Genomic DNA, 72089 nt, shown 5'->3' with positions numbered 1-72089 from the left:
CGGCCATGTTTTTACCAATGCAGCCAAATAGAGAGAGAAAAGGCAGAAATGTACATCAGAGCTCTTTATGAGCTTGCTGAGAACTGTGATTTCGGTGCTAAAAGGGATTAACATATCCGAGACCGTTTAGTAGTGGGCATCACAGACAAAGGACTCTCTCAAAAGTTACAGTTGATGCCGACATTGACGTTAGCACAGGCTATTCAACAAGTGCGGCAGTCTGAGGATGTTGCTAAGCAGATTAGCTTGCAGACTGGGGAACCGCAGCACGGGCTAGTACAATATGTAGCTAGCAGCAGCTCTGCTAGGACGAGAAAGGGCTATGGGGGGAAAAGGGGCGCGAGTCAAGGACATGGCGGCGCTAAAACAAGCCACAATGCAAAGTAATGTGAAAGATGTGGTAAAAGCAGGCATGCTAACCAGGAAAGATGCCCAGTGTTTAACAACTGTAATAAGAAAGGACATTGGGAACGTGCGTGTAAAAGCAAACCACAATCTGTGAGGGAAATCACAGCAGAGATTAGATCAAGTCCATCTTCTGGGCTCAGTGAGCAAGGAGGCTAACACTAGTTTCAGGCTAACACTAGCTACAAGGGACAACATTACAGTTTCCTTGTGTATGTGATACCAGGAGGGGGTGTCAACAATCTGCTTAGCCATGTAACTGCTGCAGATATGGGCCTGTACCCGAAAACATCACAGATGTTTTCGTGTCCTGCGGGAAGCTAAAAACTGAACCAATGAAAATAGTCCTAAAATAGGATGCCCAGCCATACGCAGTACATGCTGCCAGGCGAGTGCCGCTGTCGCTAATGGCTGAAGTGAAAATGGAGCTCAATCGCATGGAAAACAAGGACATAGAGGTAAAAGTAACAGAGCTGCCAAATCGCAACGTCCGAATCTGTGTCGATCTAAAACCCCTGAACAAAGTAGTAAAAAGGGAAAAGCACATTCTTCCCACGATGGAGAAAATTGTGTCGAAACTGTCAGGAGCCAAAGTATTCACCTCGCTAGATGCAGCTAGTGGGTTCTACCAAATCCATCTACACGAGGAGAGTAGCAACCTGACTACTTTCATCACCATTTTTGGGAGATACCGCTTCAAACGTCTCCCGTTCGGTATAACCAGTGCACCCTTGATCTTTCAAAGGAAAATGACGGAAACTCTGCAAGGGCTCGAGGGTGTGGCTATATACATGGACGATGTACTGATCTATGCCAACTCTAAGCAGGAACATGACAAGAGCCTTGGAAACGTGCTCAAAGTCATTGAAGCAACAGGCCTCAAGCTCAACAAGGACAAGTGTAAGTTCAAACAAAGCCAGCTTCGCTTCCTGGGGCACATCATTGATGTTAACGGCGTCAGGCCAGACCCGGAAAAGATCATGGGGATAAGCAACTTCCCCCAGCCCCAGAACGTCAACGAGCTGAAGCGTTTCCTCGGGAAGGTACAGTATCTTGGGAAATACATTCCGGAGCTATCCACTATGAGGCAGCCGGTCTACGAGCTCCTCAAAACAAAGGTAGAGTGGGCCTGGAGGCAGCATTTCAGAGACTTAAACACTCACTAACCACTGCTCCAGTGTTAACTTATTATGATTCCAGGAAGTCTACAGCAGTGTCAGCTGCATCCTACAGCATGGTGAGGACTGGAAACTAGTTGCCTACTGCAGCAGGCATCTGAGTGATGCAGAGACAAGGTACACTCAGATTGAAAAATAGTGTTTAGCGAGCGTGTGGGCTTGTGAATGCTTTGAGAAGTATCTCTACGGATTAGACAGCTTCAGGCTGGTCATCGACCACAAACCCCTTGTGCCCCTCATTAGCAGCAAGGACTTGGACAATGTTCCTATCAGGTGTCAAAGACTGTTGATGAGATTGATGAGTCAGGATGCACTGGAAGGGAATCAGCCCGTTGGAGGAGTGACGAAGTGAGTTCGGGGCGTACTTCGCCCAGGGAAGGTACCGGGCCCACTCCCCCTGCCGGTCCTGGCAGTGACTACTAAGGAACCTCCCCAGCTCCTGGTTGGTCCTCTCCACCTGCTCGTTGGACTGAGGCCGGTACCCGGATATGAGGCTGGCTGTGGCCCCCAGCTTCTCCATGAAGGCTATCCATACCCGCAATGTGAATTGGGGGCTACGGTCGGAGACGATGTCCTCCGGAAGGCCATAGTGCTGGAAGACCTGCTGGAACAGTGCCTCAGTGACCTGGAGAGCGGTAGGGAGACCAGAGAGAAGGATAAAATGGCAGGATTTAGAGAATGTGTCCACAACAACCATAATAGTGGTGAAACCATCAGACGGAGGGAGATCAATAACGAAATCTATGGACAGATGGGACCAAGGCTGCTGAGGCACGAGAAGGGGAAGGAGTCTCCCTGCTGTATCGTGCCGGGGAGATTTGGTTTGGGCACATACATAGTGGGCGACGTCCTGCGCCAAGGTGGGCCACCAGTACTTAGCGGAGATGGATTGAATGCTGTGGGTGATACCTGGGTGTCCAGCGGTGAGCAGTGGTGGAAAAAGTACCCAACTGTCATACTTGAATAAAAGTAAAGATACCTTAATAGAAAATGACTCAAGTAAAAGTGAAAGTCACCCAGTAAAATACTAGAGTAAAAGTCTAAAAGTATTTGGTTTATCAAAAGTAAATGTAAAAGTATGAATCATTTCAAAGTAAGTACTTTACACCACTGGCGGCGAGGGATGTGTGAGCCCAGGTCAACAGCCAATCCCTTATCCCCGTGGGGACATAGATGCGCTCAGGAGGGCAGGTAGCAGGCGGGTTCCCTCTCCAGAGCCTGGCGGATCTCCACATTGGCGGAAAATGATGATGATGGAATACTCACACCTACCCTGGGAGACGGATGATCACGGGGCCACCCTTCTGCCCCAGTGGACCCCGGGATGGGACGCACTGGACACCGCTGAAGCTGGTGCCCCTCCTTGCCGCAATAGGAACACAGCCCTAGCTGTCCTCGGAGAGGTGTGTGGCCCCTACCTCCATGGGTTCAGGCTCTGCCTCAGGACAGCCAAAGGAGGAGGGCGAGGAGAGAGGGAGGTGCCGGCGCTCCCGAAGAAGGTTGTCCAGATGGATGGCCATTGCAATGAGGAGGAAGGAAAGGTTGTCATCCCGGAACGCCAACTCCATCTGGACCTCCTCGCGCAGTCCTCTACGGAATAGGGTGCAGAGCTGTAGCCCACTCCAACGCCTGCCCAGTCAGCAGAGAAATGACCATGGCAATCTTGGACCTCTCGGTGGTAGAAGGCCCTCCGCTAGTTGGAGGTGAAACCTCTTGGGTGGTGTCGAGGCGTTGGAGGACCTCAACCATACCGCATCCAGTTGCGCCAGCTGATCGTGGTGTTGGCGGAGTAGGTATCGTTGTTCACCGACCGTCTGGGAGATGTCTTTCTCTTCTGCTGCTTCCATAATTTGAGAGGCAGTATTCTGTAACGTATACGCTGATAGTCAGGATGCAGGTACAGAAGGTGAGTTTAATAATAATAAAAGGCAGATAAACAAAACAGGAGAAGCATACTGAACGAGACAAAACCAATACTGCCTGATGACTGAGGCTACTGAGGGCTAAATAAAGGGAGCGTAATTAAGGTGATGATGAGGTCCAGGTGTGCGTAATGATGGGGAGCAGGTGCGTATAATGATGGTGCCAGGACTGGTGGTTAGTAGACCAGCGACGTCGAGTGCTGGAAAGGGGGAGCGGGAGTAGGCATGACAGAATCGCAGAGTACGCACCAGGAAAGACACTCGCCGTAGCTGAGGCTCTGTCCAGGGGTCCACTGAGAAACCACGAGGGTGCAGCAGACTCCCACAGCAACGTGACCACGTATGTCGCATCAGTTGTAAGTAATCTACCTACTTCTCCACAGAGAATGAAGGACATCAGACTGAACACAGAATCCGCTGTGATTAATCAGAAATGGGTGGCCTGAGTGCTTAGAGAAAACCCCTGAATCGATAAGATACTTTTATCAGGTGAGAGGGGAACTATCAGACACACATGGACTAGTGATCAGGGGAAACCGCATAGTCATTCACACATGCATGAGGAAAAAAATCCTACATAGGAGGATGGACACCAACGCCTGGTTAAGATAACCAGTCAATGTGGTGGCCTAAAATCTCAAAGGAGATAATCACAGAGGTGCAAATGTGTGCATTTTGCTGTGAAACTAGGAGCACACAGAGAAAAGAGACATTAATGTCTAGTGAGCTTCTCCCCAGACCATGGCAGAAAATAGCAATAGATCTATGTGAGTACAAAAAGCAAAACTACCTAGTACTGTCAGACTACTATTCTAGATTCCTAGAAATCCTCCCCCTCCCAACCACGACCAATAGCCAGGTCATAGCCAAGCTCAAAGCAAGCTTTGCTAGGTTCGGAGTCCCTGAGATACTGGTTAGCGATAATGGCCCCCAGAGCTACAGGTACAGAGCTAAAAGAACTCAGTAAGGAGTATGACTTCATACATGTGACAAGCAGCCCCCACTTCCCACAGAGTAATGGACATGTGGAGAGGGTTGTACAGACAGCCAAGTGGATACTCAAGCAGACAGACCCTCTGCTCGCTCTGCTGACGTACAAAGCCAATCCCTCAACATCCACATGTTTCAGCCCGGCTGAGCTACTGATGGGGAGAAGGATCAGGAAAACCCTCCCTTCCTGGGAAGAGAATCTGAAACCAAACTGGCCTGACCAGGAGAAGGTCAGACAGGCAGACTCTGCTGCAAAATGGAAGCAGGCATTTTACTACGACTGCAGGAATGGAGTCAGAAACCTTCCATGACTGAGCCCTGGGGACACAGTGCTCATGAAACTTGATGGACAAAAACACTGGAGGACACCAGCTGTTGTTCAAGGCCCCAGCTCCACCCCATGGTCATACCGGGTGGAAACTGCCCAAGGGGGGCAGTTCAGAAGGAACAGGCGCAATCTACAGCTAGTGACAAACACAACGACACCAGACCAGGTCACAGAGACTGTGCCCATGACCTCTGAGGTGTCTGGTGAGTCAGGGGAGACACAAACTGTTTCTCCTCACAGGGACGTGACTCTTCCACAAACAGGAATAGGAACTAATGTCATACATTCAGGACGAGTGAGAAAGGCAGTTGAGAGACTGGACCCGTGAAACTTTAAAAAGCGCACCTCTCCATTCACGGAACAGTTAAGTTTAAGATGAAACTGTGGTGTTTAACATTATAGTTACAGGTATAGTTTTGAGAAGATCAGAAGTTACTTTATGGGTTATGCTCACAGTAAAGGTTCACTTGTGATTGTAAATTGTCATCTTGATAGCTACATTATGTAATAACAGTAGACAGGGTTTGAATGTAAACATACCATTGATAAACGATTGGGGAATGTTTTATTAAAGGGGGGAGATGTGATGAATGGGTTCATTCATATTGTTACTTGTGCGCATGCGCTAGAGCATGAGGGCAGTTGGGAACAACCCACGGATAAATGTATCTTATATTTAACTATAACCAAGGCCATTACACCTCCTCCTTGAGAGCTGAAGGTTTTTACTTACACTAACACACCTGATTCAGCTACAGATAGTTTCACATTTTATTGTCATGTGCACAAATATAGTGAAATGCCTTTCTTGCAAGCATCTTTTCCCAATAATGCAGTAATCAAAAACAATATATACAGTGGCTCATACCCCCAAAGACATGCTAACTTCTCACCATTACCAATAACAGGGGAGGTTAGCAAGTCTTGGGAGTATGATCTTTGACCCTCTGTAACTTTCTCACTCATCATTATTCATGATTCATTCAGGATTATCTGTAAAAAAAGTTAGCATCCACATTAATGTACAAGTGGAGGAAATATATTCTTATTTACAATAAAAGTGACTCCAAAATGACACAATACATTATTTACCAATCATTTCTATTGGGCACAAAATAATCTGAAACAAAACCAAAACGAACTGCAAGTGCATTTAACAGGTTTGTAGAGTCACAAGCATGATGTAGTCATTGCGTGCTAGGAATATGTGATCAAATTATAAACTTTTGACTACTTTATTTATAAGAATCTTTAGGGGTGTCAATAATTTTGACCACTACCTTTTTTGAGAAAAATAAGTATTACTTGTTAAACAATCTCTTTCTCTGAGGAATTGTATTAGTAATTTTTATTTTATTTTATACAGTCATTATTGCTCATCTTTGTCATAAGTGTCACTAATTTCAGACCCAATTGTAGTTTATAGCAAAGTAGAACTAATACACACAAATAATAGAATTAAGAAGAACACAAGGAAGGACGTAAGCTATATACAGGGTCAGTTCTAGGCAGATAGAGAATATAATCAGGTGTGTTATGTTATGGTAGAAACAAAAACCTGCAGATAGTTATTCAGGAGGAAGGTTGACCACCCCTAGATAACATTAGGAGTGCATGTTTTGATCTTCTTCTCTAGGATTGAATGTCTGTGGCATGATTTTTGATCTCCGTTTCCAGCAAGTACTATGACGTCTTGCACTCTCTAGAGGAAGATGGCCTGCTGGACCACATGTTCTACATACAGTGGCTTGCGAAAGTATTCACCCCCCTTGGCATTTTTCCTATTTTGTTGCCTTACAACCTGGAATTAAAATAGATTTTTGTGGGGTTTGTATCATTTGATTTACACAACATGCCTACCAATTTGAAGATGCAAAATATTTTTTCTTGTGAAACAAAAAAGAAATAAGACAAAGAAACAGAAGACTTGAGCATGTATAATATTCAATACTTTGTAGAGCCACCTTTTGCAGGAATTACAGCTGCAAGTCTCTTGGGGTATGTCTCTATAACCTTGGCACATCTAGCCACCGGGATTTCTGCCCATTCTTCAAGGCAAAACTGCTCCAGCTCCTTCAAGTTGGATGGGTTCCGCTTGTGTACAGCAATCTTTAAGTCATACCACAGATTCTCAATTGGATTTATGTTTGGGCTTTGACTAGGCCATTCCAAGACATTTAAATGTCTCCCCTTAAACCGCTTGAGTGTTCCTTTAGCAGTATGCTTAGGGTCATTGTCCTGCTGGAAGGTGAACCTCTGTCCCAGTCTCAAATCTCTGGAAGACTGAAACAGGTTTCCCTCAAGGATTTCCCTGTATTTAGCGCCATCCATCATTCCTTCAATTCTGGCCAGTTTCCCAGTCCCTGCCGATGAAAAACATGGTGTTCTCGGGGTGATGAGAGGTGTTGGGTTTGCGCCAGACGTAGCGTTTTCCTTGATGGCCAAAAAGCTCAATTTCAGTCTCATCTGACGAGACTACCTTCTTCCATATGTTTGGGGAGCAATGGCTTTTTTCTGGCCACTCTTCCATAAAGCCCAGCTCTGTGGAGTGTACGGCTTAAAGTGGTCCTATGGACAGATACTCCAATCTCCGCTGTGGAGCTTTGCAGCTCCTTCAGGGTTATCTTTGGTCTCTTTGTTGCCTCTCTGATTAATGCCCTCCTTGCCTAGTCCGTGGGTTTTGGTGGGCGGCCCTCTCTTGGCAGGTTTGTTGTGGTGCCGTATTACATTTACATTTACATCATTTAGCAGATGCTCTTATCCAGAGCGACTTACAAATTGGTGCATTCAACTTATTATTTATTTTTTATGGGGGGGTGGGGGAGTAGAAGGATTACTTTTATACTATATTCTTTCCATTTTCTAATAATGGATTTAATGGTGCTCCGTGGGATGTTCAAAGTTTCTGATATTTTTTTTATAACCCAACCCTGATCTGTACTTCTCCACAACTTTGTCCCTGACCTGTTTGGAGATCTCCTTGGTCTTCATCGTGCTGCTTGCTTGGTGGTGCCCCTTGCTTAGTGGTGTTGCAGACTCTGGGGCCTTTCAGAACAGGTGTATATATACTGAGATCATGTGACAGATCATGTGACACTTAGATTGCACACAGGTGGACTTTATTTAACTAATTATGTGACTTCTGAAGGTAATTGGTTGCACCAGATCTTATTTAGGGGCTTCATAGCAAAGGGTTTGAATACATATGCATGCACCACTTTTCCGTTATTTATTTTTTTAATTTCACTTCACCAATTTGGACTATTTTGTGTATGACCATTACATGAAATCCAAATAAAAATCCATTTAAATTACAGGTTGTAATGCAACAAAATAGGAAAAACGCCAAGGGGTATGAATACTTTTGCAAGGCACTGTACACTATGTGTTTCTGGCATGACTTCAGGCAGACTTAAACACCTTTTTTGGAACCACCACCCCCTCGAACTGAAGGCAATCTTAGTCCCGAGCAGATGTGGCAGTTGGGACTCATGCAGAGCAACATTCTTGAGGCTGATAATCTAGAGGTGTTGTATTACAATCAGCATTACTCAATTGTAGTTTACATTGAACAGCTTGGATCAAATTGAGACCATTTGTTATTGGCCAAATAGGGACACATTTCATGTCATTTTGTTTATGTACTGTTTGCAGACACGGAATAACAAATAATAACACATTTTTGACATTTCTTCTTAATGTTTAAAAATAACATGTAACCCCCAATGTTTCCCAATCGGGCCATTTTTCTGTGGACATCAAGTGCCATTATCATGTGACATTAACTCATATGTTTGGATGGATTGATAGGATCTGCAAGAGCCAGAGATCGATTGGGAGGAGGCTGCTGACCATGATGACCAGGACTCAGAGGTGAGGATTGTAGTGCCTGAATTTGAATGTCTTTTGACCATGGAGGAGATGGCTGACCTTCAATCTGCAGTTAACCCTACTGCAACCTCCAACTCTCATGGACGTGACATTTATGTCAAATGTTGTCAGTATGTGCATGGATACATGGAGTGTAAATAGGTAGATAAACATTCTTTATTTTACATGAAACAGTATATGAATAATGATTACATATATTGCAAGGATATTTCAGAACAATTTAAATTACCATCCATTTCAAAGAAGTGGACATTCCCACCCAGCAAATGGCCTCCATTGAAGTGCTGAAGACCATTAAAACATATTTTTTCTAAGCATCTTTGTATGGATATTATTAAAATGGATTTGTCCCCATTTTCTACATGTAAAATTCCTAACAGTCTTTGATTGTTATGGAAATAAAGTCTTACATCTTGATATTATGTGTGTTAATGACTATTTATCTGTGATTTAGCAGTGTATGGTGCAGTATCAGTATGGCCACTAGAGGCCACCAGTCACCTGTTTTAATGTGGAGAGAAGTTTTCCAAGTGAGTTAATTGCATTCAATTAGGAATGAGAATAGTAATTTAATAGGATCTCTATGGTCCTCCCCTTGTATTTGTATATTATTATTTATAAAATGGCAGCAGTTGAGAAGTTTGCAAACTGAGTCAACAGCAAGACAGAAACACTGATAAATTAAGTTGTCACAAAGATTTGATTTCATCTTTATTTAGAAGGATCCAGTTTTTCAACTCCAAGTGTAACCTGTCATCGCGTGACAGAACATTACATTTGTTCATTTATATTCAAGAATAGCTTTTTTCAGGGTGTGTACTCCACTACATAAGTGTAACGTGTCGTAAAGTAACAACATACAATTTTTTCATTAATTTATATTGAACAACAGCTTTTGTGTGTGTGTGAGTGAGACAGTGTGTGTGTATGTGTGTGTGTTTGTGTCTCAGACACAATTAAAAGCATGGCCATACTAAATGGCAGTAATCATGAATGTTTTTAAATCTTATACGTAGTGAGGCGTTTCACAGGAAAAGTTAGTGTTTGTGCAAGTGCTCACTGTGGGATAGCACACAGTCATGATTGAATTTGATGTTGATTCGGAAATCTCTTTGTTCGGATGGTAGGATGGGAAGATGCCTCTGCCCTGTTAGCCACTGTTAGACCTTATGGACTGTTGGTGGTTTGGGCTCAGCTGGTAGAGCATGGCGCTTATAACGCCAAGGTAGTGGGTTCGATCCCCGGGACCACCCATACACAAAAAAAAATGTATGCACGCATGACTGTAAGTCGCTTTGGATAAAAGCGTCTGCTAAATGGCATATTATTATCATCTTCATCATCGTCCTGGCTTCCACCTTGTTCCGGCACCATACCTAAAATTTCAAGAGGTTGCGTTGTTAGACATACTCTGTTAACCCTTTGAAAAGCATTAACCACCAATCAGATTGGTATGGCTCATTTAAAGAGATAGTTATACATTCTTCAAACCATAACATTGCGTCCAAGTAACTTCAGTATGTAGCCAACACTGTCTGCGGGAATCAACTGTAGTTACAGGTAATGGTGATGTTAATACAGTATATGTTTTTTGAGTTAACTATCCTTTAAATACAGGATACACTAGACACTGGAGACATGTCAAACTATATCGGTGACCCGATCCTGTAGGTTCATGCTCTACAACATTCGGAGAGTACGACCCTGCCTTACACAGGAAGCGGCACAGGTCCTAATCCAGGCACTTGTCATCTCCCGTCTGGATTACTGCAACTCGCTGTTGGCTGGGCTCCCTGCCTGTGCCATTAAACCCCTACAACTCATCCAGAATGCCGCAGCCCGTCTGGTGTTCAAACTTCCCAAGTTCTCTCACATCACCCCGCTCCTCCGCACACTCCACTGGCTTCCAGTTGAAGCTCGCATCTGCTACAAGACCATGGTGCTTGCCTACGGAGCTGTGAGGGGCACGGCACCTCCGTACCTTCAGGCTCTGATCAGTCCCTACACCCAAACGAGGGCACTGCGTTCATCCACCTCTGGCCTGCTGGCTCCCCTACCTCTGCGGAAGCATAGTTCCCGCTCAGCCCAGTCAAAACTGTTCGCTGCTCTGGCACCCCAATGGTGGAACAAGCTCCCTCACGACGCCAGGACAGCGGAGTCACTCACCACCTTCCGGAGACATTTGAAACCCCACCTCTTTAAGGAATACCTGGGATAGGATAAAGTAATCCTTCTACCCCCGCCCCCGCCCCCTTACTCCAACTCCAACCCCCCCCCCCAAAAAAAAAAGAAAAAAAAGAAAAACAACTATTTTTAAAAAAGAGGAAAATAATGAAAATAAAATAAAATAAAAAATAAAGATTAATAAATAATAAATTGTAAAGTGGTTATCCCACTGGCTATAAGGTGAATGCACCTATTTGTAAGTCGCTCTGGATAAGAGCGTCTGCTAAATGACGTAAATGTAAATGTAGAAAGGTATATCTGTAACAATTTGATTACATACAGTTGAAGTCGTAAGTTTACATACACTTTGGTTGGAGTCATTAAAACTTGTTTTTCAACCACTTCATATATTTCTTGTTAACAAACTGTAGTTTTGGCAAGTCGGTTAGGACATCTACTTTGTGCATGACACAAGTCATTTTTCCAACATTTGTTTACAGACAGATTATTTCACTTATAATTCACTGTATCACAATTCCAGTGGGTCAGAAGTTTACGTACACTAAATTGACTGTGCCTTTAAACAGCTTGGAAAATTCCAGAAAATGATGTCATGGCTTTAGAAGCTTCTGATAATTGACATCATTTGAGTCAATAGGAGGTGTACCTGTGGATGTATTTCAAGGCTTGCCTCTTTGCTTGACATCATGGGAAAATCAAAAGAAATCAGCCAAGACCTCAGAAAAAAAAATGGTAGACCTCCACAAGTCTGGTTCATCCTTGGGAGCAATTTCCAAATGCCTGAAGGTACCACGTTCATCTGTACAAACAATAGTACGCAAGTATAAACACCATGGGACCACGCAGCCGTCATACCGCTCAGGAAGGAGACGCATTCTGTCTCCTAGAGATGAACGTACTTTGGTTCGAAAAGTGCAAATCAATCCCAGAACAACAGCAAAGGACCTTGTGAAGATGCTGGAGGAAACAGGTACAAAAGTATCTATATCCACAGTAAAACGAATCCTATATCGACATAACCTGAATGGCTGCTGAGCAAGGAAGAAGCCACTGCTCAAAACCGCCATAAAAAAGCCAGACTACGGTTTGCAACTGCACATGGGGACAAAATCTTACTTTTTGGAGAAATGTCCTCTGGTCTGATGAAACAAAAATAGAACTGTTTGGCCATAATGACAATCGTTATGTTTGGAAGAAAAAGGGGGATGCTTGCAAGCCGAAGAACACCATCCCAACCGTGAAGCATGGGGGTGGCAGCATCATGCTGTGGGTGTGCTTTGCTGCAGGAGGGACTGGTGCACTTCACAAAATAGATGGCATTATGAGGAAGGAAAATTAGGTGGATATATTGAAGCAACATCTCAAGACATCAGTCAGGAAGTTAAAGCATGGTCGCAAATGGGTCTTCCAAATGGACAATGACCCCAAGCATACTTCCAAAGTTGTGGCAAAATGGCTTAAGGACAACAAAGTCAAGGTATTGGAGTGGCCATCACAAAGCCCTGACCTCAATCCTATAGAAAAAGCGTGTGTGAGCAAGGACGCCTACAAACGTGACTCAGTTACACCAGCTCTGTCAGGAGGAATGGGACAAAATTCACCCAATTTATTGGGGAAGCTTGTGGAAGGCTACCCGAAACATTTGACCCAAGTTAAACAATTTAAAGGCAACGCTACCAAGTACTAATGGAGTGTATGTAAACTTCTGACCGACTGGGAATGTGATAAAATACAAAAAAGCTTAAATAAATCATTCTCTGTACTATTATTCTGACATTTCACATTCTTAAAATAAAGTGGTGATGCTAACTGACCTAAGCAGGGAATTTTTACTAGGATTAAATGTCAGGAATTGTGAAAAACTGAGTTTAAATGTATTTGGCTAAGGTGTTTGTAAACTTCTGACTTCAACTGTACGTACCTGAACACATCACTGTCCAGGTCAGACTAGGAGTACTGGGGGAACTTCTCAGAACTGCTTCCCTCAAGGTACCGTCTCTCAATTCCTGTCACCATTTCTTCAGCTTAAGATAAAACATTTTTTAAGTCTAGGTCATTCATTAATAAACTTGATTCAGGAAAAAAAATATTACTACTAACTTTTTAAATACAATTTATTTGACATTACTTATAACCCAGAGCTGGTCAACACACACACACACACACACACACACACACACACCGAGGGACTACCCCTACTCACATCCTGGCTTGCATGCAGAGTCACTTACTCACTCACAATAATAAAAAACATTCCTGAGAGCACCAGTGTCTATGCCCACCTCACCAATAAAGGTCACCTTCAGCATGCTTGTGGGAGAGGTCTTCTTCTGTCTTCCCCATTGCAGCAGCCCTCTCTCCAAGATGTTTGCCCTGGAGTCACAGATGTGGAAATTTCTTCTCCACTCTGTCCTTGAGGGATTCAAGCACATCTTCCAAGCTTCAAGACAAATAAACAGGCAATCATAGCATCTTAGTGTCAATATTATATTTACATTTTCCGAGCCTCATGAGCCCATTCATTCGTATTGAATACATCAGCCAAATTTTGCTAAAAAAAACTTGGAAAAGTTTCTGAGAAGTTGTGTCAGTAAGTGTCACCTTTTAAAGGTAAGATTTTCTGCCCTTGGGTCCATATTCTCTCAGTGACTGGAATCTTCCAGTGGTGGAAAAAGTACCAATTGTGTAAAAGTAAAGAAACATTACTTTAATAGAAAATGACTCAAGTAAAAGTGAAAGTCACCCAGTAAAATACTACTTGAGTAAAAGTCTAAAAGTATTTGGTTTTAAATATACTTAAGCATCAAACGTAAATGCAATTGCTCAAATATACTTAAGTATCAAAAGTAAAAGTAAAAGTATACATATTTTCTCTTGGACCGCGACTGAGGACACCCTGGCCTGACACCTGGACGCGCCTGGCCCAATCCCACCTTGCCCCCCTCTACCAGCCTGTTGCTACCTCCATTGATTCTTTCTCCCCCTCAAGTCACTGACCCACTCCCCACACACCCAGAAACGTGTATTTAATTACTTACCATATGACGCCCTGTGTAGCTCAGTTGGTAGAGCATGGCGCTTGCAACGCCAGGGTTGTGGGTTCGTTTCCCACGGGGGGCCAGTATGAAAATGTATGCACTCACTAACTGTAAGTCGCTCTGGATAAGAGCGTCTGCTAAATGACTAAAATGTAAATCATTTCAAATTCCTTATATTAAGCAAACCAGACAGCACCATTTTCTTGTTTTTATTTATTTACAGATAGCCAGGGGCACACTCCAACACTCAGACATCTTTACAAACAAAGCATTTGTGTTTAGTGAGTCCGCCAGATCAGAGGCAGTAGGGATGACCAGGGATGTTCTCTTGAAAAGTGCGGGAATTTGACAATCTTCCTGTCCTGCTAAGCATTCAAAATGTAATGAGTACTTTTGGGTGTCAGGGAAAATGTATGGAGTAAAAAGTACATTATTTTCATTAGGAATGTAGTGAAGTAAAAGTAATGCGAGAGAGGCAGATTAAGGTTACCAGGGTTAGAGTAGTGCAGAGGGTATTGTATACTGAGGCAGTGAAGAAAGTAGAGGAAGACGGGTCAAGGGGAGAGATCTTGAGAGGATTCGTGTGAGTAGTAGATCTGTACCAGTACAGAGGGATAGACCAACGAGTGATATACGCTTCAGTAAGATTGGCTACTTAGCATTCATAGCAATGGTACTGCAGGGATGGAACGTAAGTTGCAGAAAATAGAGGTTGTGGTGGCAGCTGCAGAGATGTTGTGCTGAAAACCTAAATACTGTTACAAATGCTGTTAAAGTTGAGCTGTAGCTATTTAGTCATTTCTCCAGTTTAAATATCATGTCTTATTGGGAGAAAGATGGTCTGTAATTTATTTTGTTAAATAGCACATAATGGAATTGGAAGCAAACATTGAAGGTGTTGTATTAGTCCCCTGTAGCTCAGTTGGTAGAGCATGGCGCTTGCAACGCCAGGGTTGTTGGTTCGTTTCCCACGGGGGGCCAGTATGAAAATGTATGCACTCACTAACTGTAAGTCGCTCTGGATAAGAGCGTCTGCTAAATGACTAAAATGTAAAGTATTTGGGTGTACAAGATTTGATGTCAGAAGAGTTACAGGGTGTGTTGAGTGCTGGTGTCCCGTCCTTTCAGGCTGTTGGCATGAGGTACAACTAGATAGGTTTAAATAGTGGAGTAGAGTGGTGGGTTTTTAATGATGTAGGGTATTTGTTGATTTATTTTTTATAAATAAAATAAAAATATATATAACATAAAATACAGTACCAGTCAAAAGTTTGGACAAATCTACTCATTCAAGGGTTTTTCTTTCTTTCTTTTTTACTCTTTTCTACATTGTAGAATAATCATGAAGACATCAAAACTATGAAATAACACATATGGAATCATGTAGTAACCAAAAAACGGTTAAACTAATCAAAATATATTTTATATTTGAGATTCTTCAAATAGCCACCCTTTGCCTTGATGACAGCTTTGCAGACTCTTGGCATTCTCTCAACCAGCTTCATGAGGTAGTCACCTGGAATGCATTTCAATTAACAGGTGTGCCTTCTTAAAAGTTAATTTAGAAAATACAGAAGCCCTATTTGGTAAAAGACCAAGTCCATATTATGGCAAGAACAGCTCAAATAAGCAAAGACAAATGACAGTCCATCATTACTTTAAGACATGAAGGTCAGTCAATACAGAACATTTCAAGAACTTTGAAAGTTTCTTCAAGTACAGTCGCAAAAACCATCAAGCGCTATGATGAAACTGGCTCTCATGAGGACCGCCACAGGAATGAAAGACCCAGAGTTTCCTCTGCTGCAGAGGATAAGTTCATTAGAGTTACATTTTACATTTTTACATTTTAGTCATTTAGCAGACGCTCTTATCCAGAGCGACTTACAGTTAGTGAATACATATATATTTTTTTTTATACTGGCCCCCCGTGGGAAAAGTTACTCTGCTTCACAGAGTTAAAGTAACAGACACATCTCAACATCAACTGTTCAGAGGAGACTGTGTGAATCAGGCCTTCATGGTTGAATTGCTGCAAAGAAACCACTACTAAAGGACACCAATAAGAAGAAGAGACTTGCTTGGGCCAAGAAACACGAGCAATGGACATTAGACCGGTGGAAAGTTGTCCTTTGGTCTGGAGTCCAAATTGGAGATTTTTGGTTCCAACCACCGTGTCTTTGTGAGACGCGGTGTGGGTGAACGGATGATCTCCACATGTGTATTTCCCACCGTAAAGCATGGAGGAGGAGGTGTTATGGTGTGGGGGTGCTTTGCTGGTGACACTGTCTGTTTATTTAGAATTCAAGGCACACTTAACAAATGGCTACCATAGCATTCTGCAGCGATATGCCATCCCATCTGGTTTGGTCTTAGTGGGACTATCATTTGTTATTCAACAGGACAATGACCCAACACACCCCCAGGCTGTTTAAGGGCTATTTTACCAAGAAGGAGAGTGATGGAGTGCTGCATCAGATGACCTGGCCTCCACAATCCCCCGACCTCAACCCAATTGAGATGGTTTGGGATGAGTCGGACCGTAGAGTGAAGGAAAAGCAGCCAACAAGTGCTCTGCATATGTGGGAACTCCTTCAAGACTGTTGGAAAAGCATTCCAGGTGAAGCTGGTTGAGAGAATGCCAAGAGTGTGCAAAGCCGTCATCAAGGCAAAGGGTGGCTATTTAAAGAATCTCAAATATAAAATATATTTTGATTTGTTTAACACTTTTTTGGTTACTACATGATTCCATATGTGTTATTTAATAGTTTTGATGTCTTCACTATTATTCTACAATGTAGAAAATAGTAAAAATAAAGAAAAGCCCTTGAATGAGTAGGTGTTCTAAAACTTTTGACCGGTAGTGTATATATATATATTCTTTTCAAGCAATGTTTAATGGAAGCTATACTCCAGTCTAATTGGTGGCGGTAATGCAACATTTATTGGATTCCAACCACTGTTAAACCTCATTGAAGAAGAAGAAGAAGAAGTAGTAGAAGAAGAGGAAGAAGAGGAAGAAGATACACAAAAATGTCTGCTAAATGGCATATTATTATTATTATTAAGATGGTTACGGGTGTCAAATGGATAAGTAACCAATCTTATTTTGCTAGATTCTAACCAATGACAGGGCCGTCTTCTGATCAGAGTGATTAGGCGCTCCGTGTCACGCAACCTGTGTCTAGATCTGTTTCTTGCTATGCTCTTCAGAACAGGGCACCATTGAAAATAGTGATTTCTGGAGTAGCGTTAAGTGTGGAGATCGAGCAATTGAAGTTGAAGATTCCTGGTGTTTGGGACGCCCGCAGTGTGGTGTGTCGCGGACCCGGTGGGGAGCGTGGTGAAACAGAGGAGTCACTGTCAGTCCTTTTGAGTTTTGAGTCAGAGTCTCTACCCGTCAAAGTCATGTTAGGATATATCAGTTATCCTGTTGGAGCTTTTGTGCCGAATCCACTGCGTTGTTTCAGGTGCAACGCTTATGGTCATGTCACAGCAGTGTGTAGGATTAAGATTCCAAGTGGGAAGCGTGCAGGAGGGCATGGGACAGAGGATTGTGTAGTTTTGGTGGATAAAGTTGTGTGTGTTAACTGTAGGGGTGCCCATGTTGCTGTGGATCGGAAGTGTCCGGTGCGAGAGAGGCAGGTTGAAGTGGCCAGAGTCAGAGTAGTGCAGAAGGTGTCATATGCTGAGGCAGTGAATAAAGTAGAGGAGGATGGGTCAAGGGTGAGGGATCCTGAGAAGATTCCAGTGAGTAGTAGATTTGTGCCAGCACAGAGGGATATGCCAACAAGTGATTTATTCTTCAGTAAGGTTGGCTTCTTAGCGTTAATAGCAGTGGTTCTCAACTGTACCTCAGAAATGGAATGTAAATCACATAAAATAGATGTTGTGGTGGCAGCTGCAGAGATGTATTTGGGTATACGAGATTTGACTCGGGTGGTGTCCCGTCCTCCCAGGACGTTGGCATGGTGCAGGAGCAGATAGTGTCAAAGTAGTGGATTGGGTTAGTGGGTTTTTGATGAGTGTAGGTGGTGGTGTGTAGGGCTATATTTCACTAGAGGAACAGGACTAATTAAGAAAATGTAATTTTAGGCAGGCCGTGACTGGCCTCACACTATAGTACAGTAGGTGGCGGTGTACGCACCTAAAAGTTGGATGCGATCCGCCAACCAAATTCCAAAGAAGAAGAATGACAGGGCCGAGGTAATGCAGCGTTTACATGAACGAGGTAAACGGAGGACGGCAAACCGGATATCATTGTTTTCAATGAGAGCGCAACAGTAAATTTCGTTATTCACCACCAGCCGCCAAATATTTATACTTTTGCGGTCTACCGTAACGTTGTTTTCTACTGGATGTTGATTTGCACTGATCGTGTACTGAAATCCCCATAGCAACACATACCGGCGCGCTGGCTTGCTTTTGCGGTCACCCTCTTTATTGCTTTCTTGTCCCTCTATGCTGACAGGTATTACGGTTTTTGCGTGCCTCGTCTAAACGCAGCATAAGTCACATGATCATTTATATGAGAGGATTGACCAATGAGGAGCAGCGGTGACTTTTTTAACGGTGAAAGGCAGGATCAGTAACATTAGAGCGGGAAACTCGTAGCGAAACGTGAAAAAGGTCCATTGACCACATCAGCACAAGGCTAGCTAGCTAGCTACTACGTGGACATTTAAATACATTGGTGACCGAAAAATATTATAGGAAAGACAGGCCTGTTGTGAAATTTCTAGATTTTCATCAGGAAATCACAACTACAATAATTTGGAACGAGCCACCTGAAGGTGATTTGTGTTTTACTTGTCCAAGCTAACGTAGTAGCTAGCTAGCTAACTTTAGCTAATTCATTATTGTTTTCTAGCTATTTAACTAGCCTACTAACTTAGCTAGCTAGTTTCAACAGTTGTTGGATGACATTTTGTGTTTTATGAACTATGTTAGCTAGAACACTCAGTGGGTGACATGCTGATGAACATGAGTAGCTAATGTATGATATAACGTTGCACTCTTTTTCAGGTTGGCATCATGTCTCAGAAGCAGATATATTACTCTGACAAATACGACGATGAGAAATTCGAGTATAGGTAAGTAAAGACTGTACTTTTTTCTAAAACAGGTTTAATCTAGCTAGCTAATATCGACACGTATGTCTTGCCTGGCATCGGTCTTCCTTCCTAGCCCTGTGATGTTGACACCGCGTGACTCAGTAAAGTACCATTCCATTTCTCCACTGTCTGTAGGCACGTGATGCTGCCCAAGGACATTGCCAAGCGTGTGCCCAAGACCCATTTGATGTCAGAGACGGAGTGGAGGAACCTGGGCGTCCAGCAAAGTCAAGGCTGGATACACTACATGATCCATCAACCAGGTACACTGTGACAAACACTGACAGATGTTAGTACTAACGCTCAGTACAGTAGAAAGAGTGCTGGTGAATACAGCAGCATATAGGCTATTATGGAGGAATACAACACTGAACTATACTGGGGGATTACAGTTGTGCCTATGGCGCACCATGGGGGTTCATATCAGTACAGTAGGCAGTGTGATGTGGTGAATACAGTGGCATAACATTGAGTTATACAAACTGTACTGGGGGGAACTGTCTCTGACTGGGGGAATAATGTTGTACCCGTGTCTTGGGTTTGGGTCATTACTGCTACAATGGTGATTAGGATGTGCTACACTGGTGATTAGGATGTGCTGCTCCTTGTTTGAAGCTCATGTTGCCTAATGAATTCTCTGTGTACTGTGTAAACCATCGTGATATGGGGTGTATTGACTTGGAAGTAAACTGGCCGAAACGGAGAGGGACCTACCTGCATTTGTCAAATAAGAAACTTGTTTTCGTTAAATGTTTTTTCTATGGTTTGCTACGGTGTGGACTAATGAAAGCAGTAGGGTTGGGTGATAGTACAATAGCATCTGTCTAGCGACGATGATTGACAGCCATCGGCGATGGTGACTACATCATGATGTGACAGATGATGGTTTAGCCTATATTTGAACCTGACTGGCGCCGCGCAGTAAAAAACGGAGTCTCGCACAGCAGGGCAGCACACATTCCAAGTAATTTACCTATTCCTATTTGCTGTAGCCTATTTCAATAAATATGTTGTAGCCTACAGAACGCAAGAGAGGAATGTAGGTCAGACAGAGCAGAGAATTCCACCAAAGCGGTGCAAAATGTCCAGTCAGAAAATATTGTATTGTATTTCTCTCTGTCGGATGCATGGCCATTAGGCTAATAACGGATACATCTTAACTATCTTGTCTAGCTGTTGAAAAAAATGTAGCCTATATTCCCTTCTTACCATTCGATAAGCTTTGAATATAACTTGAAGGCTCCGCTTCATTGTTTTATGTATGGCTTTCTCCCGATCAAGCAATGAATGTATACAGTGTTCCATCTGAAAGTTATTTCAATAGGACTAATAATGAGAGAACAAACCATATCAATAGCCTATAGAAAAATTTACAAGTTGAATCAAGTTTGAGCTTAAGAAATAAATGATCCATGTGGGCCTGGAAAATCCCTCCATGCAAGGTTGAAAACCAAATGGCCAATAAACTATCCTCCTAGGCCTATCATAAAAGCTTTAAGACAAGTTAGTCATGAACAGTAGTTTATTTCCCAAATATTCTAGCCTACGAAGCTTTAATAGTTTTTATATTTGTTTTTTTGGACTTCGCTGAAGACCCGTAGATAACTACATTACTCCCTTTTTGTTTATAAGGCCCTACTTCATAAACTTCCGTCTTATCTAACCTTGCTGTTGAAGTATAGACACCTGAGTTGCCTAGACACCCGAGTTGCCTAACCCATTCACAGGATTGCTTAACTCTTGAGGTTCCTAGGGTGTCCACCGAGCTAGGTAAATCTGCTTTTAGTTTTAATGCACTGTATTGCTGGAACAAAATTCTAAAAACATTTAATCTTGATGTTCTGGTGCCGTTCTGGCAATTTAAAGTATTGATTGGGGTCATATTTGTGGAGGAATGTACATTTTTCTTTCCCATGACTGTGTTTTTGTATTTGAATGTGTATGTTTGGGTATAATGTGTATATTTATGTTGTATATTCAGGGCACATTTGTAAAAGAGACCTAGGTCTCAATGTTTTCCCTGTTTTTAAAATAAAGGTTAAATAACATTCCTATTAGTTTTAAGATTTAGTTTGTTTGTTTTCAGATCCACTTGTTTTTATTTTACGTTTCATAAACATTCTATTTTGTTTTTAGTGTTACAGACAATTTAACACAGGTGGAGGCCAATTGACTTGGTGTGATTTTGAAGGTGATTGGTTACACCTGAGCTCATTTATGATTGCTATTACAAGGGGGTTGGACACTTATCCAACCAAGTTATTTCAGTTTTAAAGGTTTTATAGATGTTTTTGTTTTTATCCAGAGTAGGATGGGTAGATCAATGGAAAATGCATTTTAATTCCTGGCTAAATGTGAATATTTTGAAAGAGGGTGTAAACTTTCTATAGGCACTGTAGGTGTGTTGACTGTGGTAAAGGCACTGGATTATGAGCTGTCTTGACAAAAGAAATAGGCAGTGGCATGGTGCCTACAGCCATAGAAGCACAGTGACATGCCTCAATGCAGTCATTTATGTTAGTTGTTTTTGGCAACCCATCCCGTGAGAGTGAATGTCATTCCAGTTGATCTGTTCTGTTATATTTAATCAACTCTGACTAATCCAGTGCACTGCTTGCTATGAATTCTGATGGTGTGTGCATGTTTAGGTAAAAAGACTCATGTCCTGTTTGGAGCACTGACAAGTAAAGAGCGCACATGAGATACAGGCAAACCTGTTTTGCTCTTCCACCAGAAAGGAATATTAGAAAAGATTTGCCATTGCCTGCACTTAGCCTCTGCCCAGGATTTCAACATTATCTTTCATCATGATTCGACCAGTTGCATTCGATTTCGCGCTATAGACCAACTGCGTTTTAGCAGCTTATTACATTTTTTAAAAATTAATAGGGGCGATAGTGTCGTATATCACTGTTTTTATAGGTACATAATCAAGATAGGACAAAGGTTGGACATCGCCCAACCCTAGAATACAGTACACTCATGTTGTTGAGAGCTCAAAGATCTGTGTTTGTAACAGAAGATGGTGCTCAGCCTCCATTGGAATGACTACTACCACCTTTGATACTGGTCTCTTGTCATCAGCAGATCATGAGGTCTGACTCATACTGTTTGTCTCCAAATACATCTGTTCTTGTCTGTCACCTGAACACAAGACATTGAGTCTAAGCATTTCAGCAATGATAGCAAAATATCCTGCGTGTTTTACCAAGCCAGGGCATCTATTGAACATGTGGTTGTGTGTCCCACTAACTTATTTGATGAGCTTGCCTTATGTGCATCATTAGACACACCCTTCACTGAACACACAAAGAATGAAGGCCTACATGGCCAAAGCAGACATTAAGACCAGTGTTAGATGGAGTGGTTGGAGCGTGCCGTGTGTCCTAGAAGGGAGGTCTGTATCTTGTTACGCGATGGATGGTCACTGAAATGTATTCAGCACGTGTGCGCTGATTTGCAGACTTCGTTTAACAAAAGCCTCACACATGCCACTGTCCTACATTGCATCTGGTTTAGTTTTCATTTACTTTCTCAGACAAGCCTCACACATGTCATGGTCCTAAGATGGGTGCTAGAATACTACCCTCGGACACAGGCTTCGCTCTCATTGTTCCGAAAGCTGGGGGAACATGTCGGCAGAAAGACGTTAAAAAGGGATGGAGTACGATAGACTAGTGATGCGTTGCCACTTATCAAACAATACAATATTTTGCATTGATGGAGCTCCAAACAGAGGTATTGTTTCTAAACATGGGCTACTAAAACTTTGACTGTAGGAAAAGCGGCACTGACAAAACAATGAAAAAAATAAGTTAATGCCTCTCCTGAGGGGAAACTTAATTTCTACTCCGAGGCCAAACAAATACAAGCGCTAACAGCCAGCGCTCCCATTCAAATGCAAAATCCAATACTGAAGTTCTCCAGACTTCCAATATTCGAGTCAATGAGACGAGATTTGGAAGGATCAAGGATGGCCTCACGAGACTACTAGAATACATGAAAGAATGATCAGGTGTGCAGGTGTCCACAATAAGGGTGAGTCCCAATAATATCTCCTTTCGTTCACTACTTCCCACAAACCATGTTTCTTATACCAGCCATTTTCTTTAAATTTAGTGATAGGCAGTAAACAAGGGCACACTTTGGAAGGAATGAGAGATATTTGGGAAACAACCTGACATTTTGGTTGTTTTCATTCAGTTCCTGAACTTCACATTCACAAATGTTTCCTTTTTTTTTCTCTTTCCCTCCAGAGCCCCACATCTTGCTTTTCCGCCGTCCACTGCCCGCAGCCTGATCTCAGACAGAGAGCGCGAGAGAACACTCATAGGGAACAAGGATAAGAGGGTGGCTGGAGATGGATGCACGCTTTAGTTGGATGGATGAATCAAGACTATTTCCCACATGTGTATTGTATACATTGCAGTGGAGCCAGAGTCAAGAGCTCCAACCCACTGTCCTCACTCACTGTAAAGCCTTTCACATTTCCTCTGGACCTGCTTGGAACCCTTTCATCCTTTTCTCTATCTGTATTTCTGTAATCATTCTAACTTTTGTACTAGGACCAACTTGATAATGTTGTCAAGGTGTGCACCTGGGAAGAAAAGGAAAAGCTGAGGTTGTGGCAACACATTTTTTATTATTCTAAACCTTAACCCACTATATCTGCTGTGAGTTGACTAACATGATGCTCATATCCGATTTTAATCCAGATAGTAATTGTGTAAAATGTAAGGGGGACATTTTTGGAACTGCAAATGTGCAGGGATGTTACCAAAATTACTATATGATCAAATACCTGTTATGTCACTTGATTCAACTTGTTTTGAATACCGCAGATTGCGTCAAGTGTATGCACTCCTACTCTGTACAAATGATGATAGTACTCTGGACATTGTAAATCAATCGTGGCCTGCAATTATAAGTAATACTGTCTGTTTTAGAGCTGTCAAAATGGGGCCCAAGATCTTTGTTGCCATGTCTATGATTGTACAAATCAGCTGCTCAGTATTTATGAGTTCTTGTACCCCAGAAATAAATGTTTTAATTTGAAATTCATGTCACTGATTATGACGTGTGTGTGATAAAAAAAATAAAGTGGTACTGTCCCCACTACGATAAATACATATACTTAAATACATGTAATTTTGTCCTTGAAACATTACATTGAAATATTGTGAAATTCCATTAGCCCTCCTATTATGATCAGCGGGGGTCTGGGACATGGTACCACACCTGGTGAAGTCAGGTCAGCGCTCCACAGCTGCAGTCAGAACAGCAGAAATGGGATCAGCAACACGACCAGGTGGACCGGAACAGCCAGGATTGGAATCAGACCAGGTTGTCCTGAGGCACTGTCCAAGGGCTCTGGTCCACCAGGACAGGACAAAGAGAACGAAAGAGGGGAATTAGTGGGAGCATGCCAAAGATCACACAGTACACCAGGTAAGACAGACTGACCCTAGCCTTCCGGCACATACAAACTATTGTAGCATAAATACTGGGGACTAAGACAAGGGGGTCTGTAGACATTGGCCCTGTCCAAAGGTACCCCTTGAGTATAACTAGGCACTATAAAATGTTGGTTCAGTAGACATAGTTATCAGTTTTGAGCAGTTTAAGTGTTTTATGTTTCAACAAATGACAAGGAAATCATGTAATTATAATAATATAATAATATGCCATTTAGCAGACGCTTTTATCCAAAGCGACTTACAGTCATGCGTGCATACATTTTTTTGTGTATGGGTGGTCCCGGGGATCGAACCCACTACCTTGGCGTTTCAAAAGTAATGTGAACATTGTATTGTGAAAAGCAGATACCAGATGGAAAATGTATGCAATGTGATTCAGTGCAGTGAACAAGATACTTTGTTTTACCCAGGCAATTGAAAATGTGATTTATAGTTTTGAAACATGAGCCATTTTGATGATCTGTTCAGAATGTTGTGCTTAGAGTTGTGAAAATGTACCACATACTTGTGAAAATTGCACCAAAATGATTGAAAAAAAAACTTTGTTTGGAGACCTTCCCTTCCAATCAACATGTCCAGGTGGGCCCAAACTGGGTTATATATGGGCTTCATCGGTTTCAGCTGGGCAAGGCTGTAAAAAAAATGTAATGCTGTAAGTGGGCTGTCTGGTAGTCTCGAAAACCCAACTCTAGGCATAAGCTGGAGCATTGGAAAATGGTGGGAGGCAACCTGGAGAGACTAGCTATCTGGTAAAAACTATACTGAACAAAAATATAAACGCAACATGTAAAGTGTTGGTCCCATATTTCATGAACTGAAATAATAGATCCCAGAAATGTTCCATACACCCATAGATGTTACTTCTCTTAAGTTTTGTGCACAAATTTATTTACATCCCTGTTAGTGAGCATTTCTCCTTTGCCAAGATAATCAATCCACCTGACAGGTGTGGCATATCAAAAAAGCTGACTAAACAGCATGATCATTACACAGGTTTATCTTGTGCTGGGGACAAAAAAAGGCAACTAAATTGTGCAATATTGTCACAACACGATGCCACAGATGTCTCAAGTTTTGAGGGAGCGTGCAATTGGCAGACTGACTGCAGGAATGTCCACCAGAGCTGTTGCCAGATAATTTAATGTTAATTTCTCTACCATAATGTAGTTTTAGAGAATTTGGCAGTGCGTCCAACCGGCTTCACAACTGCAGACCACATGTAACCACACCAGCCCAGGACCTCCACATCCGGCTTCATCACCTGCGGGATGGTCTGATACCAGCCATCCGGACAGCTGATGAAACTGGGTTTGCACAACTGAAACATTTTTGCACAAACTGTCAGAAACCGTATCAGGGAATCTCATCTGCGTGCTCGTTGTCCTCACCAGGTTCTTGACCTGACTGCAGTTTGGCGTCGTAACCGACTTCAGTGGTCAAATGCTCACCTTCGATGGCCACTGGCACGCTGGAGAAGTGTGCTGTTCATGGATGAATCCCTGTTTCAACTGTACATTTTGGTTGTTTTCATTCAGTTCCTGAACTTCACATTCACAAATGTTTCCTTTTTTTTTCTCTTTCCCTCCAGAGCCCCACATCTTGCTTTTCCGTCGTCCACTGCCCGCAGCCTGATCTCAGACAGAGAGCGCGAGAGAACACTCATAGGGAACAAGGATAAGAGGATGGCTGGAGATGGATGCACGCTTTAGTTGGATGGATGAATCAAGACTATTTTCAACTGCAGATGGCAGACAGCGTGTAGGCATAGCCGTGGGAAGTAGGGGTGCTGAGGGTGCTGCAGCACCTCCTGATTTTTTTTTTTAAATAATAGAAATGATATATATATATATATATAGTACCAGTCAAAAGTTTGGACACACCTACTCATTCAAGGGTTTTTCTTTATTTTTACTATTTTTTACATTGTAGAATAATAGTGAAGACATCAAAGCTATGAAATAACATATATGGAATCATGTAGTACCCAAAAAAGTGTTAAACAAATCAAAATATATTTTATATTTGAGATTCTTCAAATAGCCACCCTTTGCCTTGATGACAGCTTTGCACACTCTTGGCATTCTCTCAACCAGCTTCACCAGGAATACTGGGGATTGTGGAGGCCAGGTCATCTGATTCAGCACTGGTACTGTGTATATATACTGTATATACACTACATGGCCAAAATAATGTGGACACACTTTCAAATGAGTGGATGCAGCTATTTCAGTCATACCCGTTGCTGACAGGTGTATGAAATCGACCACACAGCCATGCAATCTCCGTAGACAAACATTGGCAGTAGAATGGCCTTACTGAAGAGCTCAGTGACTTTCAACGTGGCACCGTCATAGGATGCCACCTTTCCAGCAAGTCAGTTTGTCAAATGTCTGCCCTGCTAGAGGTGCCCTGGTCAACTGTGAGTGCTGTTATTGTGAAGTAGAAATGTCTAGGAGAAACAATGGCTCAGTCGCAAAGTGGTAGGCCACATAAGCTCACAGAAAGGGACCGCCTCAACTGAAGCGCATAGCGCGTAAAAATCGTCTCTCCTCGGTTGCAACACTCACTACCAAGTTCCAAACTGCCTCTGGAAGCAACGTCAGCACAAGAACTGTTCGTCGGGAGCTTGTGTGCGGCCGAGAAGCCGCACACAAGCCTAAGATCACCATGCGCAATGTCAAGCGTCGGCTGGAGTGGTGTAAAGCTCTCCACCATTGGACTCTGTGCAGTGGAAACGTGTTATGTTGAGTGATGAATCAAGCTTCACCATCTGCCAGTCTGTTGGACAAATCTGGGTTTGGCGGATGCCAGGAGAACGCTTCCTGCTCCAATGCATAGTGCCAACTGTAAAGTTAGGTGGAGAAGGAATAATGGTCTGAGGCTGTTTTTCAATGGTTCGGGATAGGCCCCTTAGGTCCAGTGAATGGAAATCTTTAACGCTACAGCATACAATGACATTCTAGACGATTCTGTGATTCCAACTTTGTGGTAACAGTTTGGGGAAGGCCCTTTCCTGTTTCAGCATGACAATGCCCCGTGCACAAAGCGACGTCCATACAGAAATGGTTTGTCGAGATCGGTGTGGAAGAACTTGACTGGCCTGCACAGAGCCCTGACCTCAACCCCATCGAACACCTTTGGGATGAATTGGAATGCCGACTGCGATCCAGGCCAAATCGTTCAACATCAGTGCCCGACCTCACAAATGCTCTTGTGGCTGAATGGAAGCAAGTCCCTGCAGCAATGTCCCAACATCTAGTGGAAAGCCTCCCCAGAAGAGATGGAGGCTGTTATAGCAGCAAAGGGGACTCCAACTCCATATTAATGCCCATGATTTTGGATTGAGATGTTCGGCGAGCAGGTGTCCACATACTTTTGGTTAATTAGTGTGTATATAGACAATATATATTATTATTAAAACAATTATTCAAAGATGTAGACTACGATGCAATACAATTGATCAATTTAAGCAGATCAAAAACTACTTAGCCTACATTTGAACACCGCAGAAGCTTCAAAATTTAATATCTTCCCAATTAAGTAACAGTTTTGTTTGGCTACTTGAAGAGAACTAAGGTCTATCACCCGCAGCCAACCTCTTGCATTGTGGAAAAGTGTGCATCAAATTCTACTAGATGAAGAGCCGTTTTTAGCTATCGTTTTTAGGCCTAAGGCCGAGACAATAAGAAGACACAGTGGCAGAATAAATTCATCACAAATCCGGAGAGCAACATCTGTCCGGTGAAGTACATATTGCATGTAACAAACAGTTACATGACCTACAGCATGATCAAGCAAGTATTCCAGCACCATTTCATCTAACCACCTATGCTTAGTCTAATACAGTGACAATTAAAAAATACCAAAAACGATTTAGTCCAATCAGCGTAAGCTACATATGATGTGGCTGTCCATGGCACTGATTTCTGTGTGTGTGTTTGTGTAAGTAGAACAAACATGTTGACTCACCTTACTTGTAGAGAAACTCCAATGCCTCTTAAATGGTGCCTAAACAGTCTATGACCCTTGGTTAAGAATGGTATCAAGAAAATACTGTAACTTGGAAAGTATATCCCCTATATCTGTCAAGTTTTCATCCAATACGTTGTGTATATAATATGAAACATGATGAAAGTATCTTTGTTAAGATAGGAATTTTAGTTTTCTAATGAGATTATTGTTTTTCATATATGCTGTGCACAGTAAGTAGCCATGCCCCGAGTGAGCTCAGAGAGTGTGTCAGCATGACGGAATGCCCCTTTTGACCAAGAGTGCATAAAGGCTTGGAAGAGAAATCAGCCTTTAGACCAGAAAGACGTGAGGCGGTTGCTACACGTCTGAAAATGGTTGGAACGTTGAACCTCAACACGAGGTGAAGATCACCTCCCAGACTAGACCCGAACATTGCCAGGCTGCAGCTGTGCGTGTAAAGTGGTTCAAACTCTGACTAACCACACGAGGTGGAGGGAGAAGAAAGCTCCCCTCTCAGACAATCACTGGTACAGCTAAGTAGCTGTTCTGAAGAAACACTCAGAGCATTACACTGAGGAGACCCAACCAAAACCCTTTCAAGAGGGCTTGGTTTCAACAGAGATAGACGACGAATGAAGGCATTCACGCGTAGATACATTCATGATTTCTTACTCCAAACGGGTGGGTTCGTGTGCAAAGTTTTTTATGATTACTTTGAGAGTAGTTTCCAATCAACGATAAGTGTCTCTTTCTCTCTCTCTCTCTCTCTCTCTCTCTCTCTCTCTCTCTACCCCTCCCTCTTTTGGTAAACAAGCAGTCATGTTGTGTTGTTAGTCCGCTAGGGACGTTTTCTCATGTATTAAGTGTGTATGTTAATTCTGTGTTATTATAACTAAATAAATAATTAAACCAATTTGTGTAGTACTGAATCCTAAGTAAAGCTGGGGTTTTTGCAGATCCAAGAAGGATACGACCATTCAGAATGATATGATAAGAGGTTATGAATTAATACTGTTAAGTTGCGTCAATTCAAATCTGGTATTTGGGACAAAAGAGGTCATTACACAGTATCCAAGTTAGTCTAGTATTTATTAATGCAAAATGCTTAAATGGTAAGTTCGTATACGGGCTCACTGTAATACCACGCAGGGCAGACAGAGAACTAAGCCATTGTTATGTGTTCTTCTTAAAATACTCTTGACAGAGCTAGTTCCCGCTCCCTGCTGGCCAATCAGAGTAGAGACTGAGCGTGGTTTAGACTTACTCAGCCTATCCGTTGGCGCACAGGCTGGTCCCAGACCCTTGGCGCTCCACTGTTGCACACTGTTGCCAGGCATAAGTTGTTATCATAACAACCTGTAGAGTCAGCTCCCATAGACACCGTTCCACTGTACTCTAAGTACCTACGTTCAAGGACGGTTCACAGATCACAAAGAAGCAGTGTAGTCTAGTATTTGGAGACACAAGTTCTTATCTCCTCCTACTCCCTAAAACAGCTCCTCACATTAATCACAGCTTGTTAGGTGAAACAATTTATATCAGTACAGTACAAACCTTTTATGCTTTAATCATTAATGCATTCTTTCTAAGTTAGTCATCCCATCAGTTATGAGAAAATAGATCCCCACAATACGTTGACTGTTTTATGGATGTGATAGGTAAAGACCTTTTAGAGTTTAATTCAGGAGATGGTAACTCTTTAAACAACATATTTCATGGTGCCCCAAATTCCTAATGAATTAATTGTTACATGATTAATTTAATCAGGTAACAATTAAACATAGTTAGTTGATTCGATAAATAACAGTCATCAGATTAATGAAAGTCACATCACGACACCAACATTATCCCTGTGATAGTAGAGCAGCCTGCCTCAGACTGTCAGGATGTTAATTTTCTAGCTCACAAACTACATTCCTTTGCTGTGTTATTTTCTTTTACTCATTCTTGTCTCTCACTTTTGTCTCACATGATCTATTCAGCTCTCCTGTGTCCTGCTCCCAGAGAACAACCAAGTGCTATTCACCGAGCATGGGCTGATTCCCTCACCTGTGAGGAGAACCATCCTACTGCAGTTTGAACTAGCCCTGCCGTCACTATTTAGACATTGAGACCACATATGCATTTGCCTGTTGTCTTTTCTTTATGGGTTTTGTCTTACACAGTGTAGGGAATTTTAGAGTCTAAGAACAACTACAGATACACATGCTTGTTTGAGCATCTCAAACACTAAATTCAATGTAGAATCAGTTTAACAGGTGACAGATTATTTTACTATTTTAACATGCAGTGGGGAGAATTCTATTGTCACCGTCAGGAGCCCAGGCTTTTGTCATAGATGGTAGAGTTCTCGTCTCTGGACCACACAAGCTTTAGATTGCATTCTGCTAAGGACCTTGTCTCTCTCTACATCGGTCAGCTACATTGGGTGGGATCAGGGTGGGATCCTTTCGATACACCTATGGGGCCTGGGCACACAAATGCTCCTAGAGAGAAGAAGGATCACTGAAGCATGTGTTGATGACAGTTCTACAGTCTCCATCAGAGGCTCAGGCTTTTGGCATAGATGGTAAAGCTCTCATTTCTGGATAGCAACATTGTAAGATTGTGTCCTCCACGGCACTTGATATACATTGATTGATAGGTTACACTATATTTAGATACTTTAAATACTGCCTGAGACACCTTTGCTATTTGTCTTCGTACTCAGTAAATGGTGAAACAATATTTGTATTGGTGTTCTTTGTTTGAATTAATATGCAGGAAATGTACATTATGGAAAACATGTCTCACACTCAGTCATAGTTAATAGAATAATGAATGGATTGGCACCGTCAGCATTTAGAAGGTTAGTAGGAAAGTTAATCATGTAAACCATCTAAATATACTCACATTCACTGAATATTTACTATTTGAAACACAAACATTCATTTCCCAACTGCTTTTTCTATAATCCTACAGGCTCTTTATCATTCTCCATACCTTATATTCCAATGCATCCAACATTATCCATGCCCACCATGGTATTGCGCAGCTGCTATTTGAGAACTAATCTGGTTTAGAAATCCAATCAATCAATCAATCAAATTGTATTTATAAAGCCCTTTTTACATCAGCAGATGTCACAAAGTGCTATACAGAAACCCAGCCTAAAACCCCAAACAGCAAGCAATGCAGATGTAGAAGCACGGTGGCTAGGAAAAACTCCCTAGAAAGGCAGAAATCTAGGAAGAAACCTAGAGAGGAACCAGGCTGTGCCGGGTGGAGATTATAACAGTACATGGCCATTAAGGCCAGATTTTTGTCCAAGATGTTCAAACGTTCATAGATGACCAGCAGGGTCAAATAATAATCACAGTGGTTGTAGAGGTTGCAACAGGCCAGTACATCAGGAGTAAATGTCATTTGGCTTTTCATAGCCGGGCATTTAGAGGTTGAAATAGCAGGTGCGGTAGAGAGAGTTGAAAACAGCAGGTCTGGGACAAGGTAGCACGTCCGGTGAACAGGTCAGGGTTCCATAGCCACAGGCAGAAGAGTGGAAACTGGAGCAGCAGCACGACCAGGTGGACTGGGGACAGCAAGGAGTCATCAGGCCAGGTAGTCCTGAGGCATGGTCCTAGGCCTCGGGTCCTCCGGGATGGGAGGGAGATAACTCTGGTTATCTTGCAGAGCACATTCTATAACTGGTTTTAGAGAAGATTGTATTGTATGAATTGGCTAATATGCGTTTTTAAACCTCCATTCTAACGTACATGATCACACACATATTTTTATCTACATGCTTTTATTTGGATTTCTATGCAACGTATATCATTGATAGCCTGCAGCTAGTTACTTCAAATTAGACATATAATCATGCCAAAACATGATAAAAATGTTTTATTCACTGACAGAAATGGCTAGTTAATGAAACACAAATTTACATTTACAGTAGCTGGCTAGGCTAGTCAGTCTGTAACATTGGCTAGCTTTCAATAAATTGGCTAAATGGTCAACAGAGTTACCTCTTAATATGACCAAGACAATTCGTATTGCATGCTGCATATTTAAAGTGCACTTGAAAATAGATATTTATCTTATTTCAGTATTTGGGAGCTAACTATAACTGTTCCCTACATAAGTATTCAGACCCTTTGCTATGAGACTCGAAATTGAGGTCAGGGGCATCCTGTTTCCATTGATCATCCTTGAGATGTTTCTACAACTTGATTGGAGTCCACCTGTGGTAAATTCAATTGATTGGACATGATTTGGAAAGGCACACACCTGACTATATAAGGTCCCACAGTTGACAGTGCATGTCAGAGCAGAAACCAAGCCATGAGGTCGAAGGAATTGTCCGTAGAGCTCCAAGACCGGATTGTGTTGAGGCACAGATCTCAGGAAGGGTACCAAAACATTTCTACAGCATTGAAGGTCCCCAAGAACACAGTGGCCTCCATCATTCTTAAATGGAAGAACTTCCTAGAGCTGGCCGACCGGCCAAACTGAACAATCGGGGGAGAAGGGCCTTGGTCAGGGAGGTGACCAAGAACCTGAGTTCCTCTGTGGAGATGGGAGAACCTTCCTGAAGGACAACCATCTCTGCAGCACTCCACCAATCAGGCCTTTACGGTAGAGTGGCCAGACGGAAGCCACTCCTCAATAAAAGGCACATGACAACCTGCTTGGAGTTTGCCAAAAGGCACCTAAAGGACTCTCAGACCATGAGAAACAAGATTCTCTGGTCTGATGAAACCAAGATTGAACTTCTTGGCCTGAATGCCAAGTGTCACGTCTGGAAGAAACCTGGCACCATCCCTATGGTGAAGCATGGTGGTGGCAGCATCATGCTGTGGGGATGTTTTTCAGCGGCATGGACTGGGAGACTAGTCAGGATCGAGGGAAAGATGAATGGAGCAAAGTACAAAGACATCCTTGATGAAAACCTGCCCCAGAGCGCTCAGGACCTCAGACTGGGGCGAAGGTTCACCTTCCAACAGGACAACGACCCTAAGAACACAGCCAAGACAACGCAGGAGTGGCTTCGGGACAAGTCTCTGAATGTCCTTGAGTGGCCCAGCCAGAGCCCGGACTTGAACCCGATCTAACATCTTTTGAGAGACCTGAAAATAGCTGTGCAGCGACGCTCCCCATCCAACCTGACAGAGCTTGAGAGGATCTGCAGAGAGGAATGGGAGAAACTCCCCAAATACAGGTGTGCCAAGCTTGTAGCATCATACCCAAGAAGACTCAAGTCTGTATTGCTGCCAAATGTGCTTCAACAAAGTACTGAGTAAAGGGTCTGAATACTTATGTAAATGTGATATTTCATTTTTTATTTTATTTTTATTATACATTTGCAAAAACCTGTTTTTGCTTTGTCAATATGGGGTATTGTGTGTAGATTGATGAGGGGAAAAAACAATTTAATCAATTTTAGAATAAGGCTGTAACGTAACAACATGTGGAACAAGTAAATGGGTCTGAATACTTTCCAAATGCACTTGGATTACAGAGGAGGAATTGTTGGAAAAAAATAGGCAGAGGAGGTCGAAGAGAGAGAGGGAGAAAGAGGGTGAGCTTGAATTGGTTAAATATTGAGGGGAAAAGGGAGATGGTTTGTTGAAGAAGAATGGTAAAAAGTGTAAGCAGAGTAAGCTGTACACCGGATCGAAGACAGGAGGAGAAATGGAAGAGAAAGGGAAAGGGGGATACCTAGTCAGTTGTACAACTGAATGCATTCAAGTGAAATGTGTCTTATGCATTTAACCCAACCCCTCTGAATCAGAGAGGTGCGGGGGGCTGCCTTAATCGACATCCACATCAACGGGGGAATGAGGGCGAAGTATCAGAGGTGGTAGGTGTGGTGAAGTTCTCAGCGCCTGAGGCTTGCACCGAGGGTCAGGATAAAGATGAGTCTGTGACGGTAGGAGTGACATTTTTGGAAAAAGTGTATGTTATCCAAAGGTATGTTACTTTTTCCTTGACTGGAATATTGCAGATAGAGGGTATCCCACAGTCTTTAGCAGCAAACAATTCACACTTATTAAGGATTAGGCAGATGCTTTGGAAAAAATATTTATCACATTGCCTGCTCTAGGAATCTGGTCAGCATCTTTCAAAAAGAAGGTGGTGTCATCTGCAAGCTGACTTATGATAATATCTCTGCCAGCAATATAGAGCCCTTGTATATCCCTGGATTTAACAAAACTTGTAAGAAGTTGGGTTGCAAGCAGGAAGAGATAAGAAGAAATTGCTATGCTTTCATTTAATGGAACTGTTCGCATTCATATAAAGAGTTTTAATAGTACTACAAAATAATTCCCCAAAACCAAATTTCTCAAAAGAAATAGAAACTCATGTTCCACTGTATTGGAGCCTTTATTAAAGTCTAAGAAGACAATAAAACTATCTTTGAAGATTAGATCAGAATAGTCAATAATGTCTTAACACCAGTCCGATATTATTAGATATATGTCTACACTGTAAGACTTTTCTGTAATTTCAACAGTAAAACACTGTAGGATGCACAGTATAATACCATACATGTGTTTTACAGCATTCATGCTGTAGATTGCACAGCATTGTGGGGGAAATGCTGAAAAATACTGTTATTAACTGTCATTCGGAAGCCTCCTGTAAAAATTACTCTAACATACTGTATTTCTTTACAGTAATAACTTATGCCTACTGTAGATTCAAATGATCAGTTTCAGGCGCCAACCTCATGCTGTCGGGTGAGACACATGAAGCTCAGACTATTTTAGTAAATATCTTCTTGAAGCGGCTGTGAAGTGGAAGAATATTTTCAGCAGCTGTTGGGTAGGTACCTTACCTTGTTTATAAGTATATTTATTGCTAGCCAATGTTCAATTACTGCATGTTTCCTTAGCTAACCTAGCTAGATAGCTGGCTAACGTTTGCTAGCTAGCTAGCTCAAGTTGACAAAAGCCATTTCGGTCTGCTCTAAATTGCTCGTAAATATCTAGCTGTGCGACCTAGAAAAACATCACCCAGAGAATATTGTGATCATAGGCTGTATTGCAGCCTCTGAGTGCCATAGAGAATACACTGAGAGCAGATTTGTGACCGTTATGTTTCCACCATTACTACAGAGAAAATGGCTTGTTTCTAGCAGTTCAAAAGATGACCCATACTTTTTGGATTGACGAGATGCATTTTACACATAAACCGCGTTGTACTCGCGAGCCGCTAAAGCTGATGCGAATGACCAGTGCACCATGTTGTATCGAGGTGCCTGCCGACCTAAGGTGCAGTGCCACTGGTCAGTTGTAGCCTAACACAGTGTCGGTGGTGGAAACTAGTAACGTGGGGAATTTTTCCCCTCCCAGGATTATACAGTATTTCAAGTAGGATAGCAGTCTACACAAGAAATAACTAATATTGGTAGCCATCTAGATGTCATTGCGATATATTCTACTCAATGGGGAGAGCATTAATGACAAAAACACTGGGACAGAGTGTCCTCCTTAGCTCTCACAACCCTATGTGATTCGGTTCACTTGGCTCTCATCTGCGCGACATAAATAATCGTTTTGTAGGCCAGGATTGTCCATATAGCCTCTCCCGCAAACCATTTGTTTAATTTAAAAAACATTGTTCCATAATGTTACAGTAAACCTGTTCATGTTACCAGTAGTATGCAAACAATTGGTGGCACAGCTAGAAAGGTCTGGTAAAATAATCTGTGATATTGTGTAGGCTATAGCAATGTTGTATTAGTTTGCTAGTGGTTGAAGTACAGTAGGTGTATCTAGATGTCTTATTTGTATTTGTTCAATGCCTCAATTGATTTCAGAATCTATATTGGATATATGCTGTAGGTTCGAATCAACCCAAGATGATGAATCCTGAAGATGGGACAAAGTGCATGACAAGGTGGCCCAGAGGAAGCCAGCTGTTTGTTCTCAATCCCTACCTTGACCCATTCTTGCAAGAGCTCACCGAGTTTGAATGAAAACCTCTAGTTAGGTAAGTACACATAAACACACACACGACACCAGCTTGATATGTCCCTTGTCCCCTGTCTTTTTACCCACAGATTAACAGCCCTGGTGCTCACTGTCTCTCATTATATTATTTATTTCTATGATTGTCCTAGGGGTGAGAAGAGCTGACAAATCAGAATTGAGGAGGTTTGTTACTGAGCCCCATGAGGAACACCTGATGCTGTGCTGACTTCTCTCCCCTGGATGCTCTCTGGCCCAAACTGTCCTGTTGTGTGTTTCTGGACCCCCTTACCCCAAACAGAGTTGCCCCTGATCATAGATCGGGCTGCATCACAGCCTGGTACGGCAACTCCACCGCGGACTGCAAGGCGCTTCAGAGTGTGAAACGCACTGCCGAACGCACCATTGGGTGCACACTGCCTGCCCTCCAGGACACCTACAACACCAGGTGTCGCAGGAAGGCCAAGAAGATCATCAGGGACCTCAGCCATCCGAGGCATGGCCTGTTCTCTCCGTTTGCATTACACAGACACGGATGGCACAGGAGCATTATGGCGAAAACTGGAAGACTGGACAATAATTTCTACCCTCAGACCATCAGGTTGTTGAATAGCCACCACTACTATAGTTTTTACATTAGTGTTGTAATGATTATCTTATTTGGTTACATATGTGTTAACTTCTTGTTACTTCTATTGTCAATTCTGTTGTTAATTCATTTTAATGTTGTTACCCATTTGAATAAATGTATTTTATGTACAAATGTATGGTTTTTCTTAAATTGTTTATCTCCATCTTGACCAACTCATGCTTTAATATAGAGCTATTAAGCTTCCAATAGGATGCCAAGGCCATTATCAGAGATAAAAAGTTTAATGTCAATATAAATAGCTCTATGATCAGTAAGGGGAGTGGCAAGGATGTTAACAGAAATACCCTGTTTATCAAAACATTTAGACACCAGCCAAAAATCTATGCGTGATTGTCTGGAGGGGTGCCTTATTACTCCAAGTGAAAGACTTGTCACTAGGAAACGTTACTCTCCAAATATCTATAATGTCAAACCTTTCCATAAACTGCCTCAAACTTGTATTCATAGAAGTGGACAAAATACTTCCATTGAAATTATTCTTTAGTGATAACTCCAGCAGAGCGTTCAGAACCATGCCATAAATCATTTCCCTACTGAGATCTCCAGAAGTTGACGTCCGTAGAAATTGAATATGACTCTTGAAAAAAACATACATCTGTTTTAAGCTGTTTGGCAAATACAAATAAGGCTTTGCGCTTTATATTATTTCTTAACCCCCTAGCATTGAGTCAAACTATAGACAATGACAAAGTGGAATATAGAACAGAAAGTACTACGAGCTAAACAACAATCACAAATCGAGTAGAAATGAAAAGAAACCAGAGCTGCACACCATATAGATTTAAATGATTGAGTGAGAATAGTTTAAGCATAATAAAGATAACTGCCAGACCAAGAAACAACAAAGAGCTTGCTCACTGCCTATACTGCAGGTAAAAATAGCAAAAGTGAGAGAAAAAAATTAAAAATAAGTATCCATTACTCCAGTTGTCCTCTGCAGTTAGAACGAAAGTTAGATCGCCTTAGAGCCGGGGGGTGAGATCTGCTCACGTCAGAGGTCACAGTCTATGACAGTCCTCAAGGAGGAAGGCTGATTTCAGATCTGTTGATGTGCTTTTTCCACAGCTGGCCACAGTTTCTCTCTCCTTTCTTTGTCTGCTTTCGAGAGGTCTTCAGTAAACTGCAGGTTGTTGTCGCGTAGGAAGGTCGATTTCTTTGCTGCTTTCCAAGTGGCATCCCTGTAGATCCGTGATGTGAACTGGAGAATGACAACTCTGGGCTTGGAGTCACCCTGCCTTCTCGTGCCGACAACATCTGCTAGCTTAGCCTTCTCCTCAGGTAGGACAGCTTGCCAGACTTTGATGGTCTCTTGCCGCACGTTCTCCCCATCTGCCTCGGGAACTCCATACAGTCTCAGATTCCACCGTCTGGAGTAGCTTTCGAGCTCCGCGGTTCTTCTTTGGCAGTCCAGCTTTCCCTCCTCTTTTTCGGCACGCTTTTCGATGTGGGCGACCTTCTTCTTAACATCCTTGATTTCCATGCATGCAAAGTCAACTGTTTTTTTTAAGCCCTCGATTTTCATTGCGTTGTCGCAACCATTTTCTCTATGGCATCGGACCTTGTATTGATGAGCCTGGAAAGAGTGGTGATAACATCATTATTGGCAGCGGCATCAGGGCCCAGTTCAAACATGCCTTTCTTGGAAGCTGGAGGTTTGCTTGGGGTTATAGGCAAAGAAGGAAAATCCTTGTCTGACACCGTAAGTGTCATAGAGTCTGTCAGGCCAGTATAGTTGTGGCAGTTGTCAATCAAAGCATGTGCCTCCTGTATAATGACATTGGATGATGCCTTAGCATTGCTAGCTGAGGAGGTAGCCATAAGATTTCTCTTTCTGTCAGCACACTGTGACATTTTGAAAAATACAATCTTCAATCATCAATGACCTGGTGTTTTTAGCATGCAAAGTATTAATTTGGTAGTTCAAAATAATACACTTTTCACTATCTTTTATCGCCAAAATCTGTCCAAAATATGCCCAATGCGTTTCTATGGGCTAATTTTGGACCTAAGCTTGGCGCCTGCCTTCCCGCCTTTAGGAAGACTCCCATGGCAGAGACATGAGCATCTCGTCATTATATAAAGATCTCTGCCATAAGGGGCTTATTGGAGCTTTCGTTTGTTAATTTCTTGATACATTTTAAACGAGGTCTAGTTGTCGGAATGCATTGCTTGACTGCCTTGAGGGTGATAAGCAAAATATTGTTAGCGAACTACAGCACCCCAAATGATTCATTCTCGAGTTCGAGATTGTTGAGCAAAGGATGTGTGTATGTTTTGATTCTATAAAGATGTGTCCATCATAACATTCAATAATCAATTCATTGCATTCATTCTTGCACCATGCAAACAATAATCAGTTCTAAACATGTAGTTTTCTTCTATATGCTGCCTGCACCATCATCTATTTCCCTGCGCGCATATATGACAGACAGCTGTTGGTCGGAGCACATCTCTGGGAGCCGGAGGGAACGCGTATTAATCCTGCTGTAGAATTCAGAAAAACTAATCATGACTCTCGAGTCATAAAAAATAGTATTTAAAAAAGAACGAATCATCACTAATTTCCATCCATGTTCACTCTCTTCGACGACTCTCCTTGATTAACTTGGACCTTTTTCAAAAGTAGGCGAGAGAGGACGCAGGAGGTAAAAACAAATCTAATTGATAAAAGACCTGTCTTTAAAAGTTCAGACAATCACAGTCCTACCTCAACCAAAACTACAAGGAAAAAGTATGCATCCATGACAAAGTGAATTCAGCAATCTTGTTATAATAGGCGATTGTGTAGGACTACTTAACATAGTTTCTGTTAGCATTTCGGCAACCGGTGCCACTGTGGTAACAAGCGCAAGCAGTCTCAAGGTCAAGTAGGCTTCAAGCAAACCTTTGGTTAACAATTCCTTTTAGCTCCCGTGATTGAGATGCAACAATTATATTTATATTCTGTTTACATTAAGATTGATATTCAAGGTCACCTGTTGATTATTATTTACACCGGCAGGTTTGTGCATTTATTTATGTTAGCTATCTTAGGGGAACAGAAGCATGTTCTAGAACGCCAGCTAACTGTAAATCGGCATGTTTTTTTGGTAATATTATTACGTCAGTGACTGGACAAACATTTTGGGTTTCCACTATTTAGAACAGCCACAAAGTCAAAATTGTCTATGCTGTAAAAATGTATGAAAACAAAAATTGCTTTTTGGCCATAGTTTAAGGTTAGGCATAAGGTTAGCAGTGTTAGGGTTAAAGTTGGGTTTAAAATCACATTTTAAGAAGATAAATTGTAGAAAAAGGTGGGGTTTATGAGTTTGTGGGTGTTGTAACTACTGACAACCTTTTGGATTGTTGATTTATGATGGCCTGTAATGTTGTTGCAGGTCATTTCTATTTTTCTAATGGTGTCACGCCCTGACCTTAGAGATCACCTGTATTCTCTGTTTAGTTAGGTCAGGGTGTGATTTGGGTAGAATCTAGTTGATTCTATTTCTATGTTGGCCGGGTGTGGTTCCCAATCAGAGGCAGCTGTCGATCGTTGTCTCTGATTGGGGATCATACTTAGGCAGCCATTTTGCCTACCTTTAGTTGTGGGATCTTGTTTCTGTTTCTTATTCGGCTTGTTGCTGTTAGCGTTTAGAACTTCACGTTCTGTTGCTTTTGTTATTTTGTCAAGAGTTTCTTTAATATATTAAACATGTACGCATACCACGCTGCACCTTGGTCCAATCCTTTATACAACGAACGTGACAAATGGTTGTTAACTCTTTTGAATCTTATTTTTCACTGATCTCTGCCTGTTCATTGCGTTGATCTTGTCACTGCAACAATGTATCAAGTAATTATCATCACAGCAAATGTGATCACACACCATTGTGCTCTCTCTCCTTTCAAACTTTTCCCCGCCAGTTCATTTAGCCTATGCAGTATTTCACATTCAGCAAGCAAGAGCACAGTTCCTTCTCGCCTCAAATAGGCTAACAGTATTTTTTGTAAAAATCTAAATAAGTGACCAACAATTTGAAGCCAAGTTGTTTTCAGACTCATGGAGCTTTATAGAGGAATAGCTGAAAGGCCAGCGCAGAGGCAAGCGCATGCGCAGGACAACAGTGAAGATAGGCTAATGATGTAGGCTACCAATAGAAGCTCATTCATAACCATCATTCGTAGGCTAAATATAAGGCCTAAAACTGCAGTGAATTTAGGCCTACCACTCATGCTTTGCAAGACAGAACAAATCTCTGCTGGTTTCCAGTGTTTAGGCACTCTAATTAAAATGGTGTCAGCATTGAACTGCTTCACTCAAATGTATTAATCGTTAAACATTATCTAGGTGACGGGTTGCGTGTAATTTCTATTTTCGGTTGTCAATTTCATCAGCGTCACAATGTCGCACTAGGCCTATAGGCATACTCTTTCTCTTTCAAAACTGTCCCCATCAATTTACTTTATAGCCTATATTGTCTTTCCATTATCCTACACAATGTTATTTCTGATATTTTGCAAGGTGTTTTTTAAAACAGTAGGCTACATAGCAATGCCAGCTAATTTCACTAGAAGAAACAATCAGCTATAAGGATGACAGATACAATGTGCGCTTCACAGGCACACCCCTGCCCCTCCCCCTTCCCCCGCAGTAAAATTATACACCAATGCTGCTTTTCGACTGTAACACCAGTGTTATACACTTATGTTACACTAGAAAAATGGTGTTCCAGAGGGTTATTTGGGCCCCGCCAATAATTTTCCTACAAATTTAGCTCTAACTTTTGAACGGTTGGCGCTATCAGGGGGAGAGTCGCTGCACAGCTATTTTCAGGTCTCTCCAGAGATGTTAGATCGGGTTCAAGTCCGTGCTCTGGCTGGGCCACTCAATGACATTCAGACGCTTGTCCTGAAGCCACTCCTGTGTTGTCTTGGCTGTGTGCTTAGGGTCGTTGTTCTGTTGGAAGGTGAACCTTGGCCCCAGTCTGAGGTCCTGAGCGCTCTGAAGCAGGTTTTCATCAAGGATCTCTCTGTACTTTGCTCCGTTCATCTTTCCCTCGATCCTGACTAGTCTCCCAGTCCCTGCCGCTGAAAAACATCTCCACAGCATGATATTGCCACCAGCATGCTTCACCGAAAGGATGGTAGCAGGTTTCCTCCAGACGTGACGTTTGGCATTCAGGCCAAAGAGTTCAATCTTGGTTTCATCAGACCAGATAATCTTGTTTCTCATGGTCTGAGAGTCCTTTAGGTGCCTTTTGGTAAACTCCAAGCGGGCTGTCATGTGCCTTTTACTAAGGAGTGGCTTCCGTCTGACCACTCTACTGTAAAGGCCCGATTGGTGGAGTGCTGCAGAGATGGCTGTCCTTCAGGAAGGTTCTCCCATCTCCACAGAGGAACTCTGAAGCTCTGTCAGAGTGACTATTGGTTTCTTTGTCACCTGCCTGACCAAGGCCCTTCTCCCCCGATTGCTCAGTTTGGCCGGGCGGCCAGCTCTAGGAAGAGTGTTGGTGGTTCCAAACTGCTTCCATTTAAGAGTGGCGCAGTGGTCTAAGGCACTGCATCGCAGTGCTAGCTGTGCCACTAGAGATCCTGGTTTGAATCCAGGCTCTGTCGTAGCCGGCCACGACCGGGAGACCCATGGGGCGGCGCACAATTGGCCCAGCGTCGTCCAAGGTAGGGGAGGGAATGGCCGGCAGGGATGTAGCTCAGTTGGTAGAGCATGGCGTTTGCAACGCCAGGGTTGTGGGTTCGATTCGTATACACTCACTAACTGTAAGTTGCTCTGGATAAGAGCATCTGCTAAATGACTAAAATGTAAGAATGATGGAGGCCACTGTGTTCATGGGGATTTTCAATGCTGCAGACATTTTTTGGTACCCTTCCCCAGATCTGTGCCTCGACACAATTTTTTGTGCCCCCCCCCAGATCTGTGCCCTCCCCCAATATTCAGAATAGGTTGATTCGTCCCCCACAATTTCTTTAAAATAAAAAAACTATTGGGGGCCCCCCAGATGGTATATGAACACGTCATAAGCGATGGCAAAAAGTGTAGAATAGCATTATCAAACGACACATTCTTTACTCTTCCCCATGTCAAAATGTGTTGAAGTGCAGGATGTTAATTTTTTTTGTGTGGGGGGGGGGGCTTTAGTCCGGCACTGTTCGGACACACTGCGTGTCCTCTGCTCAGCACCACTGTCTATAGACAGTCGCATGGTCTATTCGCGCCCCTCCCCCACTCATTTGTCAGGGGTGCCCCCGCTATTCTCATTGGGTCAGAGCGCTGTCAATCTGGCTCAGATTGAAGAGTAAAAGATGGTGCGTTCGTTCTGATTTTCCTTTGGCTGGAATATTTTTTTTGGGTCGCTTCATCGAGTTTTAACAAGAAGGAAATGGCATGCTAAAACGAAGGCACCAAAACAGTACCACATCGTCGTCTGCATTTGTCATTCGAAGAACAACTTTCTGAATGACCGAGCGGATGCTGAAAGATTATGGTCAGGAGACAGGCTTTGTAGTCGGGAACAACATTCAACGAAGTGTAATAAAAATAATTTGGTGGGTGCTTATATTTTTCCTATTTCACACGTGTGTATTATACGCATGTGCGAATTGGAAATGTGTTTTTTGCATATCCCAACTCCCTCTGAGACACCCTCAGAGAGTAGGGTCCCGACCAGGGTCAGCCATTATCAACAGTGACCCTGGAGCAATTAGTGGTAAGTGCCTTGCTCAATGGCACATCGGCAGATTTTTAACCTCGTCGGCTTGGGGATTCGAACTTACTACCTTTCGGTACATATACCATATACCCCTCAAAATATCCCTCGAGGGGCATAGTAAGTCACGTCAAACTGTGTAGAATTGCAGGAAATGCGTTTTTAAAATGTCCCAAAAAAGTACGGAGGAGTACCAATATAGCTACTGACTGTGTGCAAGACAACAGAGTGGAAAATCAGGTCCTGATTAAGATAGCTAACGTTATTGTCAAGGTGAGTCTAGCTCAGAAACCAGCTAGCTAGCTATTCTAGCTAGCTAGGTCTACATGTTTTGAAATCTATTCCATTGGTTGTTATGGTGATAGAGCTCTATAAATATTCTGCTAGTTAGCTAGTTAATTGATCAAACCAACAATAGTCTAACATGTAGGCCTAATGTCCTAAAAAATGTTGCAGCATAGGCCTACACAATGATGTCTATAGGCCTGATTCTGCGCATGAGCTTAGCTAGCCAACGTTGCCATGACATTGGCAAAGCGGTTTCTGACTATCTTCATACTGTACTGTCTTTGATTATATATTTCATTTAATTATGCACTTTATGCTTTGATGAACAATCAAATATATTATTGTCTTCATGTTTCTTTGTAGATACCATACTCAACGCCATCCTCACTTCATGTCATCTAACCTACCAGTTTAGGTAATCTTTGAACTCTGCTGGTCACTCAATTGTCCACAACCGCAAGTCTACTAGCATCTATCTTCGCTGAATGTATCATCCTCACTTGAAAATACTATACAGTGGGGAGAATGCAATAAAATGCAAATGAATTACTTTAAAATCATACAATGTGATTTTCTGGATTCCGTCTCTCACAGTTGAAGTGTACCTATGATAAAAATTACAGACCTCTACATGCTTTGTAAGTAGGAAAACCTGCAAAATCGGCAGTGTATCAAATACTTGTTCTCCCCACTGTATAAAGAAGCCTAAACTGAATCTCGATCTCTGTCCACTCCTAACCAGAGTATATAATGTCTAAAGTGTGTTTACAAATTCTTCCCAATGCCAAGTGCTTGGTCGATGAGCCGGTGCAGCTGAAAGTGGACAGGCTGAAACCAAAACAGCAGGTGGAGCTGAGGGCAGAAGTAACAGATGACAAAGGCATTGCATTCAGGTCCTTGGCTACCTATGAGGCCAACTGCAGTGGAACGATTGATCTAACCACTGTCCACTTTCAGCTTCATCACTAGGTGGCAGCTACACTGGAGTAGAACCAAAGGGGCTTTTGTGGTCTCTGAAAGCAAACACCTTACACACTATGTTTGTTAATTTTTTTGTTTTTGTTTTTTTCACCTTTATTTAACCAGGTAAGCAAGTTGAGAACAAGTTCTCATTTACAACTGCGACCTGGCCAAGATAAAGCAAAGCAGTGCGATAAAAATAACAAACACAGAGTTACATATGGAATAAACAAAACGTACAGTCAATAACACAATAGAAAATCTATATACAGTGTGTGCAAATGTAGTAAGTTATGGAGGTATGTCACGATCGTCTGACGAATGAGACCAAAGCGCAGCGCGTTGAGTGAACATGACTTTATTAAATTAAAGTACTCAATGCCAAAACAACAAACAATGACGATTCGTAAAGTCCACAGTAACAAAGACTGACAAGGAACAAAAACCCACAACACTAAGGTGAACACTGACAGTTTAAATATGGCTCCCAATCAGAGATAACGAGCCGACAGCTGACACTCGTTACCACTGATTGGGAGTCACACGACCAAACAAGGAAACACAACCAAAACCAAACCAAACACAACAAAACGAACACACCCTGGCTCAACATACAAAGTCCCGGAGCCAGAGCGTGACAGTACCCCCCCCTAAAGGCGCGGACTGCGACCGCGCCTCAAAAACCCCAAACAGGGGAGGGCTGGGTAAGCATTACTCCTCGGAGGCGGCTCCGGCTCCGGGCTTGACCACCACCCTTCTTCAATCCCCCCGTAGCGCCCCCGGTCCGATCTGACCCAGCTGGTAGGATCTGGACTGACGACGCGCACCCCTGGCTTGGCGCGTGAGGCAGGAACGGACCGGACCTGGCTGACGATACGCACCCTAGGCTTGATGCGTGGAGCCGGACCGGGCCTCACCAGGCTGACGACTCGCATCCCTGGCTTGGTGCGAGTAGTAGGAATGGGCTGGATCAGGCTGACGGCTCGCACCCTTGGCTTGGTGCGAGTAGCAGGGACGAGCTGAACCAGGCTGACGACTCGCACCCTTGGCTTGGTGCGAGTAACAGGAACGGGCTGGACCAGGCCGACGACTCGTACCCCTGGCTTGGTGCGAGTAGCAGGAACGGGCTGGACCAGGCTGACGACTCGCACCCTTGGCTTGGTGCGAGTAGCAGGAACGGGCTGGACCAGGCTGACGACTCGCACCCTTGGCTTGGCGCGAGTAGCAGGAACAGGCCGGGCTGGGCTGGCGACGCACACCGTAGGTTTTGTGCGTGGAGCAGGAACAGGCCGGGCTGGGCTGGCGACGCACACCGTAGGCTTTGTGCGTTGAGCAGGAACAGGCCGGGCTGGGCTGGCGACGCACACCGTAGGCTTTGTGCGTTGAGCAGGAACAGGCCGGGCTGGGCTGGCGACGCACACAGTAGGCTTTGTGCGTTGAGCAGGAACAGGCCGGGCTGGGCTGGCGACGCACACCGTAGGTTTTGTGCGTGGAGCAGGAACAGGCCGGGCTGGGCTGGCGACGCACACCGTAGGCTTTGTGCGTTGAGCAGGAACAGGCCGGGCTGGGCTGGCGACGCACACAGTAGGCTTTGTGCGTTGAGCAGGAACAGGCCGGGCTGGGCTGGCGACGCACACCGTAGGTTTTGTGCGTGGAGCAGGAACAGGCCGGGCTGGGCTGGCGACGCACACCGTAGGTTTTGTGCGTGGAGCAGGAACAGGCCGGGCTGGGCTGGCGACGCACACCGTAGGTTTTGTGCGTGGAGCAGGAACAGGCCGGGCTGGGCTGGCGACGCACACCGTAGGCTTTGTGCGTTGAGCAGGAACAGGCCGGGCTGGGCTGGCGACGCACACCGTAGGCTTTGTGCGTTGAGCAGGAACAGGCCGGGCTGGGCTGGCGACGCACACCGTAGGTCTGGTACGTGGAGCAGGAACAGGCCGGGCAGGGCTGTCGACGCACACCGTAGGCTTTGTGCGTGGAGCAGGAACAGGCCGGGCTGGGCTGGCGACGCACACCGTGGACTTGGTGCGTGGAGTAGGAACAGGCCGGTCCATACTGGGAACACACACCACTGGCCTTAACCGGGGATCAGGAACGGGCCGGACCGGACTGGTAACACACCTCAGTCTCTCACGCCGTGCCTCAACTACTTCCCTCCCTCTACTCGCCAATGGCTCCCGTAATCCGGTAGCCTTCTCTCCACGTCTCCCTGTGGCAGCCTCCTGCTGCCCAGCCGCCCAAGCCATGTGCCCCCCCCAAAAAACTTTTTGGGGTTGCCTCTCGTCCTTCCGACGATGGCCCTGCTGACGCCGTTGCTCCTCTCTCAGTCGCCTCTCCACTGTTTTACTCCATGGCCGGCGATCCATCCCATCCAGGATCTCCTCCCAAGTCCAAGACCCTTTACCTTCCAAAATCTCCTCCCATGTCCAGACCCTTGGCTCCTGGACACGCTGCTTGGTCCTGGTACGGTGGGTTTTTCTGTCACGATCGTCTGACGAATGAGACCAAAGCGCAGCGCGTTGAGTGAACATGACTTTATTAAATTAAAGTACTCAATGCCAAAACAACAAACAATGACGATTCGTAAAGTCCACAGTAACAAAAACTGACAAGGAACAAAAAACCACAACACTAAGGTGAACACTGACAGTTTAAATATGGCTCCCAATCAGAGATAACGAGCCGACAGCTGACACTCGTTACCACTGATTGGGAGTCACACGACCAAACAAGGAAACACAACCAAAACCAAACCAAACACAACAAAACGAACACACCCTGGCTCAACATACAAAGTCCCGGAGCCAGAGCGTGACAAGGTAAGGCAATAAATAGGCCATAGTGCAAAATAATTACAATTTCGTATTAACACTGGAGTGATAGATGTGCAGAAGATGATGTGCAAATAGAGATACTGGGGTGCAAATGAGCAAAATAAATAACAATGTAAATAACAATATGAGGATGAGGTAGTTGGGTGGGCTAATTTCAGATGGGCTGTGTACAGGTGCAGTGATCGGGAAGGTGCTCTGACAACTGATGCTTAAAGTTAGTGAGGGAGTTAAGAGTCTCCAGCTTCAGAGATTTTTGCAGTTCGTTCCAGTGAACTGGAAGGAATGGCGGCCAAAGGAGGTGTTGGCTTTGGGGATGACCAGTGAGATATACCTGCTGGAACGCACACTACGGGTGGGTGTTGCTATGGTGACCAATGAGCTAAGATAAGGCGGGGATTTGCCTAGAAGAGATTTATAGATGACCTGGAGCCAGTGGGTTTGGCGACGAATATGTAGTGAGGGCCAGCCAACGAGTGCGTACAGGTCACAATGGTGGGTAGTATATGGGGCTTTGGTGACAAAATGGATGGCACTGTGATAGACTACATCCAATTTGCTGAGTAGAGTGTTGGAAGCTATTTTGTAAATGACATCGCCGAAGTCAAGGATCGGTAGGATAGTCAGTTTTACGAGGGCATGTTTAGCAGCATGACTGAAGGAGGCTTTGTTGCGAAATAGGAAGCTGATTCTAGATTTAACTTTGGATTGGAGATGCTTAATGTGAGTCTGGAAGGAGAGTTTAAGGTCTAACCAGACACCTATGTATTTGTAGTTGTCCACATATTCTAAGTCAGACCCGCCGAGAGTAGGGATTCTAGTCGGGCGGGCGGGTGCAAGCAGCGTTCGATTGAAGAGCATGCATTTAGTTTTACTAGCGTTTAAGAGCAGTTGGAGGCCACGGAAGGAGTGTTGTATGGCATTGAAGCTCGTTTGGAGGTTTGTTAACACAGTGTCCAATGAAGGGCCAGATGTATACAACATGGTGTCGTCTGCGTAGAGGTGGATCTGAGAGTCACCAGCAGCAAGAGCGACATCATTGATATACACAGAGAATAGAGTCGGCCCGAGATTTGAACCCTGTGGCACCCCCATAGAGACTGCTAGAGGTCCAGACAACAGGCCCTCCGATTTGACACATTGAACTCTATCTGAGAAGTATGGACTTTACAGTGTCCCAAAACGTTTTGGAGTTAGTGCTACAGGATGCAAATTTCTGTTTGAAAAAGCTAGCCTTTGCTTTCCTAATTGATTGTGTATACAGTGAGGGAAAAAAGTATTTGATCCCCTGCTGATTTTGTACGTTTGCCCACTGACAAAGAAATGATCAGTCTATAATTTTAATGGTAGGTTTATTTGAACAGTGAGAGACAGAATAACAACAACAAAATTCAGAAAAACTGTTGTGAAAAATGTTATAAATTGATTTGCATTTTAATGAGGGAAATATGTATTTGACCCCATCTCAATCAGAAAGATTTCTGGCTCCCAGGAATCTTTTATACAGGTAACGAGCTGAGATTAGGAGCACACTCTTAAAGGGAGTTTTGTTACCTGTATAAAAGAAACCTGTCCACAGAAGCAATCAATCAATCAGATTCCAAACTCTCCACCATGGCCAAGACCAAAGAGCTCTCCAAGGATGTCAGGGACAAGATTGTAGACCTACACAAGGCTGGAATGGGCTACAAGACCATCGCCAAGCAGCTTGGTGAGAAGGTGACAACAGTTGGTGCGATTATTCGCAAATGGAAGAAACACAAAATAACTGTCAATCTCCCTCGGCCTGGGGCTCCATGCAAGATCTCACCTTGTGGAGTTGCAATGATCATGAGAACGGTGAGGAATCAGCCCAGAACTACACGGGAGGATCTTGTCAATGATCTCAAGGCAGCTGGGACCATAGTCTCCAAGAAAACAATTGGTAACACATTACGCCGTGAAGGACTGAAATCCTGCAGCGCCCACAAGGTCCCCCTGCTCAAGAAAGCACATATACAGGCCCGTCTGAAGTTTGCCAATGAACATCTGAATGATTCAGAGAAGAACTGGGTGAAAGTGTTGTGGTCAGATGAGACCAAAATCGAGCTCTTTGGCATCAACTCAACTCGCCGTGTTTGGAGGAGGAGGAATGCTGCCTATGACCCCAAGAACACCATCCCCACCGTCAAACATGGAGGTGGAAACATTATGCTTTGGGGTTGTTTTTCTGCTAAGGGGACAGGACAACTTCACCGCATCAAAGGGACGATGGACGGGGCCATGTACCGTCAAATCTTGGGTGAGAACCTCCTTCCCTCAGCCAGGGCATTGAAAATGGGTCGTGGATGGGTATTCCAGCATGACAATGACTCAAAACATACGGCCAAGGAAACAAAGGAGTGGCTCAAGAAGAAGAACATTAAGGTCCTGGAGTGGCCTAGCCAGTCTCCAGACCTTAATCCCATAGAAAATCTGTGGAGGGAGCTGAAGGTTCGAGTTGCCAAACGTCAGGCTCGAAACCTTAATGACTTGGAGAAGATCTGCAAAGAGGAGTGGGCAAAATCCCTCCTGAGATGTGTGCAATCTTGGTGGCCAACTACAAGAAACGTCTGACCTCTGTGATTGCCAACAAGGGTTTTTCCACCAAGTACTAAGTCATGTTTTGCAGAGGGGTCAAATACTTATTTCCCTCATTAAAATGCAAATCAATTTATAACATTTTTGACATGCGTTTTTCTGGATTTTTTTGATGTTATTCTGTCTCTCACTGTTCAAATAAACCTACCATTAAAATTATAGACTGATCATTTCTTTGTCAGTGGGCAAACGTACAAAATCAGCAGGGGATCAAATACTTTTTTCCCTCACTGTATTGGTTCCTGACTTCCCTGAAAAGTTGCATATCGCGGGGGCTGTTCGATGCTAATGCAGTACGCCACAGGATGTTTTTGTGCTGGTCAAGGGCAGTCAAGTCTGGGGTGAACCAGGGGCTATATCTCTTCTTAGTTCTGAATTTTTTGAATGGGGCATGCTTATTTAAGATGGAGAGGAAAGCACTTTTAAAGAACAACCAGGCATCCTCTACTAACGGAATGAGGTCAATATCCATCCAGGATACCCGGGCCAGGTCAATTAGAAAGGCCTGTTCGCTGAAGTGTTTTAAGGAGCGTTTGACAGTGATGAGGAGTGGTCGTTTGACCGCGGACCCATTACGGACACAGGCAATGAGGCAGTGATCGCTGAGATCCTGGTTGAAGACAGCGGAGGTGTATTTAGAGGGTAAATTAGTCAGGATAATATCTATGAGGGTGCCCATGTTTACGGATTTAGGGTTGTACCTGGTAGGTTCCTTGATAATTTGTGTGAGATTGAGGGCATCTAGTTTAGATTGTAGGACGGCCGGGGTGTTAAGAAATATCCCAGTTTAGGTCACCAAGCAGTACGAACTCTGAGGATAGATGGTGGGCAAGCAATTCACACATGGTGTCCAGGGCACAACTGGGGCCTGAGGGGGGTCTGTAACAGTGAGAGACTTATTTCTGGAAAGGTGGATTTTTAGAAGTAGAAGCTCAAACTGTTTGGGCACAGACCTGGATAGTATGATAGAGCTCTGCAGGCTATCTCTACAGTAGATTGCAACTCCGCCCCCTTTGGCAGTTCTATCTAGACGGAAAATGTTGTAATTCGGATGGAAATGTCTGAATTTTTGGTGGCCTTCCTAAGCCAGGATTCAGACACTGCTAGAACATCAGGGTTGGCAGAGTGTGCTAACGCAGTGAATAACTCAAACTTTGGTTGGAGGCTTCTGATGTTGACATGCAAGAATCCAAGGCTTTTACGGTTACAGAAGGCTTGTAGCAGCACCTTGCCTTGTCAACTTCAGTGTACATTCCAAGGATAGTCCAGGGATACTGGCTGAAGTAATTGTCACACCCTGGCTCTGGGACTCTATTTGTTGAGCCAGGGTGTGTTCATTCTATGTGGTTTTTTCTATGTTGGGGGTTCTAGTTTGTTGTTTTCTATGTTTGCCTGAGTGACTCCCAATCAGAGGCAACGAGTGTCAGCTGTTGGCTGGTTGTCTCTGATTGGGAGCCATATTTAACTGTCTGTTTTTCACTTTGTGTTTGTGGGTTTTTGTTCCGTGTTCGGTCATTGTCACCGTGGACGTTACGAGTCGTTTGTTGTTTTGTTCGTGCTTAGATTAAATAAAGTAACATGTTCGTTCATCACGCTGCGCATTGGTCTACTTCTCTCCCTGACGATCGTGACAAAAAAAAACGCCATACCAGGACCAAGCAGCGTGTCCAGGAGCAGGCAGCCTGGTCATGGGAGGAGATATTGGACGGGAAAGGGTCCTGGACCTGGGAGGAGATCCTGGCCGGGATGGATCGCCGGCCATGGAGTGAGACAGTTGAGAGGCGACGGAGAGAGGAGCAACGGCGTAAGCAGTGTCAGCGTCGGACGGTCGAGAGGCAACCCCAAAAAAATTTTAGGGGGGGGCACACGGCAGGGGCGACTGGGCAGCAGGAGGCTGCCACAGGGCGATTAGGTGAGGAGGCCACCAGGTTAAGGGGGCTATTGGCCCAGAGGGAGCAGGAGTTAGTGTTGCAGAGGATGGAGCTATTGGAGGCAATAAGGGAAAGGGTGAGAAATGAGGCACGGCGAGAGGAACTCGGTAGGCAGCTGAGGGAGCGGAGGGTTATGATGAAACCCAGTCCCGCTCCTCACACCAAGCAAGTGGTGTGCGTCACCAGTCCGGTCCGGCCCGTTCCTGCTTCCCGCACTAAGTGTACGGTGCACGTCGCCAGCCCAGCCCGGCCTGTTCCTGTCCCTCGCACCAAGCCTACGGTGTGCGTCGCCAGCCCGGCCCGGCCTGTTCCTGCCCCTCGCAACAAGCCTACGGTGTGCGTCGCCAGCCCAGCCCGGCCTGTCCCTGCTCCACGCACCAAGCCTACGGTGTGCGTCGCCAGCCCAGCCCGGCCTGTCCCTGCTCCACGCACCAAGCCTACGGTGTGCGTCGCCAGCCCAGCCCGGCCTGTCCCTGCTCCACGCACCAGGCCTACGGTGTGTGTCGCCAGCCCAGCCCGGCCTGTCCCTGCTCCACGCACCAAGCCTACGGTGCGCGTCGCCAGCCCGGCGTGGCCTGTTCCTGCCACTCGCACCAAGTCTACGGTGCGCGTCGCCAGCCCGGCCCGGCCTGTTCCTGCCACTCGCACCAAGCCAGGGGTGCGAGTCGTCAGCCTGGTCCAGCCCGTTCCTGCTACTCGCACCAAGCCAGGGGTGCGAGTCGTCAGCCTGGTCCAGCCCGTTCCTGCCACTCGCACCAAGCCAAGGGTGCGAGTCGTCAGTCCGGTGAGGCCCGTTCCGGCTCCACGCACCAAGCCAGGGGTGCGCATCGTCAGCCCGGTCCGGCCCGTCGCTGCTCCACGCACCAAGCCAGGGGTGCGAGTCGTCAGTCCGGTGAGGCCCGTTCCGGCTCCACGCACCAAGCCAGGGGTGCGCATCGTCAGCCCGGTCCGGCCCGTTGCTGCTCCACGCACCAAGCCAGGGGTGCGAGTCGTCAGTCCGGTGAGGCCCGTTCCGGATCCACGCACCAAGCCAGGGGTGCGTATCGTCAGCCCGGTCCGGCCCGTTGCTGCTCCACGCACCAAGCCAGGGGTGCGCATCGTCAGCCAGGTCCGGTCCTTTCCTGCCTCACGCACCAAGCCAGGGGTGCGCGTCGTCTGTCCGGCACAACCCGTGCCTGGGTCACCGGTGCCTAACCAGGTACCGGTCAACGGCTCCACTACGGAGTTGAAGCTTACCGCTCCTGCTACGTCCAGTCCAGCTCCAGCCAGCGGGGCCAGACCGGACCAGGGGCGCTATGGGGGGTTTGTTGGAGGGTGGTAGGCAAGCCCGGAGCCAGAACCGCCGCCGAGGAGGAATGCCCACCCAGCCCTCCCCTGTTTTGCTCGTATTGAGGCGCGGTCGCAGTCCGCGCCTTTAGGGGGGGGTACTGTCACACCCTGGCTCTGGGACTCTATTTGTTGAGCCAGGGTGTGTTCATTCTATGTGGTTTTTTCTATGTTGGGGGTTCTAGTTTGTTGTTTTCTATGTTTGCCTGAGTGACTCCCAATCAGAGGCAACGAGTGTCAGCTGTTGGCTGGTTGTCTCTGATTGGGAGCCATATTTAACTGTCTGTTTTTCACTTTGTGTTTGTGGGTTTTTGTTCCGTGTTCGGTCATTGTCACCGTGGACGTTACGAGTCGTTTGTTGTTTTGTTCGTGCTTAGATTAAATAAAGTAACATGTTCGTTCATCACGCTGCGCATTGGTCTACTTCTCTCCCTGACGATCGTGACAGTAATCAATGAAAGAAGTCTGCTTGCAGATGGAGTAAGACGAATTCCTGTCAAAGAGGTGAAGATTCGTGGAGTTCTACATTTACATTTACATTTACATTTTAGTCATTTAGCAGACGCTCTTATCCAGAGCGACTTACAGTTAGTTAGTGCATACATTATTTTTTATTTCTTTCATACCCCCTGTGGGGGACCCACAACCCTGGCGTTGCAAACGCCATGCTCTATCAACTGAGCTACATCCCTGCCGGCCATTCCCTCCCCTACCCTGGACGACGCTGGGCCAATTGCGCGCCGCCCCATGGGTCTCCCGATCGCGGCCGGCTACGACAGAGCCTGGATTCGAACCAGGATCTCTAGTGGCACAGCTAGCACTGCGATGCAGTGCCTTAGACCACTGCGCCACTCGGGAGACTATTCTATTTGTACCTCCTGGTTGGTGTTACTGTTTACCCTTTTGTCTACTATGTATTATAAGTTGGTATTTACCATCAATGTGATGTGCTGATTTTCAATGTTTTAAAGAGTATATTTCCTTCTTTACAGGAATAGGTCCACTCCCAGCTGTTTTAGACCTATACACATACGGAAGAGGTCTATCTGAAACTACAGCTTGTGGTCTTTACAGTGTCATTATATGGCTATGATGATCTTCCTAAAAACGTGACCGAGATCCATCTGGAGTATTTTGAGGAGGCGATTCAGTTCTTGTTTGATTTTATTTCCTTATTAACTTTCTGGTATTACTTTACGTTACAGCACGGGATAAAGGGGTAACAACGTGGTAATAAGGGTAAAATTTGTTATAATTGCTTACAGCTTCTCATAGCCATATAATTAGCCTATTCATTAATTTGTATTAACTTCAATATTACTTCAATTCACTCCTCTATTTCATGGAAATAGTTCTCTACTGTAATATGAAGTACTACCAGAATGTCTTAAAGTCGGTGCTTTATTTGCTGTCTCTTTTTCTTCTAAGGTTAGCGGCTCTGGATGAGGTTTATTATCACTGTCCAAAAGTGGGGATCTTGTACCTTCCATTGCCACTTTTCTGCCAATGCCATGATTCCTCTTCACTACAAAGGCACAGTCATACCTCCCCTTATGTTTGATACAAAAATAGTCTTTGTTACCAAGTCAGGGACCTTAAATGTGAAATATGTTATTAATGACCCCATGGCAGAGGAGAATCACGCAACGCTCATCCCAATTGAGAGAGCCAATGGAATGTTTCTCTTTGTTGCTGCAGAGGATGACCAAAACTGGGACAGTTGTTATATTGCAGATCAGGCAATGGAACAACTAAAGCGTCATGGGAAGGATAATTACGAGTCAGTATTTTACCCTGGGGCAGGACACTACTTGGAGACACCCTACATGCCCTTCTGCCTGTCCAGTATTCATGGTGTTATCAGAAACCCTGTTGTGTGGGGAGGTGAGCCCAGGTCCCACGCAGCAGCAGAGGTCTACCTTTGGAGGAGGATTCAGGAGTTCTATAGAATTAACCTGGCGAACAATAGCAACTTGAGTGAAGCAAAGTTATAAAATCTTGAAATGAAAACTGGATAAATATGTGGTGCTTAATGTTTTATTGTGTAGTAGATCTTAACTCATAATGAGCATTCTGGCTCCAGGTCATCTATAAATCACTGCTAGGCAAATCCCTGCCTTATCTTAGCTCATTGGTCACCGTAGCAACACCCACCCGTAGTATGCGCTCCAGCAGGTATATCTCACTGGTCATCCCCAAAGCCAACACCTCCTTTGGCCACCATTCCTTCCAGTTCTCTGCTGCCAATGACTGGAACGAACTGCAAAAATCTCTGAAGCTGGAGACTCTTATCTCCCTCACTAACTTTAAGCATCAGTTGTCAGAGCACCTTACCGATCACTGCACCTGTACACAGCCCATCTGAAATTAGCCCACCCAACTACCTCATCCCCATATTGTTATTTATTTTGCTAATTTGCACCCCAGTATCTCTATTTGCACATCATCTCTTGCACATCTATCATTCCAGTGTTAATACTAAATTGTAATTATTTTTGCACTATGGCCTATTTATTGCCTTACCTCCATAACTTGCTACATTTGCACACACTGTATATATATTTTCTGTTGTATTTTTGACTTTATGTTTTGTTTACCCCGTATGTAACTCTGTGTTTTTGTTTTTATCGCACTGCTTTGCTTTATCTTGGCCAGTTCGCAGTTGTAAATGAGAACTTGTTCTCAACTGGCTTACCTGGTTAAATAAAACAAAAACAAATAAATTAGTAATATTTACACGAGCTTAACTCACGAGTTCCATTACAAAATGCCTTGATAATCCATGCCTGACACATTGTCCCCCCCAAAAAACGCCTACTACAATGAAATCCATAGAAAGGCCCTTTGGAAGAAGGATGTCAGGTATATTGTCACGGAGCTGATGTCCTTCCTTTTATAATGACAAGTTATCCAGACTATATTTAAACTGTTTATTTGCAACATTAACAGAAACACATTTATAATTTAATTTATGTATATTATGATGGTTTATGCCTTTTCAGAGCTGTAAAAGAACAGAGAACAGACATTCATTGGTTTAGGTGCCAAACCTTTGTTTCTCGCTACTATTGTTCACTTTTCATTCATGTATTTCGCTAATTAAAGTTACCACTAGCAAGTGTACATGTATTAAATCAAATCAAATCAAATCAAATTTTATTGGTCACATGCGCCGAATACAACAGGTGCAGACATTGCAGTGAAATGCTTACTTACAGCCCTTAACCAACAGTGCATTTATTTTAAACAAAAAAAGTAAGAATAAACAACAACAAAAAAAGTGTTGAGAAAAAAAGAGCAGAAGTAAAATAAAGTGACAGTAGGGAGGCTATATATACAGTAAAATAAAGTGACAGTAGGGAGGCTATATATACAGGGGGGTACCGTTGCAGAGTCAATGTGCGGGGGCACCGGCTAGTTGAGGTAGTTGAGGTAATATGTACATGTGGGTAGAGTTAAAGTGACTATGCATAAATACTTAACAGAGTAGCAGCAGCGTAAAAAGGATGGGGTGGGGGGGCAGTGCAAATAGTCCGGGTAGCCATGATTAGCTGTTCAGGAGTCTTATGGCTTGGGGGTAGAAGCTGTTGAGAAGTCTTTTGGACCTAGACTTGGCACTCCGGTACCGCTTGCCGTGCGGTAGCAGAGAGAACAGTCTATGACTAGGGTGGCTGGAGTCTTTGACAATTTTGAGGGCCTTCCTCTGACACCGCCTGGTATAGAGGTCCTGGATGGCAGGGAGCTTTGCCCCAGTGATGTACTGGGCCGTACGCACTACCCTCTGTAGTGCCTTGCGGTCAGAGGCCAAGCAGTTGCCATACCAGGCGGTGATGCAACCAGTCAGGATGCTCTCGATGGTGCAGCTGTAGAATTTTTTGAGGATCTGAGGACCCATGCCAAATCTTTTTAGTCTCCTGAGGGGGAATAGGCTTTGTCGTGCCCTCTTCACGACTGTCTTGGTGTGTTTGGACCATGATAGTTCGTTTGGCCCCATATACCAGAGGCAGCAAAGCAACCCAACAGAATTATCAAACCTCCCCCGTGTTTGATTGAAGGGAGGGTGTTCTTTTCTTTGAAATCTTCATTTGGTCTTTGGTAAACATAGGAAGACCCCACCTCTGAAAGAGACACAAAAAAACCAGATTGAACTTCGCAAAAAAACACCCAAACAAGCCTGAATCCTGGGGGAATTGTTCTGTGGGCAGATGAAACAAAACTCTTTGGCAATACAAATCAGCGCTATGTTTCCCGACGACCAATTGAAGCATTCAAAGGGGTTGCTTTGCTGCATCTGGTACTGGGGGCCTTGAACTTGTGCAAGGCGTCATGAAATCAGAAGATTATCATGGTGGTTTGATCCAATGTTAAACCCAGTGTACAAAAACTGGGTCTCCTTCGAAGGTTGTGGGTCTTCCAGCAGGACAACGACCCCAAACACAGTCCCGTGTAGCTCAGTTGGTAGAGAGAAAAATGCACGTAATGGTTAAAGAAAAAACACTGAACTGTTCTGGAGTGGCCAGCATTGATCCCTTGTGGCTCAGTTGATAGAGCATGGCGCTTGCAACGCCAGGGTTTTGGGTTCGATTCCAATCGGGGGCCAGTACGGAAATGTATGCACTCACTACTGTAAGTCGCTCTGGATAAGAGCGGCTGCTAAATGACACAAAAAAAAAAAAGATTCCATGTATGAATCCCATCAAAAATCTATGGCGACATCTGAAAACAGCAGTTGGTCGAAGGCACCCATCAAACATTGCAGAATTTGAGTGGCCAGCATTGATTTCATGTCTGAATCCCATCAAAAACCTATGGCGACATCTGCAGCTGAAAAGTGGGTTAAACTTCCAGCAGAAAGGTGCAGCAAGCTCATTGATGGCTACTACGAGAAGTATTTGTTGGCAGTTATCTTGACCAAAGGCTGTGCAACCAAGTATTAGCTCTTTGGTGGGAATAATTTTGTCCATTGGGTCAATGACATTTCTTTTTCTAAATTAAAATTGTACACATAAGTTAAAAAAATTACAATTGGTTCTATAATGCTGAAAATCCAATAAAATGGTGTGGTGGCCAACATAAAAATAACAATAAACATTTTATAGCGAAATTGGGAATTATTTAAGAAAAGTGCAAGGGTGCCAATATATTTGGCCGGAACATTATTAGAAAAATAGTAATTCAAAGTTGGGATATTTTTTACATATTGGCCTCATATTTCAAAGAAGCATACTATGTTTGGTTTTGATCACTTATGTTTATTTCCTTAAAGTGAAACAAATGTATAAATGTCTGCATGGACTGGCTCTGAATACACTGTGATCTGGTAACATATTTGCAATGTAAAGGTAGATGTTAATGAGGGGCCACAAATGGTAACTGTTGAGTCTATCTATGGAACTCACTTCCTGATAATACATTTCAAAAGTCTGCAAGATTGTAATGAATTTAACATTGGTCGATCCTTCTATTCTTCGGCCTTCTTTTCTATTTCTATGGTACTCCTAAAAGTCAATGTATTGTAGTTCAAACTGTGTCCTGGGTTGTCCATAGTAGGCTACATGAAAGGCCAAAGACCGTTGTTAAGACCGTTGTTTGATGGACAGGTTGGTGAATGGTGCATGCCCAAAGGGCATGGCTGATCTGGCCATCAGGCTGTATTAAAAAACATTGGTAGCACTTTACATAACAACAAAATAATGTGGTAATAGTATGGTAATGAGTTCTAGTTACCAAACACAATTTGCTCGGATACCCCTTCATTTCAGTATAATTATTGTTGCAGGGCAGTTACAACACATACTTTGTGCCATAGTATAGACAAGAACTTTGATACATAAATCCAATATATTCTCTTTAGTAAGTTTGATCATATGCATGTTCTTACAAAGCTAGCCTCTAGAGGGCAGCAATGGACAGTTGAATGTACAGTATGCTTTAAATGAAAGGATGAAAATGCTGTGTTAGATATCTGTGATCTTTTTAAATGGCAAGTGGCAACAATGGGTAAATCTCATCCTATAGATGTACAAGGAATGTGTTATCCTACATTCACAGTAAATAAATTAGTCACTGTGAACATCTGTGTTTCTCTGTCATGTTTCTGTCTTTCTTCAACTGTACCATTCTCTGAATACTAACGAACCACATGCACCAATAGGGTTCAACCTGCACCGACATCAAGCTCCATATTAAAAGTAATACAATGTTTGATCTTCATGATTGTAAAAGCAGGATATCTCTAATCTAGAACAAAGATTAGGGTCATTCCAAGCACAGGGTTTTATTGAGCACTGCAGTTCACTGGTCATTTTTCAATGCACCTGCCACAATAGACGGGTTGACTGACAACGTCACGGAAATGATGCGCTTGTATCGATGTGGCCGGAAGGCGTGTGTTGTTATGATTCTGAAGGTTATGATTCTTAACAGTCAGATAGCTAACAACAATGACAAGAAGCTGCCATGTGGGGGATCGTATAGTGCAGTGGAGGCTCCTCAGAGGAGGAAGGGGAGGACCATCCTCAGTGAATTTAATAAACATTTAAAATGGTAAAACATTAAAAAAGTTATCCTTTTTAGATAAACCTAAACTAAATATAAACACGTCACCAAATAACAGATTAAAACACACTATTTTGAAAAGGTCTACAGTAACCTCAACAGCACTCTGTAGGGTAGCACCATGGTGAAGCCGGAGTACAGCTAGCTTCCGTCCTCCTCTGGGTACATTGACTTCAATACAAAACCTAGGAGGCTCATGGTTCTCATCCACTTCCATAGGCTTACACAGTAATGATGACAACTTCCGGAGGAAGTCCTCCAGCCTATCAGAGCTCTTGCAGCATGAACTGACATGTTGTCCACCCAATCAAAGGATCAGAGAATTAATCTAGCACTGAAAGCATAAACTACAGCTAGCTAGCACTGCAGTGTATAAAATGTGGTGAGTAGTTGACTCAAAGTGAGAGAAAGACAATAGTTCAACAGTTTTGAACAAATTAATTTCTTCCAAAATGAAGGAGAAGCAAGAGAGAAGTAAAAAGAGAGAGATTTCATCATTTCTTTTCACTTTCAGTTTCACTTACTTAGCTAGCAAAGGCAGCACGCTAGATTAGCCTACTGAAACACCCTGCTCAAAAAGAGGGATGCTATGTTAGCTAGGTGGCTATGACTTTCCAGCACAACACTGGAACTCTTCCAAGTCAAGGTAAGCTTTTGGTATTACAAATGTATTGCCACTGGGGCCAGCCGGTGTAACTGCTTACTGAATGTACACTAACGTTACTGCATGATTGTAGCGGGTTTACTATGCGTTAGTTCTATTAGCTATGCTGACTATGAAGTTACTTTAGCAAATATGGTGACAACGATGTAGGCTGTGTGTAGCGGTTTGGATTGGAAAGGTTTTTTCGCCTGGTCACATACAGCTGATGTGTTGTGCATTGAAGTCCACAAGCGAAGAGAAGAGAAGGAATACAACTAGGCTGTTATGAGAGTGAACTCTGTTTAAACGTGATCAGGGGTGTATTCATTCCGCCGATTCTGTTGAAAAACGTTTCTTAAACGGGAGCAAACGGAACAAAACAGGGATAAACAGACCTGAATTTGTCCAATAGAAACTCTCGCTTGCAACTGTTGGACTAATGATTACACCCTATATCAGCTAGATGCAGGCAAGAGTGTGCAAGGGGGTATTGAATGTCACTGTCTGTCACCTCAAATTTGTCTCTCCACATGTGTGCATCTACGCTGTAAACTTTCATTCATAGGCTAGGTTGTAGCAACCTCATGATGGGTATAGGAAAAATTGGAGTATCATGTAGTAGCCTAAACCTATCGCTGTTACATTGAACTGGGTGAATGGAATATGAATGACAGTCATCCAATATGCTGTAATAGAAATAAGGCCATGCTCATGAAAAATAAATAGTCCTCCCTCATCTTAAACGGCACTGACCGCCACTGGTATAGTGCATTCAGAAAGTATTCAGACCCCTTAACTTTTTTCCACATTTTGTTATGTTACAGCCTTAATCTAAAATGGATTAAATTGTTTTTTCCACTAATCAATCTACACACAATACCCCATAATGACAAAGCAAAAACAGGTTTTTGGACATTTTTGCAAATGTATTATAAATAAAGATTGAAATACCACATTTACATACAGTTGAAATCGGAAGTTTACATACACTTAGTTTGGAGTCATTAAAACTCGTTTTTCAACCACTCCACAAATGTCTTTTTAAAAAACTATAGTTTTGGCAAGTCGGTTAGGACATCTACTTTGTGCATGACACAAGTAATTTTTCCAACAATTGTTTACAGACAGATTATTTAATTTATAATTCACTCTATCACAATTCCAGTGGGTCAGAAGTTTACATACACTAAGTTGACTGTGCCTTTAAACAGCTTGGAAAATTCCAGAAAATGGCTTTAGAAGCTTCTGATAGGCTAATTGACATAATTTGAGTCAATTGGAGGTGTACCTGTGGATGTATTTCAAGGCCTACCTTCAAACTCATTGCCTCTTTGCTTGACATCATGGGAAAATCAAAATAAATCAGCCAAGACCTCAGAACATTTTTTGTAGACCTCCACAAGTCTGGTTCATTCTTGGGAGCAATTTCCAAACACCTGAAGGTACGACGTTCATCTGTACAAACAATAGTATGCAAGTATAAACACCATGGGACCACGCAGCTGTCATACCGCTCAGGAAGGAGACGCGTTCTGTCTCCTAGAGATGAACGTACTTTGGTGCGAAAAGTGCAAATCAATCCCAGAACAACAGCAAAGGACCTTGTGAAGATGCTGGAGGAAACAGGTACAAAAGGATCTATATCCACAGTAAAATGAGTCCTATATACAGTGGGGAAAAAAAGTATTTAGTCAGCCACCAATTGTGCAAGTTCTCCCACTTAAAAAGATGAGAGAGGCCTGTAATTTTCATCATAGGTACACGTCAACTATGACAGACAAATTGAGAAAAAAATAAGTATTTGGTCACCTACAAACAAGCAAGATTTCTGGCTCTCACAGACCTGTAACTTCTTCTTTAAGAGGCTCCTCTGTCCTCCACTCGTTACCTGTATTAATGGCACCTGTTTGAACTTGTTATCAGTATAAAAGACACCTGTCCACAACCTCAAACAGTCACACTCCAAACTCCACTATGGCCAAGACCAAAGAGCTGTCAAAGGACACCAGAAACAAAATTGTAGACCTGCACCAGGCTGGGAAGACTGAATCTGCAATAGGTAAGCAGCTTGGTTTGAAGAAATCAACTGTGGGAGCAATTATTAGGAAATGGAAGACATACAAGACCACTGATAATCTCCCTCGATCTGGGGCTCCACGCAAGATCTCACCCCGTGGGGTCAAAATGATCACAAGAACGGTGAGCAAAAATCCCAGAACCACACGGGGGGTCCTAGTGAATGACCTGCAGAGAGCTGGGACCAAAGTAACAAAGCCTACCATCAGTAACACACTACGCCGCCAGGGACTCAAATCCTGCAGTGCAAGACGTGTCCCCCTGCTTAAGCCAGTACATGTCCAGGCCCGTCTGAAGTTTGCTAGAGTGCATTTGGATGATCCAGAAGAGGATTGGGCGAATGTCATATGGTCAGATGAAACCAAAATATAACTTTTTGTTAAAAACTCAACTCGTCGTGTTTGGAGGACAAAGAATGCTGAGTTGCATCCAAAGAACACCATACCTACTGTGAAGCATGGGGGTGGAAACATCATGCTTTGGGGCTGTTTTTCTGCGAAGGGACCAGGACGACTGATCCGTGTAAAGGAAAGAATGAATGGGGCCATGTATCGTGAGATTTTGAGTGAAAACCTCCTTCCATCAGCAAGGGCATTGAAGATGAAATGTGGCTGGGTCTTTCAGCATGACAATGATCCCAAACACACCGCCCGGTCAACGAAGGAGTGGCTTCGTAAGAAGCATTTCAAGGTCCTGGAGTGGCCTAGCCAGTCTCCAGATCTCAACCCCATAGAAAATCTTTGGAGGGAGTTGAAAGTCCGTGTTGCCCAGCGACAGCCCCAAAACATCACTGCTCTAGAGGAGATCTGCATGGAGGAATGGGCCAAAATACCAGCAACAGTGTGTGAAAACCTTGTGAAGACTTACAGAAAACGTTTGACCTGTGTCATTGCCAACAAAGGGTATATAACAAAGTATTGAGAAACTTTTGTTATTGACCAAATACTTATTTTCCACCATAATTTGCAAATAAATTCATTAAAAATCTATACTTCCAAAGTTGTGGCAAAATAGCTTAAGGACAACAACGTCAAGGTATTGGAGTGGCCATCACAAAGCCCTGACCTCAATCCTATAGAACATTTGTGTGAAGAACTGAAAAAGTGTGTGCGAGCAAGGAGGCCTACAAACCTGACTCACTTACACCAGCTCTGTCAGGAGGAATGGGCCAAAATTCACCCAACTTATTGTGGGAAGCTTGTGGAAGGCTACCCGAAACGTTTGACCTAAGTTAAACAATTTAAAGGCAATGCTACCAAATACTAATTGAGTGTATGTAAACTTCTGACCCACTGGGAATGTGATGAAATAAATAAAAGCTGAAATAAATCATTCTCTCTACTATTATTCTGACATTTCACATTCTTAAAATAAAGTGGAGATCCTAACTGACCTAAGACAGGGAATTTTTGCTAGGATTAAATGTTAGGAATTGTGAAAAACTGAGTTTAAATGTATTTGGCTAAGGTGTATGTAAACTTCCGACTTCAACTGTAAGTATTAAGACCCTGTATTCAAACATCTCATCTCAAGGATGATTAATGGAAACAGGATGCACCTGAGATTAATTTCGAGTCTCATAGCAAAGGGTCTGAATACTTATGTAAATAAGGTATTTCTGTTTTTATTTTTAATACATTTGCAGACATTTCTAAAAACCTGTTTTCACTTTGTCATTAAGGGGTGTTGTGTGCAGATTGATGAGGGGAAAAAAGCTATTTAATCAATTTTAGAATAAGGCTGTAACGTAACGTAATGTGGAAAAGGTCAAGGGGTCTGGGTACTTTCCGAATGCACTGTAGGTGGCTTGTTTCAGCTCGTTGTATCTTGTTATTGATACCATGTCTTGTTTTGACTGATGTCATGTCTATGCTAATATGGATAAAGTTAGCTAGCTAGCTATCTAACCAACAACTGTAACAATGTATTTGAGAGACAGGTGCTCATTGTGCAAATGTATTTATGTTTTCAATAAACATTTGGTGACTAAATATAGTTTACATGTTGTCAACAGTCTAAGCCAACCCTGTCTGTTTTGCCCCATAGTTGTGCACACGTTGGTTTTGTTGCTAAGCAACCAACCCATCTATAGCACAGAAAACTAGATGCACTGTAAGTACAAACTAAGTATTTTCTATTAGTTTACTTTTTATTTAACCTTTATTTAACTAGGCAAGTCAGTTAAGAACACATTCTTATTTACAATGACGGCCTACACCGGCCAAACCCGGACGACGCTGGGCCAATTGTGCGCTGCCCTATGGGACTCCCAATCACGGCCGGTTGTGATACAGCCTGGAATCGAACCAGGGGGTCTGTAGTGACGCCTCAAGCACTGAGATGCAGTGCCTTAGACCGCTGCGCCACTCGGGAGCCCAAGTCCCATATTAAGGATAGTATACAGTGCCTTCAGAAAGTATTCAGTGCTAACTGTGCCACTAGAGATCCTGGTTCGAATCCAGGCTCTGTCGCAGCCGGCCGCGACCGGGAGACTCATGGGCGGCGCACAATTGGCCCAGCGTCGTCCAGGGTAGGGGAGGGAATGGCCGGCAGGGATGTAGCTCAGTTGATAGAGCATGGCGTCTGCTAAATGACTAAAATGTAATGTAAATGTAAATGTATTCAGACCTCTTGACTTTTTCTACATTTTGTTACGTTACAGCGTTATTCTAAAATGGATTAAATAAATAAAAATCCTCAGCAATCTACACACAATACCCCATAATGACAAAGCGAAAACAGGTTTTTAGGAATGTTTGCGAATGTATTAAAAATAAAAAACAGAAATAACTTATTTACATACAGTGCATTCGGAAAGTATTCAGACCCCATGACTTTTTCCACATTTTGTTACGTTACAGCCTTATTTTAAAATCGATTAATTATATATTTTCCTCATCAATCTACACACAATACTCCATAATGACATTTTTTGGGGGGGCAAATGTATATATAAAAAAACAAAACTGAAATACCTTATTTACATAAGTATTCAGACCCTTTGCTATGAGACTCGAAATTGAGCTCAGGTGCATCCTGTTTCCATTGCTCATCCTTGAGATGTTTCTACAACTTGATTGGAGTCCACCTGTGGTAAATTCAATTGATTGGACATGATTTGGAAAGGCACACACCTGTCTATATAAGGTCCTACAGTTGACAGTGCATGTCAGAGCAAAAACCAAGACATGAGGTTGAAGGAATTGTCCGTAGAGCTCTGAGACAGGATTGTGTCGAGGCACAGACCTGGGGCAGGGTACCAAAACATTTCTGCAGCATTGAAGGTCCCCAAGAACACAGTGGCCTCCATCATTCTTAAATGGAAGAAGTTTGGAACCACCAAGACTCTTCCTAGAGCTGACCGTCCGCCAAACTGAGCAATCAGGGGAGAAGGGCCTTGGTCATGGAGGTGACCAAGAACCTGACAGAGCTCCAGAGCTCCTCTGTGAAGATGGGATAATCTTCCAGAAGGACAACCATCTCTGCAGCACTCCACCAATCAAGCCTTTAATGGTAGAGTGGCCAGACGGAAGCCACTCCTCATTAAAAGGCACATGACAGCCCGCTTGGAGTTTGTCATAAGGCACCTAAATGACTCAGACCATGAGAAACAAGATTCTCTGGTCTGATGAAACCAATATTGAACTCTTTGGCCTGAATGCCAAGAGGCACATCTGGAGGAAACCTGGCACCATCCCTACGGTGAAGCATGGTGGTGGCAGCATCAAAGTACAGAGAGATCCTTGATGAAAAACTGCTCTAGGTTGCTCAGGATCTCAGACTGGGGTGAAGGTTCACCTTCCAACAGGACAACGACCCTAAGCACACAGCCAATACAATGCAGGAGTGGCTTCGGGACAAGTCTCTAAATGCCCTGGAGTGGCCCAGCCAGAGCCCGGACTTGAACCCGATCGAACATCTCTGGAGAGACCTGAAAATAGCTGTGCAGCGACGCTCCCCATCCAACCTGACAGAGCTTGAGAGGATCTGCAGAGAAGAATGGGAGAAACTTCCCAAATACAGGTGTGCCAAGCTTGTAGCGTCATACCCAAGAAGACTCGAGGCTGTAATCACTGCCAAAGGTGCTTCAACAAAGTACTGAGTAAAGGGTCTGAATACTTATGTAAATGTGATATTTCATTTTTTTTAAATAAATTAGAAAAAAATTCAAAACCTTTTTTGGGGGGTGTTTTGAATAAGGCTGTAATGTAACAAAAACAAAATGTTAAGGGGTCTGAAAACTTTACGAAAGCACTGTATGTTATGATACCTAAGTCACAACATCTTGATCTCTTTGGCACTGACATAGTTAACAGTTTACTGTAGACATGACAGCAGTTACACCATAGGTTAACCTCTTCATCACGAGGTTCCCCATATCCGGGGTACTCCTCCCGCAATCTCAAACAATGACGTAGTACGGTTTTTAAACATGTGTGAATACCTGAATGTTATACACTACTGGAACGAGAAGCCTCTCAACTGTGAATCTAGCTAAACTGTTGTTGCCCAAATGAAATAATATTCAGACTCCAAGCAAATATATAAGCATATAGCAAAACCAGCACTGTATTTTGAAACCGTGCATGCCCGTATATTCGTAGACAGATTTTATTTTTCTCAACCTATCTACACAAACGATACACCATTCGAAAGTTGCTACCTCACAGATTCCAACAGTGATAGCCCTGTTCCTCTATGACCAACACTCACTAAACTATTAATCAAAGAACGTCAATAACAAACTTCCATTTTTTTTATCACAACAACAAACTGCGTCTTACCTTTGTTGTTTTTGTTACCAAAAGTAGTGTCTGATCGAATAAAACCACTTGAAAAGATACTCTAGTGTCTCTCTCTCATTCCGAGTCGATTTCAATGAGTTTCCATCGTTTTACATGGCCAAGAATGTGTTTGAAGATGAAGTCAATAGTTTGTTTCAATCACAACAGGCACTGTTTTGTCGCCATCTTCTGGATATATGATGCAATCACAGTGGCTTGCAATTGTGCTAATTTAATTCTACTGATCCAGAGCTTTCGATAGAGGGGTCACATGTCAAAATCGACTAACCGGTTGTTGAAATATTCAAGTGCGCACCTCATTGTCTCATATTAGTTGACTTGCTGCATTACACACGGTTACGCAGAGCACACAACAGCACTTGAATTTCGGAGGGAAAACGCAAAGTTGATAAAAATATGGCAGGCTCTAGTAACAAATATACAGTTACAGAGGCGTTATTAATTGTAACAGATTAAAGTTGGACTCCATGTATCCCCATAGTCTCTGAATCGGACGATGAGGACCTGCTTAGACCGGACGAACCAGACCCCAACAACGAGAACGAAGGTTATCGTGTCCAGGGCCCTACTCAAGCATCAGAAGAGTATGTAATCCCATTGTTATTTATTACTTCTAATACTGCTATTACTAATTTATTGTATGAGTACAAAACATACATTCTAAAATATATATTTGAGTAACTGAAGCTCAACTCAAGTTAGCGCTAGCTTAGCTTAGAGGCCCACACACAAGTTTACTTACAATAGAATGCTATGTGTATTATTTCTTGTCACTGAATTATCACTTTAGTCAACATTCTCATAGTTCTAACTATTTATTTTATATATCTGACTGTTTTGAGTCAGACTTGTCAATGAATGAATACAAGTGTGTTTTAGTCATGATTTTCTTTTCTCTATTGTCTTGTTTGCACAGTGAAGATGACTATAGGGGTGATGAGCCACAGCCAGAGCATCTGCCTCCTCAGCCACAGCTTCCCCTTCCTCAGGCAGAGCGTCCTCTTCCTCAGCCTGGCCGCTTGTCTAGACAACGCACTTCTGCTCCCCTCCCTTGGCCACGGTCTTCATCGGACACTGAATCCCCTGTAAAGAGCCCTCAACCCAAAAGAAAAGGGAAAGCTTTCTCAAAGTCAGCGCATCCAAGTAAGCGTGGTGGAGGTAGGCCTGCCACTCCAAGAGTCGGGGAGGAAGAAGAGGAAGAAGAAGATAGGTGGCATAATAGAGAATAGAATGATGAACGACCAGACCCAATCCGGTTTATGCCCACCAGAGTCCCAGGCCCCACAATCGACACCACTGCGTAATGGTCTCCCCTTTCCTTTATCCGACGCATTGATTGGATACTACAGTGTTCACCACAAGACGATGAAATGGTATAAGACTTTTCTTTTTCATTTTGTTGATATTGCTGTTGTAATTAGTTTCCTACTTCACAAAGAACTCCATAAGAACAACCCCGCTAAGCCGTACACACAGAAGTAGTTCAGGGAAAAGCTACTCACAGAAATGGTGAGCTTTGCTAAACAGTCTGAACCACAACCTCCACCATGACCACCACCAACATCCTGCATGCCAGAATACTATGGTGATGATGCCAGCAAAGACAGGAAGAACTGTAGGAGATGTCTGGATGTTGGCATCCCCAAAGTGAAAACACCTGTGTACTGCAGGAAGTGCCAAGTCCCTTTGTGCATTACATCAAAGCGTAACTGTTTCAAGGATTGGCACGACAGCAAATTTTAGGGTAAAAAGGGTCTACATTTTGTGTGACAACCCACCCAAGGATACCATATCATTGTTTATAGTTTTGGGATGTGTGGACTTTTTGTTTTTAAATTTGTTGTTTATAGTTTCTAATAAATCTGCTCAGTTTGGAGTCAAACTTTCCCATTGTATGGTTTATTTTAATGGGAACACGTATAGAGGTCTGGGAGAACATTGGAAACAACATCAAAACAGTTGTATTTTGATGGAATGTACACATATGTTAGTGAAATTAAATGACTTTTGCTGTCTGGTACCTGATAAAAGTCAAACGGCACTGATAGTGCCCAAATCTACCCAAATGTCTCCATTTGGTAATCCGCCTAAACATACTTCAACTAAAACCCCTACAACTTTGGTTTACTTTACTTTATTGGCATCAAACTTCACATAAGTACTCATCAGATATTGGGCTATGGTCCCATAGTGTTTAGGGTCTGCAGCTGCATAAGTCCAATAAAGCATTCCCTATAAAACCTGAAGTTACTTTCAGGCAGAATCAAAACCTCGAAATGTATGCTGTGTTCTAGCTTCATGTACTCTGACACAGTAATACCCACATGTGTTACCTTTCTTTTGCTACCAATATTATGTTTATAGCCCTTGTCGTTTTGGAGATATACTCTATTCAATTTGGGCATGCATTTTTGAGGCAGGCACTTTAGCCAGGTGCCTAGTGATGAAGAGGTTAAGGTATACCACTTTGGAAAATTCAGTGCCTTGCAAAAGTATTCATCCCCCTTGGCGTTTTTCCTATTTTGTTGCATTACAACCTGTAATTGTTGCTTTAGCAGTATGCTTAGGGTCATTGTCCTGCTGGAAGGTGAACCTCCATCCCAGTCTCAAATCTCTGGAAGACTGAAACAGGTTTCCCTCAAGAATTTCCCTGTATTTAGCGCCATCCATCATTCCTTCAATTCTGACCAGTTTCCCATTCCCTGCCGATGAAAAACATCCCTCTGGGTGATGAGAGGTGTTGGGTTTGCGCCAGACATAGGGTTTTCCTTGATGGCCAAAAAGCTCAGTTTTAGTCTAATCTGACCAGAGTACCTTCTTCCATATGTTTGGGGAGTCTCCCACATTCCTTTTGGCGAACACCAAATGTGTTTGCTTATTTTTTTTCTTTAAGCAATGGCTTTTTTTCTGGCCACTCTTCCGTAAAGCCCAGCTCTGTGGAGTGTACGGCTTAAAGTGGTCCTATGGACAGATACTCCAATCTCCGCTGTGGAGCTTTGCAGCGCCTTCAGGGTTATCTTTTGTCTCTTTGTTGCCTCTCTGATTAATGCCCTCCTTGCCTGGTCCGTGAGTTTTGGTGGGCGGCCCTTTCTTGGCAGGTTTGTTGTGGCGCCATATTCTTTCCATTTTTTAATAATGGATTTAATGTTGCTCCGTGGGATGTTCAAAGTTTCTGATATTTTTATATAACCCAACCCTGATCTGTACTTCTCCACAACTTTGTCCCTGACCTGTTTGGAGAGCTCCTTGGTCTTTGTGGTTCCGCTTGCTTGGTGGTGCCCCTTGCTTAGTGGTGTTGCAGACTCTGGGGCCTTTCAGAACAGGTGTATATATACTGAGATCATGTGACAGATCTTGTGACACTTAGATTGCACACAGGTGGACTTTATTGAACTCATTATGTGACTTCTGAAGGTAATTGGTTGCGCCAGATATTATTTAGGGGCTTCATAGCAAAGGGGGTGAATACATATGCACGCACCACTTTTCCGTTATTTATTTTTTTCATTTCACTTCACCAATTTGGACTATTTCCATTACATGAAATCCAAATAAAAATACATTTAAATTACAGGTTGAAATGCAACAAAATAGGGGAAACGCCAAGGGGGATGAATAATTTTGCAAGGCACTGTAGGTCTGGCATTGATCTGGTCTGAGAGGAATTTATGGCACAATTACACTAGAGGAACCAAACCGTGCCGGGCCAGAACCAGCACAAACTAGCCTTGTTGGCTCTTGGTTGTTTTCCATTTGCCTTGGAACTGGAAACAGGACTAGGTTTAATGCTGCGTTCAAAACAACTGGGAACTGGGAATTCGGAAATCTCTGACTTCCGACTTCAGTGCGTTCAAGAAAACTGTGGGGAAAGAATTAGCTCTGACTGGGAAAAACACTCGGAATTCCAAGTCGGAAACTCTGGCATCTTTCTAGAGCTCCGACTTTCCAACCTGAAGTTCACTGACATCATGATTTGACCTCGGTTATTTCAGAGTTCCCAGTTGTCTTGAAAACACCATTATTTGCGGGAAACACTGCTAATGATAATTTTATGGTGCTTTTAAGACAACTGGGAACTTTGAATGACCGTTCAAAATGATTTTTCCCAGTTGAAGCTAGTTTTTTTCAGAGTTCCCAGTTCTCTTGAACGCACTATAGTCGGATGTTGGAGATTTCCCTGTTCCCAGTTGTTTTGAACGCAGCATTAAGACAGCAACCGATGACGCAAATTGACAGCGACAT

General features: G+C 43.5%; 1 protein-coding gene and 1 pseudogene across 3 annotated transcripts; both read left to right on the top strand.

Moving 5' to 3' along the window:
- The first annotated feature begins 18129 nt into the window (after positions 1 to 18129).
- Positions 18130 to 24175, top strand: cks1b (CDC28 protein kinase regulatory subunit 1B). 2 transcript variants are annotated; one of them, XM_084157165.1, is made up of 4 exons: positions 18130 to 18732; positions 18965 to 19032; positions 19189 to 19316; positions 23310 to 24175. In XM_084157165.1, the coding sequence occupies exons 2-4, from the start codon at positions 18974 to 18976 to the stop codon at positions 23351 to 23353; spliced, it is 231 nt and encodes a 76-aa protein (XP_084013291.1). In that variant the 5' UTR covers positions 18130 to 18732; positions 18965 to 18973; the 3' UTR covers positions 23354 to 24175. The 2 variants fall into 2 exon arrangements, with proteins under 2 accessions (XP_084013291.1, XP_084013292.1); XM_084157166.1 differs by having other exon boundaries at positions 18514 to 18568.
- A 20673-nt stretch (positions 24176 to 44848) lies between these two features.
- On the top strand, positions 44849 to 68936 carry LOC311107082 (acyl-coenzyme A thioesterase 1-like; annotated as a pseudogene). The gene is made up of 6 exons: positions 44849 to 45146; positions 51719 to 51791; positions 55215 to 55265; positions 55352 to 55742; positions 68329 to 68394; positions 68764 to 68936. The product of its transcript is annotated as an acyl-coenzyme A thioesterase 1-like (transcript).
- Positions 68937 to 72089: the final 3153 nt, after the last annotated feature.

This window comes from Coregonus lavaretus (assembly GCF_964263955.1).
Source record: "Coregonus lavaretus genome assembly, chromosome: 3".
NCBI lineage: Eukaryota > Metazoa > Chordata > Actinopteri > Salmoniformes > Salmonidae > Coregonus > Coregonus lavaretus.
The sequence above is the reverse complement of the archived record's forward strand: the minus strand, read 5'-3'. Positions and strand labels throughout refer to the sequence as shown.

Coding starts and splice junctions, on each gene's coding strand:
- cks1b (XM_084157165.1), top strand. CDS start 18,974: ATGTCTCAGAAGCAGATATATTACTCTGACAAATACGACGATGAGAAA. Junction 19,033..19,188: donor GATGAGAAATTCGAGTATAG/GTAAGTAAAGAC, acceptor CACTGTCTGTAG/GCACGTGATGCTGCCCAAGG. Junction 19,317..23,309: donor CTACATGATCCATCAACCAG/GTACACTGTGAC, acceptor CTTTCCCTCCAG/AGCCCCACATCTTGCTTTTC.